The sequence below is a fragment of the Homo sapiens genome, chromosome 7 (genome assembly GCF_000001405.40).
Source record: "Homo sapiens chromosome 7, GRCh38.p14 Primary Assembly".
Taxonomy (NCBI): Eukaryota; Metazoa; Chordata; class Mammalia; order Primates; family Hominidae; genus Homo; species Homo sapiens.
In genome coordinates, this window is record NC_000007.14 from 22,643,482 (window position 1) to 22,705,427 (window position 61,946).

A 61,946-nucleotide genomic window follows, 5' to 3' on the forward strand; every position below is an offset into this window, starting at 1 on the left:
TTTCCTAAAATAGGTGTTTATTGTTACAAGCGTCTTCCTCAGAACTACTTTTGCAGCATCCAATAAGTTTAGGTATGTTGAGTTTCCATTTTAATTTGTCTCAATGTTTTTAATTTCCCTTTGGTTTCTCTTTTGACCCATTGATTGCTCAAAAGTATATTGTTTAATTTCCACATATTTGTGAGTTTTCCAGTTTTCCTATTATTTACTTCTAGTTTTATACCATCATGGTTGGAAAGGATACTTGATATGATTTCAATATTCTTGAATTTATTAAGACTTGTTTTATGACATAATATATGATCCACCCTGGAGAATGTTCCATGCACACTTGAGAAGAATGTATATTCTGCTACTGTTGGATGGAATGTGCTGTATATGTCTGTTGATTCCATTTGGTTTATAGGATTGTTTAAACCTAATGTTTCCGTATTGATTTTCCATCTGGACAATCTATCCATTGTTGACAGTTGGGTATTAAAGTCCTCTACTATTATTGTACTATTTCTCCTTACCAGTTCTGTTAATATTTGATTTATACCAATATTACCAGTTAATGTTGTACTAATGACAGTGTATTGGTATTATCAGTTTATGTTAATATTATCAGTTCTGTTAATGTTTGTTTTATATATTTAGTTGCTCCAATGTTGGGTGAATAAATCTTTACTATTGCTATATCTTCTTGATGAAGTGATTCTTTTATCATTAAACAATTATCTTCTTTCTTTTATTGTAACAGTTTTTTACTTAAAGTCTATTTTTTCTGTTATAAGTATAACCACTCCTGCTCTCTTCTGGTTACCATTTTCACGAAATATCTCTTTCCACCCTCTGCTTTCAGCCTATGTGTATCCTCGAAGCTAAAGTGAATCTCTCATAGGAAGCATATAATTGTCTTCTTTTTAATTCATTCAACCATTCTATTTTTTAATGGGAGAATTTAATCCATTTAAAGTCACTTTTGATAGTAAAGACTTATTGTTTTATTTTATTTTATTTTTTAAAGACAGAGTCTTGCTCTGTCACTGAGGCTGAAGTGCAGTGGCACAATCACACTATCATAGCTCACTGTAACCTTGAACTCCTGAAACTCCTGGGCTCAAGTGATCCTCCCACCTCAGCCTCCAGAGTAGCAAGGGCTACAGGTGTGTACTCCCATGCCTAGCTAATTCTTTAAAATTTTTTGTAGAGACAGAGTCTTGCTATGTTGCTCAGGGTAGTCTCGAACTCCTGGCCTCAAGTGATCCTCCTGCCTCAGCCATCCAAAGTGCTGGGATTATAGACATGAGCCACTGTGCCAGCCTGCCATTTTGTTAATTGTTTCTGACTATGCAGTAGTTTTCTTGTACGTTTTGTCCTCTCTTGCAGTCTTCCTTTGTGGGGTTTTTTTTTTTTTTTTTTTTTTTTTTTTTTTTTTTTTTTTTTTTGCTGTGGTATGTTTGATTCTGTTCTCTTCATCATTTTGTATACACTATAGATTTTTGCTTCATGGTTACCATGAGGCATACATAAAACATCTTATAGCAGTCTGTTTTAAGCTGATAACAGCTTCACTTCAGTTGCATACAAATACTATACTTTTGCCTCTCTCTGACCCCGCATTTTATGGGTTTTTTTTAGTCACAATTTACATCTTTTATATTATGTATCCACTAATGAAATAGTGTAGTTATACTTTTAGTACTTTTATCTTTTAACCTTTATAGAGTTAAAAGTGACTTACATACCATTACATATGAGAATATCATGAATTTGCTATATTTATCAAACATAAAATATCAAATATTATACTATAATACTATAAATACTGTAAATATTATAGTATAATATTATACTATAATATTTACCTTTACATGCAAATTTTATGCTTTCATATATTTTCATCTTAGTAACTGTGTCCTTTTATTGCAGCTTGAAGAACTCCATTTAGCATTTCTTGTAAGACAGGTCTAGTGGTGATAAACTCCCTCAGCTTTTGTTTATCTGGGAAAGTCTTTATCTCTCCTTCATTTCTGAAGGTCAGCTTTTCTGGAGAAAGTATTGTTGATTGACAGTTTTTTCTTTCAGCCTTTTGAATATATTATCCCATTCTTTCTTAGTCTGTAAAGTTTCTGCTGAGAAATCTGCTGACAGCCTTATGAAGATTCTCTTGTGTCTGATATGTCACTTTTGTCTTGCTGCTTTTGAATTTCTTTTTTTTTTTTTGACTTCTGACAATTTGATTATATATATATATGTCTCTGTCATGACTTACTTGGGTTGAGAATGGGAACTTTTGAGCTTCATTAATCTGAATGTCTGTATCTCCCAAGGTTTAATAAGTTTTCAGCCTTATTTCTTAAATAAGCTTTCTTCCCTTTTCTCTCTCTTCTATTTCTGAGGCCCCTGTAATGCAAATATTGTGGCACTTAATGGTGTCTTATAAGTCCCATAGCTTTTTTTTTTTTTTTTACTTTTTCTTTCTTTTTTCTCCACCAACTAGATAATTTCAAAAGGCTTGTCTTTAAGTTCACAGATTCTTTCTTCAGCTTGATTGACTTTGCTGTTGAAGTCCTCTACTGCATTTTTCATTTCATTCATTGTATTCTTTAGCTCCAAGATTTCTTTTTGGTTCTTTTCATGATTTCTATCTCTTTGTTGAATTTCTAGTTTTGTTCACACATTATGTTCCTGATTTTGTGGAGTTATCTACCTGTGTTCTCTTGTATCCCACTGACCTTTTTTAAAATAATTATTTTGAATTCATTTTCAAGCAATTCATAGACCTCCATTTATTTGGGGTCAGTTATAAGAAAATTATTGTGCTCCTTTGGTAGTGTCATGTTTCCTTGACTTTTTGTATTTCCTGTGGCTTTGCATTGATATCTGCACACTTGAGGGAGCAGTCACCTATTCCAGACATTACAGATTAGCCTCAGTGGGGGAAATACTTTCACCTCCAGGAAGGTGTGGGAACGCCAGTTGGGTGGGGTACAGCAGCTCTGGTTTCAGAGAGTGTGCTGTGGTGTACTCTTCATGCAGCTCTATCATTGAGGTCAGCACTGGGGACAACTCTAGGAGTCCTAGACAGCCAAGGCTACAGATATCTGAAGTTATGGCAGCAGCAGCAAAGGCTGTTGGGATCCTTGGCGGCAAAGACTTCTGGGATCTCCCTGTTAGCTCTTTTTCCTCTAGGGAAAGAAGTCCTAACCGAGGGGATCCTTCTTGGTGCCAGGTCTGGTATGGCCTGCAGGCAGTTGCAGCAGCACTGGGTTCTGGGGTATGAGTATTCAGAGCAGCAGCAGAGATGGGCCCCAGAAAACTCTGGGGTGTTCCCCAGTGGCATGGGCTCTGGTGAGAGGATGAAGTGCAGTGGTGGCTTGGGCCACAGAAGGCAGGGCACAGCAGCAGCATGGCCCCAGGCCAACATTTCCAAAAGTTTTAACCCATTCCAGCATCAACTTTAAGTTCCAAATCTAATCTAAACATCACCAACTCAAAAAGTTACAAATTGCATCATCTAAATCAGGTGTTGCTGAAATCTGTATGGTCTATCCTGGGCAAAATTCCTCTCCATCTCTGGACCTATGAAACTAGGAAACAAGTTATCTAAATACAAGTATCTAAAATACAAAGGTGGGCTAGGCATAGGATAGACATTTCCATTCCAAAAAATATTAAATGGAAGGAATAAAGAGGTCACCAATCCCAAAGGAGTCAAAACTGAGCAGGGCAAATTTCATTAGGTCTCAAGCCTTGAGAATAATCCTCTGTCACTCAACACACCCTTGGGGCCCATGGCCGTTCTGCCTTTTGGGTTTGTGGTAGCCCTATCCTCTGAGTCCACAGTGGTCTATCCTTTGGACCTACAGTGGCCTCAGGATCATTCTTTCATTTTCTTAAATGGTAGCAAATATTTACAGCTGACTAGCTCTACTGGCCCACTTTCTGTCTGTAGAAGTTTGGAAGTCTGATAGTGTTCTCACATTTCATCCTGCTTCTATCCTTTTAAAAGTTCAAGCTGGCAGTCTGCAGATACAACATTCTCAAAACCCTTGTGGTTCTCCTGTGGGGGTCCAGGGATTCATGCCATTAGACAAAAGGGTTCTCCACAGATTTCCCATGAGTAACTCATTTCTATTTTTGGCTTCTGGTGAGGTGGTTGAGTGTATCCATGAGTCATGCTTTATCTCTTCAGCAAAAGGTTGTCCAGCCACATCCTTGATCTTCTCTCTAGAACACGCTTCCTAACAGAATTTCCTAACTTTAGCATCCTTTGCAATCTGGGTAGACTGATAACTTCCAAAATAAAAGTGCTTGTTCATTTTTATCTAACAGTTCCTTTCTTATCTTATCTTTTTGCTTGTATTTATTTGACTATAGGCAGCAAGGAAAAACCAGCCTGCATCTTTAATACTTTTCTCGGAAGTCTGCTTTTATTTCTACTCAGAAATATTCAAGCTATTGCTTACAAATTAGGCTTTCCATACAACAAAGAAAACATGATTCAGCCAACTTTTCTGCCCGTATATAAAAGATGACCTTTCCTTCAGCTTTCAGTAACACATTCTTCATTTCCTTCTAGCAACATTCTGTTTACAGCAATATTTGTATTCTCTTAGACAATAGAAGCTTTGTCTACCATGTACCCTACTTCCTTCTGAGCCCTTACCAGAATCCAGAAGTTTTCTATCCTCTGCCTCAAAATTCTTCCAGCTTTGGGTAATTGCACATTACCTAATTCCACAGTCACTTCCACAGTTTTAGGTATTTGTTACAGTAGCACCTCATTTCTAGTCACCAAACTATGTATTCATTTCCTAGGGCTACCTTAATAAAGTGCCACAAAATTGGTGTCTTAAAAAATAGAAATTCATTCTCTCACAGTTCTGGAGGCCAGAAATCTGAAATAAAATTTGCATTCCCTCTGAAGGCCCTATGGGAGAATTATTCCTTATCTCTTCTGGCTTCTGGCAGCTCAAGGTGCTCCTTGACTATGACTGCACCACTCCACTTTCTGCCTCTGCCTTCTTTTTTCGTTTTCTCTTCTGTCTCTTAGAAGGACATTTGTCATTAGATTTGGGACCTACCTGGATAACCCAGGGTGATCTCTTTTCAAGATCCTTAATTACATTTTCAAAGATGCTTTCTCCCAGTAAGGTCACATTCACAGGTTCTAGGGGTTGGGATGTGAACCTATCTTTCTGAGAACCATTTAACCTACTACAACTTTCCAAAAAGATTCTCACTTAGGTTCATGAGATTCTAGGCCAAAGATACTCACTGCAGCATTGTTTGTGTCAGCTGGGGGTTGTATGTCCACCACTTGGACAGTATGTAGATAAAATATGGTGGATACTCACTGTATCAGAGACATTTATGGCTCACTGGCTGCCAACACACTTCTCACATTTCCTAGCCCCTCCCACAGTTGGTCGGGGCCATTCAACAGTTTTGGTCGATGTGCTGTGAATAGCAGTGATATGTGTACTTCAAGTCTGAAGAATGTAAGAATGGATATGGATTCCCTATATTTTTTTCTTCTCTCCTTTAGCAACCCTGAAAGTCATAATTTCCCAGTGACATAGCTATGAAATGGAAGTAGAAGGGATCTCTGAGTTGTGGCTTAAAAAAGAGCTTCCCTGGCCAGGCATGGTGGCTCACACCTGTAATGCTAGCACTTTGGGAGGCCTAGGTGGGCAGATTGCTTGAGCCCTGGAGTTCAAAACCAGCCTGGGCAATGTGAAGAAACCCTATCTCTACCTAAAATACAAAAATTAGCTGGGGGTGATGGCTCATGCCTATAGTCCCAGCTGAGGTGGGTGGATCACTTGAACTTGAGAGGTGGAGGTTGCAGTGAGCTGAGATCACACCACTGCGCTCCAATCTGGGTGACAGAGCAAGACCCTGTCTCAAAAACAAAGAAACAAACAAAAAAATAGAGCTTCCATGACCTATGGAGGGAACAGCCAGACTTACAGAGGATTCTACATGAATAAACAATCAACAGGGCTGGGCACGGTGGCTCATGCCCGTAATCCCAGCACTTTGGGAGGCCAAGGAGGGCAGATCAGCTGAGGTCAGGAATTCAAAACCAGCCTGGCCAACATGATGAAACCCCATCTCAACTAAAATATAAAACTTAGCTGGGCACAGTGGTGCATACCTGTAGTCTCAGCTACTAAGGAGGCCGAGGCAGGAGAATTGCTTGAACCCAGGAGGTGGACGTTGCAGTGAGCAAAGATTGCACCACTGCCATCTATCCTGGGTGACAGAGCAAGACTCCGTCTAAAAAAAAAAAAAAAAAAAAAAAAAATTTGTCTATTAAGCCACTATGATTTGGGGGTTTTTACTTCGGCATAGCCTGGGCTACCTTGATTAATGTGTACACCATGAAATACTATCATTTGTTAGCAGCAACAGATTAGAAACATACATAGCCTCATGGATAGATCTTAAAACCACAGTGCTTAATGAAAAAGTAGGAAAGAGGCTAGAAGGGATACTATAATATCATTTACAGAATTTAAAATAAGTGCATACAAATAAAATGGACATTCCACAAGAACACATCCAAATGAAAAGATACACATTCAAATGGGGGTAGGGGAGAGGAATTAGGGTTAAAAAGGAAATCAGTTCTTCTATCAAATAAGGGATTTGCGAGTTCTAATAATGTGCTAAGACCTAATGTGTGTGTGATAATGTGCTAAAACCCAAGGAAGATGACAAACCAGATGTTTGGCCCTTCTAGGCCGAAACAGAATCTGAGGCAGGCTGGTCTAGGGTAGCACTCTTGGGAGAGACAGGAGAGAAGTCTGAGGCCTGCTGAGAGATAGCGGGTAAAGAGAGAAAGAGAAGAGCCAGCAAAGGTGCCTGAGGAAGAGGAGTTGGAAAAGTTGAGAAGGTAAATAGTCAAGTGAAATGTAACAGGTTCTTGATAAACAATGCGGCTGGGAGCGTGGAAAGGAAGGTGTTGATAAAAGAGATATATTAAGATAAAGTGCAGTTAAATCCATCATTTTTACCACATTGTACAAGTCCAGCGTGGTTTGGCCAAGTTCATCTCTGCTCAGCCCAAACTCCAGACACTGGTCTCTCAGATGTTTTTTTTAACTGTCTCAGGGCTCAGGTACTTGCAGTTTCCTTTATCATCCCCCTTCTTTTCACGGCCCTTCTCATCATTCAAGTGGTCTCTCTGAGAGGCCCTCTCTGGCTACATTTTCTAAAGTAGCTTCCACTATCACTCTCTCTCCCACTGCTTTATTTTCAGCACTACTCACTACCTGAAAGTAAAGTATGTCTTTACTTTCTATTATCTTTTTCTCCACAAGACTGCAAGCTCCATGAGAGCAAGCCCTTGTCTTGGTTATTCACCATCATATGGACAGTGGTTGGCACAGTGGGTGGCACATGGTAGATACTCAATAAATATTTCCTCCATTAAAGGCTTGTGAAGAAAGCTAAGTGGACTCTGATATGTTCCACCCAAGTGATGGAGTATATGGAGATGCTGTTAACTGAGAGGAATGGTGAGAAAGGGAAGATGTTTTGAGGATGTTCAGTTTTGTAAATGTTGGGTTTTGAGGAAACCCATGACATATCCAGGCGGAGGTTGTCAACAGGTCATGAGTCAAAAATTGGGTGAAACCTGTAGATTTGGGAGCTGTTGGCAGGTCACCGTTGAAACCTTGAGGAGAAATGAGGTAGCAGAGAGTGAGTAAACACTGCCAATTGAATGAGGTCATTATACGCAATGCTTAAGCTCCACTGTGGAGCCTAATCTTAGATCTATGAAATCTGGCTCTGAATTCCACTTCCATGTAAAAAATACAGAAGCAAGATTCCTCCACATTTGCCCATTGTCTGACAGATTGAGACAGAAACAATCCCTGTCATCCAGGGAGCTTATGCTTAGCTAAAACATTCCATGTACGCTGAAGTTAGGAACACCAATTTCCTAGCCCCTGCTACCTAAGAAGCATTGTTCTGGCTTGGAGTTGCCCACCAGAGCCATCTCAGGCTACAAAGGCTGAAAGATTACAAGAGCCAAAACACATCAGTTTTGAAGAGAAAGTTATCCTAACAGTTCTGTTCAGATCAAGATGAACTTTAAATAATCCATATCCACCACAGGCTTCTTACTAAGCAGTTCAGGACTCTGGTCAAATTGCCCACAGTCAGACTGAAAAGAGAAGGGAAATCATGATCCTAAGCACTAAAATAACTCGTTTCTGGTTGCACATTAGAATCACCTGGGAAACTTGAAAAACAAACACTGCCTGATTCCCACCCCATGCCAATGAAGTCAGAACCTCTGGGGGTGGGCCTTGGACGTCAGTATTTTCTTAAAGTACTACAGGTGATTTTCATGTACAGCTGGTTTCAAACTAAAAATGTGTCACTGGAAAAATGTTCCTTTCTTCTTCCCCCTCTTTCTTTCCTGGAAATAATGAAAGGACATAAAAGTCATCTCAGCATGTATACCTCCCCATTGGTCAGACTTTAGCCATTAGCTCCTCTTGAGCTCTGCCCAAGAGTGGCAGCTGGATGAGTCAGTTATCTCCCTGTTCTCAAGGAGCCACTGGAACCTTGGGAACCCACTGGGGAAATAAGCGGGAAAAAGGGTGAGTAGATCAGACCCCACGAACAGTGGGATAGTTTTGCTATAACTGCTGACTCATTTAGCTGGCATTTCCCTTTTCCTCTTCCTTTGCCATAACAATAGTCAAATCCTAGAACATCAGACCTGTGAGAGGTCTAAGTCCTCGCCTCATCCAAGAATCCTGTTAGTAGTGATGGTGGTTATGGGGACATTGCAGAGTAATGAAGTGACCCATCCAGATCACATGTGTATTCCATGCCTCATCCTATCCCCCCACCATTTACCTGCCTCCTGGAGACATTCAGAGAATATGCACACTAATACACCTAAGGGATGGACCTCAAGTATTCTAGCTACCACTTAGTGAGGGGTCGGGTCTAGAATTAATTTTCAAACTTCTTCAGAAGAACAAGTGTGTCACATTCCAGGAGTGGGAAACATAATGGCCTTAAATACTGTGTTGAATGACAACTGAATGAAAGTATTTGACACAACCCACCATTGCCTCATTCTTTTTTTTTTTTTTTTTTTTGAGATGGAGTTTCGCTCTTGTTGCCCAGGCTGGAGTGCAATGGCGTGATCTCGGCTCACCACAACCTCCTTCTCCCGGGTTCAAGTGATTCTCCTGTCTCAGCCTCCTGAGTAGCTGGGATTACAGGCTCATGCCACCATGCCCAGCTAATTTTTGTATTTTTAGTAGAAACAGTGCTTCATCATATTGGTCAGGCTGGTCTTGAACTCCTGACCTCAGGTGATCTACCCATCTCGACCTCCCAAAGTGCTGGGATTACAGGCATGAGCCACAGTGCCCAGCCCATTGCATCATTCTTCAAGCCATCTTCTTAGTGACAGGACATGTTCCTGGTTGTCCTCTTACCTTTCTAAAGAATAGTTCCTTCTCCATTGGCTTCTCTGCTCCTCTTCCTCCTCACACTAGCCTCACACTTTTCTTGGGGTGAGGGGGTGGGGTCCTGAGGCTTCTCTGCAGAGTTAGAGGTCTCTTCAGGACAGCTTGAAACATGATCCAGCCTTAGTCCCTTATTTGGCAGGACTGGAAACTGAGGTCCAAAAAGGATATGTAATCTACATAAAGTCATGGGAATAATTTAGTGACACAATTGGGACTAGAACCTAGGTCTCCAGATCTCCAACTGCATTCACTGCTCAGTTCATCTTACCACTGACTTGAACACAGGAGGAAGAACACCAAAGAGTGTTGCTGATCTATATGAAGCTCTTTGTTCTTCATCTTCTAAGTCCTTGTTATTCAAAGTGTAGTCCATAAACAGCAGGCACTATCTAGATGCTTATTGAAAATGCAGACTCTCAGGCCTCACCCAGACCTACTGAAAGAATCAGAATCTGCATTTTAACAAGATGATCAGGTGATTCTAACACACATTAAAATTTGAGAAGCACTTTTCTAAATCACCATTTAGGTATTCATTCATGCAAGTATTTACTCAACATACACTGTGTAAAACAAAATGATAGGCACTGAGAAGTTTATACTACCAGAAAAATAATACAAATAGAACTTGTTTTAACACTTTAAAAATTTTAGAAATAATGGCAAATTAAGGTATTTAGTTGGATACCACTGATACATGTGGATATGATAGTCAATTTCTACATCAAAATAATTTTAGGTTTAAATATCGTAATAACATGATAAAAATAAAAATCCGAACACCCATCATCCTGGTATCAAGTGCATGTGTCAATTTCCAAAGCTCTCAAATCATTCTCCATTGCTATCCAAAGCCTTTGCTTAAATCAAAACCATGATGCACAACTGACTCTGGTTTTGTGTCAAAGCAAAGGATGGAGTACCAATTCTGTTCTCTTTATTGCAAAATTCCTGGCACAGAATAACTTTACTACCCTAGCAATTGTTGCACCTTTCCCAATTTCCTTGATCTTCCTGTTGTCAAAAAATGATTTCTGGCATGGAATTAAGCAAACCCAAAGCACACCTGATGTCTGCCAACTTTCCTTCTGCCTTCTCTTATTAACACTGAATTTCAAATCAAGAGCCTTGGCCTTTCCTTGTTTCTTGGCAACAGAGCTTCCAGAGGAAGTGCAAGAGTGAGGACACACACAAAGACTGCAACAGAACAAAGGCAGAGAAGACAAACACATGCACAGGGAAACATAAAACCTGTGAATGTGGGAACAATCAGGCCCCCATTGATATAATGACATTATTTATCAAACCCCAGGTGTCACAGCTCCTCTGTCCTCTGCTCTAGTGCTGTCTTTGTGTGTTCATGCAACAAACAGTATTTGTAACATTCTGGATGATGTTTCTAATAAGCTGCTAACTGTAAATAAGATCAAGTCTGAACTCACAGAAACAAAAGCCCTTGGAGTAAATATAATTGAGAAGAAAAGCAATACATGTACAAGACAGTTATATCAATACAAGCTCTGATGTGACAAAGTAACCACATGAGGAACAAACATGATAAGCACACAGATTCTCAAAGAAGATGCCCAGACTAGAAGCAAGGGGAGAACTGTCCTTCTTCTCTCTCTGAAGACTGGCCTTTTTTACTTATCCATTTTCATGGCAGGCAGAAGATGGCCACCCTACAGCTCCCAAGCTTACACCTTACAGCCAAGACTATGGAGAAGAACCGTCTCTCACAGTCACAACTCCAAGTTCCCAATACAGGAAATGATTTGTCAGGTGTCTGTCCCTGCACCAAGCAGCAGTAACCAAGATCTGTCAGCAATGCCTGACTGCTAGGAGTCCATGCCTGTGGACCATATAGAGGAGAGGTCTTCAAATAGAACATTTGTTGACTTGTGACCTGGGCAGATAAACCAATAGTTGTCCACCTGGGAACAAAGAGATGCAGCCACAAACATGAGCATCAGCCAGCAGCAGCACCAAATCCAGGACTATCTGCCTGAGCCAGGGGCCCGGCTGGAACCTCACTGTCAGAGTTATGTGTAGGCAGAACAGCAGCATTTCATAGAAGTTTAGAGGGAATAGTCACTCAAGGCTAAAATGCTGGAATCTTCTCAAACTCACATTCCTTCACCTTTTAAGTCTGTTAGATATTCCATATCTGATTGTTCATTTGTTTGTTTTATCATTTTAGTGCCTTCTTCTCCTGAAACTCACTTTGTCCCACCTTCTCCACTGGGGCTACTATTCTTATAGTGCAAATACTCATCTTCTAGTACAAATACATCCAGACCAGAGTCAGGAACGAGAAGCCTCTAGTCAGTCTTCAATTTTCCCATTATGGTTCCTTCTTCGGGTTTATTTTCTAAAGAATGAACAAACATGGGATTATTCAACTAAGGGCTGAATGTTAAAATACAAGTTTCATTGTGGCTCTAGAAAGTTGAGGCCTGAAGTGAATGTGGATCATGTTCTGGACCAATTCTGATGTGTTGAAAAAGCTATCATACAATATACCTGCTAATTTATGCAAATTATATGTTGACTGTAGGTAATAAATGATATTGGCAAGTCATCACCTCACACACTATGCTTTAACAGCCCTATCAATCAGCATATTGTGTCAGTTACAATAGGGTGCTTTTGGCTGCAGATAACAGAAAACAACCTAAACTAGCTTAAGTAATAAGTCATTTTATCAAATAACAAAAGGTGAAGGTATGGTGGTCTAGGATTTAGAAGCTGAAAAATATCATTGAGGACCAGAATCTTTTCTTCTTTCCCTTCTGCCATCCTCACTGTATTAGTTAAACCTGTTATCTGGCTCCCCTCATGACCCCAGGATGGCTGCCATAGTCCTAAATGCCAAGAGTAGAAAGGATGATTCCTCCGAAAAATTTGTTTTTAATCAATGAGGAAAATATTTCCCAGAAGTCTCCAACAGACTTCCCCTTCTCTCATTGGCCAGAATTCTGTCACATGCCCATGCTTAAACCAATCATTGGCAAGAGGAACAGGACCACTATGTTTGGCTTAGGCCAATTAGAATTCACCAGGGACGAGGAGGGGCCAGTCTCGCCTAAAGCATCTATCTGATACCCAAAATTTTGGGAGTTCTATTAGTAAGGGCTATAAGTAGGCAACCAATGGCGTCTTCCACAGCTCCCACTTCTAGGAAGACATTTCTGGCACTAAAATGAAGATGCCTTTTTTTTTTTTTTTTTTTTTTTTTTTTTTGGAGACAGAGTCTCGCACTGTCGCCCAGGCTGGAGTGCAATAGCGCAATCTCAGCTCACTGCAACCTCCACCTCCCCAGTTTACCCGATTCTCCTGTCTTAGCCTCCCTAGTAGCTGGGATTACAGGCACACACGACTACACCCGAATAATTTTTTGTGTTTTTAGTAGAGATGGGGTTTCACTATGGTCTTGAACTCCTGACCTCGTGATCCACCCGCCTTGGCCTCCCAAAGTGCTGGGATTACAGGCGTGAGCCACCGCACCCAGCCCGAAGATAACTATCTTATCAAAGATATAACCAGGATTAAAAAGCTGCTTTCACACTGCCAGCTGTCCTGTTCCAGCTATGTGGGAAACTCAACTGTGCCTAACTGTATAGCAATAATAAAAGCAATAATGAAACAATAACAACAATTACTGAGCACTCACCATATGCCAGGCCCTGGGTTAAGTGCCTTACACACTAGAAGGGATACTGTGCAGGGTGAGGCAAGTGAGGTGCAAAATTTAAAAAGGTACTTGCTCTCAGGGTTGTTCATGTGCATGTTGGCACCTGAGAGTGGATGCCTCCTTAAATGTCACACCCTAGGATCCCCTCTTGCTTCCCCCTAGTGTCAGCCCCAATGCTGCAATGTGCCACCCAGATCTACCACAACATTCAGAATCAAAGTACTCATTTCCCAGTGTTGGGAGTGTGAGGCTGAGCACTGTCAGCTGAGTCCCTCACAGGGAATTTCTTTCAGCAGAAGATAATTGCCTTGCCCAGGTTCATCCCCTTCCTGGGGGCAGCCCTTATCCAATAACTGTTGAGGGTAGAAGTATGAAGTTCCAGCACTTTTGCATCAACCTGGGTAAACTCTGAGATGTCATCCCATACTCAGAGTAGCCCATAGTACTGGCTCAGAGCTTTCATGTAACTGCACTGCAGTTCATCTCCTTCTGACCCATCTTATTTTCCTCACTCACAAAAGCAGTCCCCAGTTACCTCTCAGCATGCTTATCTCCATCTCAGAGCCCATTTCTTAGTGAGTATGTCTAGCAAAAGTTGTTGCAGGAATGGTCTAAAGAAGCAACATTAAAATGGGCTACAATGAGGAACTCAGTCCTAGTGATAAGATGAAGCACTGAGATACACTGATTTGTAACCACAGTGAATTTTTTTAAATTTGCACTAGGATGAACTAGGGTGGGAAACAGTAGAAGGGAATGCACTGTCAGATGCAATGTATTAAGTCGTTGAGCTATGGGTTGGATAATAATTATAAGGGCTATGGAATTTGATGGCTGTTGTCAGGGAGAGAGATGTATTGAGTAAAAACAGTGAAAGACTGAGTGTGATCAATCACTATTTAAAATTAAATGTGACTACCAGAGGCCTTATTGGAAACACATAGAGAAACTCTCATATCCTGCAGCCAGAGGGCAGAAAACGCTGAGTATCAGACCCAGGACTTCATTATAAAAATAGCAGAATCACAGAGGAAATTGAATTCTCAACCCAGAAGGTATTCCACATCAGAGTCTGGTCTCTAATTATGAAGGGGTGAGACACTGAGACTTGGAATGGGGAAATTTATGTTGATACACTCATAAATCTCAAATCCCCAGATTCTCCACCCCACCCCCAAACTTCCTGAGCCTAAAGAATTGGCTCACTCCTTTCTAATAAATTCTATCACTACCTCTTACCTGAAGACAGGTAAGCCCTCTTCTAAAAAAACACTTGCCTGTGCTGGGCAGTCTTTAAAATAGCCCCAATGGTCCCTGCCTTCTGACAGTCCCACCCTTATGTAGTCCTCTTCTACTTTGAATAGAGATGACTTTTGTAACCAATAGGATATTTCAGAAACAACAGAGTGTGACTTCTGAAGCTAGGCCACAAAAGGAATTGTGGCTTCCTTCTTGCCATTTTCGGATTATCCACTCTAGGGGAAGCTACCTCCTATGTTATGAGTATACTCAAACAGCATGACGGAACGATCCATGTGTCAACAAACTGAGGGTTGCTGCCAATAGCCAGTGAGTAACTGAGACTTCATGCCAAAAGCCATGTTATGAACCATCTTGGAAGTAGGACCTCCATCCCCAGTCAAGCCTTCAAATGGCCACAGCCCTAGCCAACATTTTGACTGAAATCCCATGGGAGACATTGAGCCAGAAATCCTGAGATAATAAATTTTGTTATTTTAAGTTGCTAGATTTTGGGGGTAATTTGTTATACAGCAATAGATAAAATAATACATCCTCTCAGAATCTACTCCTACCTCCCATCTTGGCCATCAGACCACTAACTAGAATTAAATCACAACATAACCAATTAAGGAAGTTCTGGGTCTTCCAAGGAAAGAAAAAAATCATATTCCCAAATAAACTGCAGTACTTAGCTAGCATATGCCAGCAGGAACTAGAATAATATGTTTGGACAGGATTTAATGCCCCAGAAGACAGCACTAAGACACATGTAGGATGGATCAGGTAAGTTTGGAGAAAACAGTAAAGAAGAAATGCCATAACTGCCACAGCAAACAGTGGAAGAAAAGATCAAAAGGCTCAGAAAAGTAGGCATGCTAGAGCAGACAGACTAAACAAGATGAGAAAATACACCAGATGGCTTTGTTCCATGATAGGGGCGAAAAGATATTCTGATTATCAAAGTGACAAGGAATACCCTGGTGAGAGGGCCACCAATGTCACTGAGAATTTCAGTAGAAAACATCCTCTACTGAAATTCTCAGTAGAATTCTCAGTGGCCATAGAACCAGGCTGATGGTAGTAGTTGTTATTACAGAGCTGAACTCATGGATAGCAATAGTGGATCCTAAAAAGGATCCTAAAATCCTTTTCAGGAAGAATCCTAAAAAGAGCCCAGGCAGCCACCTTTAACCACTAGAAGCAAGGTGGTCACAACTGTCATAATCCATGGAGACAGTTAATAGAATACAGGATTTCTAGGGCAAGTCATTAAGAGTAATGTTCAATATATAGACCCCCACTTCCCCCCACCCCCCCAAAAAAATCAAGGATTCGTGATTAAGAGACTAAGGGCAGCCCAATGAAAAGTCATTATCCCTGGCCCAGTTTCTGGATCTGAGCCAGTGTTCTGACCCAGAATCTACTGACTAAAGGAGGGGCAAGTTCTCTAGGAGGGAGGATCCTGTAACACCATGGTAAGTATATATAGTAATGATTATCTCAATCTTTCCCTAAAAGAATCTATGATCCTTTACTCAAGTAACTGTACACTTGGAAAGGGGGAAATCCCAAGCATTTTGAGAATGGCTGGACACAGAACACAAGTTTGCACTGAAACCCAGGGATCCAAAGTAACATCATGCTCCACAACCACCCCCACCATTAGAGTGGAGGCTTAAGGGGGCCAACTAATAAACGGAGTTCTGGCTCAACTCTGGCTCACAGTGGATACACTGGTTCCCTGGACTCACTTAGAAATTTTTCCTGTTCCTGTATTCATAACTAGAATCAACATACTTGGTTGTTGGCAGAGCCTCCACATATCACAGTGGGAAAGCTAAGTAGAAGCCACTGAAATTGCCTTTCCCACCCAGCCATGATAGTATAATAAATCAAAAACAGTATCATATCCCGAGGGGAACAACAGATCTAAGGATGCAGGGTGGTGATCCCCTTCACATTCCTACTTAATTCACGAGTCTGACCTTTACCAAAGCCATGTGGATCCTGGAAGATGACCGTGGACCAGCAAACTCAACTAAGCACTATCCACAACCGCAAATGCTTTGCCAGATATGATATCTTGACTACAGCAGATTAGTGTTGCCTCTAGTACCTAGTTTGCAGCCATGGATCTGACAAATGCATTCTTTTCCGTCTCTATCAGAAAGATAGATCGTAAACAGTTCTCCTTCACTTGGGACAGACAGTAGTATACATTGTCTTACAGTCTTGCCCCTGGGCTGTGTTAACTCCTCACCCTCCATCAAAATATAGTCAAAAGAAAGCTGGGTCACCTGCTATCCTGCAAAACATCCTATCAGTCCATACTACTTATGACATTATGTTACTGGGACCCAGGGAGAAAGAAGTAGCAAGTATGCTGGGGGCCTTAATAAGTCACATGCCCTTCAGATGATGGGAGATATACTCTACAAAGATTCAGTGGCTTGCACCATTGTTGGTTGCTTGCTTTCACCAGAGGACACAATAAGTTTCCCATTAAATGACAAAGTGTGGCTGCCACCCAGTTGCTTCACATTCCTCATACCAAGAGAAGAGTAGACAAGAAAAAGAGTCAGCCTCCTGGCATGAGTAATTGATTCTGATCCCCAGGAAGTGAGAGGGCTGCTTTGGGAGCAGGGAAAACTATGTTTGGCACCCAGGTAAACTGCTTGGGTGTCTCTTAATGGAAAATAGGTAAATACAGCTGTCACAGCCTAGTTTTATACCTGCCAGGTAAACCACTTGGACCAGATGGGACGGGGAAACTAGAATAGGTAGTAAAGGAGGAAGACAATGAGCATCACTTGTAGCCACCAGAGCAGCGGCTATGGTGAGAGCACTAGGTCATTCCATTCACCTTCCTCTTGTATGTTTCCCCAGGAAAAGAAGACCACCAGAATCTAGAAGAGCTGCTGTCAGAACTTATGATAGGAAGCAAGTGACTCTGAGGTGCAAAGAGTGGACTGCGGTGAACCTGCAGTGTATCACCCAGGTTTATCGCCCCCTTCAGGACTCAAGCACTCATTTCCCCACCTGCAGGGAATGTTGGTGGCTAACAGCTATCAGCTCTTGCTCTTCAGGCATTGCCCTTTGCTGAACAGTTTCTTTGCCCAAGATCACATCCCCATCCCAGGGACATCTGATATCCAATGATTAACTGATGTAGGGCTATAAGACCAACCTCAATTCAAAATAACCTTGAAGGGTTATTGCAGCTACACAGCCACTGATGGGATTAGTGAAGTTTTCTTACAACTGCATCAGAATTCTCCTTCTCCCTGTGCCCAGTAATGCTATCTACACTTTCCCAAAAGTACCGATCTCAAAAGGACTCCTCAGTAACGTTCCTGCATGCAAATCTCCATCTCATAATCTGTGTCCCAAGGAACCCAACCTGCAATGCATGCATTGTCTCATTTGATCCTCTCCACAAGATCAGAACTGCTATTATCCCTATTTTACAGTGGAAATTCAAGCCCCAAGAGCTTCAGTAAACTTGCAAACTCCCTGATTTTAGAGTCTATGCTCTTAACCAACCTGGATCAGCAAACTGTAATCCCTATGCTAGAATTAGGCAAATATTTCCCTGGATGAGACGCTCTAGGTGCAGCCAGCTGAGCACTAACTAGTCAGATGTTTCTTTTCATCATGTGTTCCCTGGGACCTACCTGGAAATTTCAAAGGAAGGTAAGAGAGAACTTCTGCAACCCAGCTCCTCTCTCCAGGCTCTTTAAGCCTCCTCACCTTATTGCTCTGGGTTCCAGGGGTCTTCTGTGAGCTCCCAATCAAGTTTAGCATTCTCTCCTGTGCTTGTGATGTTGTGCAGAGGAGTCCTCCTGACATGATCAGCTGCCACCCCAGCCACCTGGGTCCCAGATCTCAAGATAACTGGAGTGACCCAAATGCAGATCTTGGTCTTCTGAATCCAGTTGTTTAATAAGTGATTTGTGGCTGGACAGTTACATAACTGTAGAGATCACCCAGGTTTGTATGGGGTCTCACTTCCCTCTCCACCCTCAGATTGTCTGTCCCTCCCTAGAGTAAAGCTACGTCACATAGTCTCCCCCAAGTTCCAATGTGTTAGTGCCAGATATACGGAATGCTTGTTGGGAATGTGGCTTAAACTGTCTCTACTGTGACAGAAGGACAGACTGTCATCAACTGCTGCAGGTAACCTAGAAACCCTTTGTCTTTCACAACAACTTTTTGTTATTTTATTCTCTGAGCCATCTCTTAGACAATGTCTGGATTCCCATCAACTTCTGCACATAAACAATATTTATAAGTAACCAGGCAGAGCAATGGAGTGTGTTTAGTCATTTTGCATAAGAACTTCCCTTGCACAAGTTCTATATATAACTCAGTTGGCAACCCCCTTTTCTACCCATTGAGGCACCAGTGCAGAACATGTTCTTAGGAGCACTCACAGCCCCTCCACTGTGGGTTTCTTGAGGTAATAGAAAGAAAATTCCAGGTGTTACTGTTCCCCAACCCCTTAAATACACAGCCCCCAGTGTCTCCTACACTTAGCCCCCATTACTCCCAATCATGGTTCCTCTGTTTATGAAGGTCTGCCTCCTTCCTCTGCCCCACATGTCAACCTCATTTCTGTCCTTGTTCTCTTCCCATGGCACTTTCCAGCCTTCTCCCCACAGCAGGATCTCCTTTGACTCTCTTCAATAATCTGCATACACTGTGTGCTTCCCCAAGATACCATCCCTGAAGAGCCCCATTTCACTCTGACTATTCACAAAGCCTCATTAGCATGTTCTTGTACAGTACTCACTAGCTTTGAATGGAACCTCATGCCCTTTTAGAGTCAGAATACTAAGTTCAGACACTGCCACTTACAGGAATGTGATCTGGGGGAAGTTCCTTAACTTCTCCAAGCTTCACTGTTTTCACTTGTAAAATGGCAATAGTAAAGCCTACCCAATGTGCTTGCAGAGAGGACGAATGAGGTAACGCAGTAAAAAGTAACCTTTAAATTTTAAAGTTCTATATGAATGTGAGTTATCATTATTGTGTTGTTTCTCCCCTCTGAGCTCTCTGAGGTCACATCTTTTACTTCCTTTCTCTCCCTGGGTCACACACAGTGACAGTAACACTGTAAGCTAATATTAGATGCAGAATTAAGAATGAATAAAAGAAAACCACTCACCAATCAGAATTAGGCAAAATCCTAACCATATTAAATCTATTGTAGACTGTTCCACAGAGTCAATCTAGAAACTGCTCTATAGGGAAACATCCTGAAAAGACATGAAAATTCATTTACAGTACATGCTTGCAAATTTATGCTGAGAGGAAAAGGAATAGCATCAAAACACATCCACTCTTCCTTCTAACACAGGGCCAATGTTGCTAACAAGAGACAGGCTGGCCTCGGGAACACTTGTTAGCTTTTCCCAAAAAGGCTGCTACCTTTAAATGACCAGTTATCTCCCTTAAAGAATCATTTTTTATCCCATAATATCAGTTCCTCTTCAACATCTGATGCAACTCTTAGTGTTTTCCATTGCTTTCTAGCTGTGTCAGATTTCCCTAGAAGACAGAAATGAAAGTGATGACTAAGAAGATTGCACTGAAATTTCAAATATTTGGCCTACACATTGATTCCCCCACCCACCCCTCCTATTCCGGTCTTCTTGCCCTCCACGGGGGGAAATCACTATTTCTGTGCAGTGTAAAACCTTCAGCTTTCACCATTACATGTAGACTTACAATCTTTAAACACAAATTTAGTTCATTTAGTTGGAACCACACAAAGTAGAACCTACTTGGAGATTTCAGATTTTTTTTTCTATTTCCCTGACGATCTTCTAAAGATATAGAAAGTTACATGTCAGAAGTATACCAATCGTGATCAGTTTCCCCTGTCACTTAGAAGCGACAAAGCATTTACTTATCTCCTCCACAGTGGCCCATTTTCTATATCGCAATCTTGCCTCCAAGTCAAATTGTTCAAAGCACCATGTCTGGAATGAAGAAGGGCACTGGGAAAAAAGAAAAATAGCAAGATGGAGGAAATACCAATCATATGCAGTATTTCTTCAGGCCATCTCAACATACTTCACATTTCCTTCACAGGAACAAGATAAGATTTCTCAACTGGGTATTTCTTTTAAACGTCCAAACTTGGCAGTACTTTAATGGATATCTAAGATAATTAAATGATTAGGGTGACGTATTAATATAGGTCATCGGACGGGCACGGTGGATCACGTCTGTAATCCCAGCATTTTGGGAGGCCGAGGCGGGTGGATCACTTAAGGTCAGGGGTTCGAGACCAGCATGGCCAGCACGGTGAAACTCCATCTCTACTAAAAATACAAAAAAAAAATTAGCCGGGCGTGGTGGGGCACGCCTGCAGTGCCAGCTACCTGGGAGGCCGAGGCAGGAGAATGGCGTGAACCTGAGAGGCAGAGCTTGCAGTGTGCCGAGATCGTGCCATTGCACTCTAGCCTGGGTGACAGAGCAAGACTCCGTTTCAAAAAAAAAAAAAAAAAAAAAAAAAGGATATTTTCCAGTTTCCAGTACACCCTGTTCCAGATATGCTCACTCAAGTCAAAATTACCGAGTGTAGTGGACATTTTAGCCCTACTCTCAAGCAAAAGGCAGATTTTCATAGGTCCATTTCTACCATTATTTCACTAGGTCTCCCAAGCTTCCAAAAGGTAGATCATGTGCTCGCTTCAGCATCCCGTATACTAAAATTGCAACAAAACAGAGAACACTAGCAATTTTAAAAAATAAAAATAAAGCAGATCATTAGACGACCAAAACTGTCATGGAGGGATCTTTCACATGGACAAGTGGTACCCCCGGTGTAGTTCGGAGCATCCCACAGGAACTCTACACCACCTCAATGTAGTGATTGAAAGCCAGGCACTGGAAGGACAAAGTTGAGCAAAACCACCCCGAAACATAAGAAGTTCCTGGCCCTAGGCTGACTCCCTAGCAGGTCATTTTACACCAGTCACGGAAAGACAGAGGGGCAGGAGTTGAGGGGGAAGTGGGGGCCCAGGGAAGGAGTTATCTGATCAAGTCTTAAAGGATAAACAGGAAACTGGACAGCAAAAGGGGAAAAAAGTAGCCAATCCGGGCAAAGACAGCACCATCAACAAAGAATCAGGACGAACAAGAGAATGCCCTGTGCAAACATCAGCAAACGTCTGCCCCGTGTGTGTTTGTGTGCGGCCGCCAGGTGTGGCGTCATGGCTGCCATTTTGTTCTTCTCTGGTTGGCTCCTTGGGCGCCTACAGCCTGTGAAGCACTGCCTGACGCCTACCGCTCGCCCACCTCCCCGCCTCCTCCGGGCGCTGCAGCCTCCAGGGATCCCTCCGCCCCCCACCCCCGGGAAACCTGGAAGTGGCCACCAGGCCCGGTGGTCCGAGGTGAGCTAAGGAAGGAGCTTTACCCACCTCGTGGCCCGCAGTGATGAGGCGGCCCGAGCAGCGGGTCGTCTTCCAGAAGAGTCAGAGAAACAGTCCTGGCTTGCTTCACCTCAGCCCCCTGGGTTCCCTCCAAACCAGAGGACGCAGAAATGCCTGGGTCTGAGGGGGCTGGGTGTGCTCGGCCTGGGTAGTCTCGAAAGTCGCCAAGGCTACCTCAGAATCCCCCGCCCTCCGGCCAAGCTCCTCTCCCCCAGGCGCTGCCCCACGCTCCTCGCCGCCCTTCCCTCTGCCTGGGGGCCGGCGAGCTTGTGGCCGCCCAGATACGCCTGGATCCTCGCCGGGACCTCGGTGGAGCGCTTCCCGCCCTCGGCACCCCTACCCCCGGTGGCCCAGACGCGCCCAGGTCCTCGCCTGAGGAAACTCCGAGGACACCCGACCTCCCGCTCTCTCTCAAACCGCCCCCCTTCGCCCCCCTGCCCGCGTCGTTTCTTTCTCCTGCTCTCCAAATGGCTTTTCCACACCAGAAACTGAACAGCAAGTGTGGCCCGGCGCGTCTGGGGACAGGGTGGAGGGGGACTGACAGTTTTACACTCTTCAGTAGTTGTGAGTGTTGTACTGTTGTGTGTGGATTGCTTATTCCCGAAGTGTAACTTGTTTGGAAAATTAATTGCGAAAGAAAAGTCATTTTTTTGAGCCCCAGAGTTTTCAGAATATTTTGCGCAATGCCATACTGATGCTCGCCTTCCCTTTGTACTCAAAAGGCTTCATTGAAACGAATCACACTGGTTAAAAGTCAGTTTGGTTTGGTGTCGTGGTGGTGGTGGTGAATGAGTCACATAGGTTAAAAACTCAGTTTGTGGTGGTAGATCTCAGATACTAAACCCACTGTGAGATCTTAATCAAGTGTCTTTACCTCTCTGTGCCTCAGTTTCCACATGTGTAAAATGGGAATAATTATAGTACCCATGTCACAGATTTATGGTGAGATGAAATGAACTCACGTATATGAAGCACTTGGTGTCTGCCACAGAGTGGATGCTGGAGAATGGCTCACTGCCATTATCCTTATAGATTGCCGCTCACCTCTGTCACCTTTTGCTCCAGTCTGTGGTGAGAAGTTTCAGGGAAGTAAAGCATGCCTCTGAGAAGGATGATACGTGGATTGAGTAGAAAAATGGAATTCCATGTTGGTCAAAGGGTAAAAATTTTCAGTAATAAAATGAGTAAGTTCTGGGAGTCTAACATATAGCATAGTGACTATAAATAATAATATTGTATTGTTTACTTGAAATTTCCTGAGAGTAGATCTTAAGTGTTCACATACACACAATGGTAGTTATGTGATATGATGGATGTGTTAACTTGACTGTGGTAATCATTACTCTGTGTATGTGTATATATGTGTGTATATATGTGTGTGTGTGTATATATAAAGTCATCACTTTGATATACCAAATTTTTATTTGTCAATTTACCTCGATAAAACTGGAAAGAATGAAATTTGAGAGTTTTCAAAACCTTAATCTCCATCCTGCAGGAGAAACATTTCCTTTCCCCTGTGGCACACAGGACAAAGTATAGGAGCTGAGTCAGGGACAAGGGCCCAAGCTCATGCTCCTCCACTAGCCTGTGGGTTGATTCTTGGGCAAACTGCCAATGTCTCTAAGCCTCAATTTGTTCACATGGAGCCAAGTGAGCCCCATGTGTATGAAAGGGCTTTGTACCCACTAAAAGCCTGAAAATTTGAGGTGCAGTTATTTTGAAAATACACAATTGATGGCCTATAAATAGAACAGGTGAGTTAAGTGGAACATTGACAACCATATGGAAGTTTATACAGTGCCACGAGAAAAGCTTGATTTTTTTGTTAAAGCTCAGCAGCGGTTAAATCAACTGCTAAAGGAACAGCCCCTTCCCAGAATGTTTTCTCTTTTTTTGAGACAGAGTCTCGCTCTGTCATCCAGGCTGGAGTGCAGTGGCACGTTCTCAGCTCACGGCAACTTCCGCCTCCCAGGTTCAAGTGATTCTTCTGCTTCAGCCTCCCGAGTAGCCGGGATTACAGCCACATGCCACCACATCTGGCTAATTTTGGTATTTTTAGTAGAGACGGGTTTCACCATGTTGGCCATGCTGGTCTCGCCCTCCCAACGTGCTGGGATTAGAGGCGTGAGCCACCGCACCAACCCCTCAGAATGTTTTCTTGATGGGGTTGCTGGCACTTGCTCTTCTGCCACTGCGGTAGGGTAGAAAAGCCCTGTGACTCTGAGGGATTCCCTTTCTTTCTCTTCCAGATGTTTCCTCTGGGATCCACACTCTGGGTCCTTTCATATCTCTGGAAATAAATTGTCCCCTTCAAATTCAAAGCACCAAAACATACTGCAAGTTCCCACAGTTCAGGCTGCAACTACTTTTAATCAGTTCTAAGAAATCTCAGGGAACCAAGTTCATCAGTTCCGTGACTTCAGAATAAGTCACCTAATCTCTCTTGGCTGCAGCTTCCTTACAAGGAAAACGATATACCTCAAATTCTGAGTCACATGAGCTTGGCAGAAATGTAAACAGAGTTTCCACTGTTTCCTATCTCTCTATCCTTTTCTGGTTAGTTCCATGAACTTCCACCCCTAGACACAGGCTGAAATCCACCTCACCCTCAGCAACCTTGGATTTTGAAGAAGGTGGGGCCTGAGTTGTTTTGAGTTCTCAGTTGCAAAGTGCTGTTCTCAGGCCAGCCCTGGCCTACCTGCCTAGAGCTATTGTTAGTAAATTCTTGCTTAGTGAAGAGACAAAGGAAAAATGCATGTCTGAATGGATTAGCTTGATCACTCATTCAACAAATATTTACTGAGTGTGTCTATTATTTACCATGGCTTACAGTTCTCTAAGGAGGTGATCCACCTGTTAAGTGGAGGTGGAGGGGGTAGGGGAGGCTTCCCTGAGGAAGTGAGACCTGAAGGAAGAAGAGGAATAGTCAAGAAAGCCAGTCCACAGCCCTGCAGTGGGAAAGAAGGAAGTAATGAATGCATGGATGGATGGATGGATGGATGGATGGATGGATGGATGGATGGATGAAAAAATGAATGATTGAATAAACGAAAGGACAGACCAATGAATAAGCGGTCCGGCCTCCCCCTTGGTTACTGGCACGCTACCCTCATTGGATTTCTTTCTCAATTAGCACATCCTATTGCCAGGCACATGTGATGACATTCAATCCTATAAAGCAGTTATGAGTCCTGGACACCTACCACTGTGATGAGAAGAGACTCCTGCAGCACTTACACAAACATTTCCAGGGTTCCTACTGGTTGGAAAGCACTCATTATCCAAATGAAGGGCGGAGAAATCTCAGACTTTTTCTACTTCAGAGGAGCCATTCCTTTCAGCTTTTCACATTCACCCCCATTTTTTCTAGTTAATAGCTTCCATTTCAGCCCTCTCCATTGTCAACATCATTGAAACATCTCATATGGGCTACAGAATTTTCATTTTTTGGGTTTGGTTTTGCGTTCTGGGTGTGTGTATGTGTGGTGGTTTTCGGTTTTTTGTGTGTTTTTTTGCAATAAAATCCAGTAAATACCATATAGACTTCAACTGTGTCTTTCTTTCATGGTAAAAAAATACTCAAGGGAGATAAGTTCACTACGTAGAAAGAAGAAAAACTTTTGCTATTCCTGAGAAGGGGAGAAGGAGGGAAAAACAAAAACCCCTGTAAATGTCACTAGTGACTAACTCCATCTATTTTTGGAAGGCCCTAGGGGGTTTTAGGGCTTTCCATGCAATAGATTAAATAGTAACATTCCTCTGAAAAGGAATGTGCAGCCTTGCTCCCTGGAGTGCTCACCTGCAACAGCTGTCATTAAGGGCCCAAAAGGCGAGTGGAGTTGATGGGGCCCACAGCGCACAAAGCTTCCATCTTCACCTCCACCAGCTCTCAGGGACCATAGAACATTGGCGTCTTTTAAGCCCATGAGTCAAGTGTGTCCCTTGTCTGCTAGGTTTCCCCAGGCCACTGTGGACATGTGACTGTGCCTTTTTAGCACCTGCTTCTTCTGTCATGAACTCCATGCATACCTGACTTAAGACAGCAGACCTCTCAGGTCAGATGCCCAGGTTCATTCCCATGAGCTTGCCCTGAGCCCTATCAAATCAATGTGTCTCCAAAGAAATATACCGCTGTCAAAATTTAGAAAGCTCGTTATTGTTAAAAAAAAAAAAAAATCACATTTGTATTATGCTGGTATTTGTTGGAGGAGGAGTGGACAAAACAGCAAAGAAATATGACCTGGCTGTGGTGTTTAAGTACTACCATGTTTAAAAGGACTTATACTTGGAACTTTGTTTTTTCCCATACCAGGTTGAAGGTGTTAGGTTAAAAATAAGTTTTTACAACGGTGGTTCATTATATGAATCTCTCTACTTTTGTGTAACTTCATGCTGGAAATTTTCCACGATAAATGGTTACAAAAAGAAAGATAAGTAACACAGCATTTCACATGCCACAGGATCCTTGCTGCTTTACTTCCCTTCTTCGGCTCCACTAAGACTCCTCAACTAGCAACCTCTGAAAGATGAGCTTCCAGCTGTGTTATGCCTTAACACCTGGAATCCCGGATGTTGCCACCGGAATCCCAACTCATTTCATTTCAGTTGCTTAGAAGCAGGGCTCAATTTTTTACATCTTAACATTTTACCAATACTTCCATAAAGGAACTCTGTCCTCACCATGATAGAAATTAAAGGTTCTATTAAAGTTTTTGTCTAAGAAGAAAATTACATATTAACAGGCATTCTGGTGTTATTTTTACCCTTTATTTAAAAGGTTAAGGTTCTAAGGACATTAAAAAATTGCAATAGTATTATTGGGAGTAAATTTCATTCCCATGTTTAGGAAACATGAATTAGCAAATGATGATGTCATAGTTGAATTTTGCAATACAATTAAGGATTTTATAACTACCTTAAGTCTAAACCACAATACATATAAGGCATGGAAAATAAATTCTATAAATGTCATTGTCACAAATAAAAAATCCATTGAACATTTACAAAGTTAATAATAATTCATAATGTGCTTATGAATAATCATGAAGGTGAAGTATATTAGCTTAAGAACTTCTTAAGAATTGTTATAAAAATTCCACATTCCATCTACACCACTTCTGGTTAGCAGGGGTATTCTACTCCTAATTAAAAACGCTTCTCTTAGCAGATGTTTTCTAATACACCCAAGGCCAGAACAAGTTGGCTTCCCCTTCCCTCCTGCCCTGTAGATGGAGACTGGCAAACACATGGATAGGACAGACAGCTGAGGACTGAATGCCAACCTTAACCAGAGCACTATCCCACCCCATTCCACAGCTTGGCCCTGACATCAAACCAGCTTCCTGGGCTCCAGATTAGAACAGCAAGCAAATTCCTCATGTTCCATTAAAGTGTCCTTAGATAATTCAAAAGAAAACCTTACAATCTGCTTGAAAATATGGGTCATTTTGAACTAATAGGATGACAGCCAGTCTGAATTCATGAAAACCCACTTTATACTTTTTTTTTTTTCCATAAGAAGTGCTGCTACACCCCTGGGCCCATCTGCAGACGAGCTGCCCTGCCCAAGCCTTTGGGGAAGCAGCCCCCTTTATACTTTAAGTAATTTATAGAAGTTTTTAAAAATATTTTTATTACTTTCAAAATCATGATGTAATTTAGGATAAGCTGGCAAAGTACTGTTTTATGGGTATTTCTTGCTTAGTGGCTAGGTACGAAAGACTTCCAAGGCAACCATTCATTAAGTTCTAAATTTTCTAAATACAACTTGGAAATCATTCATTCTTTGAGTTTTGTTTGTTTTTAAGCTTTTAATAAAATTATATTCCCACTCAAACGTAATAACAATGGTTCTCACCAGTTAGAATTGAGATTTACCACTGGCCACACTATCTTAATTAGGCTATGACCTCTTGTTGGAGCAGGAGTTGCAGGCAAGCCTTCAAAAAGGCCATGCTGCACCACCTGGGCTTTCTCAAGAAACTCTGCTCGGGAGGAGAGGACCTGGCAATCTGGATATGCAAATGCAGAGCAAAGCGTGACTCAAGGGCATCAGTGCAGCTTCCCAGAGGTGCCCAAGCAGAGCAGGGGTGCCATGTTGAGGATGAGTGCATGCTGTTATTTCAGCATACAAGTCAGTTCGGGTCGCATCACATCCATGTCCCTCTCTCACCCTCACACACACAGCAAGTGCACTTGCTCCATGTATCAGCCTTCTTTCTCTTGCCCACAGCTGTCCTGCAGAAGTTGATATATTGACCCACATTCCAGAATCCTGAGGAAGCCTAGCCCAACTTCTTGAAAGCCAGCACCAAAATACTCTTATTTGTATATTAAATGAGAGAATCAAAATTCCAGTATGCTTTGTCTGATGAAAAAGATGCAGGGAAGTGAAGCTCCATGTAAACAATTACCCAAGTTCAGAAAGGCATGATTTGGCCAAGCAGATATGAATCATTATAAAAGCAAGACTTCTAGTTTTACTTGAAGAGTTAAAGATGTGTGTTTATTTCCTCCAAACCTACTTAAAGGACATTACAAAAACAAATTTTAAGAAAAAATAACACTAAGCAGCCAAGGCAGTCTGCCTGTAGGACTCCAGCCACCAGAGTGGGCAGAGTGCAATACCAGCAAAAAACAGGATTAGGGGATAGGGTCAAACTGGAATGAGGAAACATGTCCACACACATCCACACCAATATTGCCCATGTTGTCAACCTTTTGGAGGCTCAGCTTCAGAATGCTTGGAAGGCAAGTTTCTGTCCTTTAGGCAAGAGATTAGACAACTCCCCTCAGGGGAAACTAAATATCAAAGGGAAACCTGCCTTTGCACATTTAAAGTTCTTCCAATGGAAAAAAATGGGAGACCTGCCAGATCACCCTTCAGAGAAGCCCAGCAGCTAATGAAATCCCCCTAAATAAGGCTTCCAATCAACATTTTAGTGCCTCTCCCTTAAAAATAAGTGACCAGTGCTGGGTGGGGTGGCACAAGCTGGTAATCCCAGCTACTAGGGAGGCTGAGGTGGGAACATTCCTTGAGCCCAGGAGTTTGAGTCCAGCCTGGGCAACAAAGTGAGACTCCCATCTGTAAAAAATAACTAAAAAACAAAAATAAATAAGTGGCCAAGATATTTGTGAAAAGCAACTCTCTTGAAGGAAACTAACAGAAATAAGAAATTCAGAAGAAATAAACAAGGAGATAAAAAAATGTTTTCAGGTAATATTAATGTCCTCAGAGAGATAGAAGATATATTCATGAAACAAGACATCATTTTTAAAAAGAGAGCTCTTGGGAATTCTAAATGTGATAGCAGAGATTAAAAGCTCAATGAAAGGGTTAAATAATAAACTTGAGGAAATCTCACAGGAAGTATAAGATAGAGACAAAGAGATTGAAAAGGGAAAGAAGATTTTTTTAAAAACAGGATCCATCCAGGAAGGCCAATACCCAGAAGGAGAGAATAAAGAAAACAGAATGAGAGAAAGAGAGAGAAATATAATCCTGATACACAATGCAGCTCAAATGTAGTTAGGGCTGACATAATTTAGCACATCATAGAATGTCGAGGTCTCAGCCAACAGTGGCAAAACCAGAAAACCAACAAAATTTACAATGCAGAGTCCTCAACAGGCTCAGGAACTGGCAGTTTCAGATAGTGCTTCTGAAACTGAAGGTTACGGTGAAAGAAACCAATCTAGGATGGGCTGGGTAAAAGCTGTGTGAGAAGCAATCAGAGCCTTCATTCCCCTCTCTGCTCCACATCACTGAGTATGTCCTCTTCCCCTCCCCCATACAAGATGGCAGGTTTATTCTTTGAAGGAATCCTTCCTGACCGGAGGTCAATTGGCACAGCGGTTGATTTGAGAACAGTAACACAAACCATAAAATGGTGAGACCCGCAGCCCTTCTTCCCCAGCTCTGTTTCCCCAATTGGCCATCAGAACAGTGACAGCATACTTGTAACCTTGGCAGGAGATTAGAAAGGTTTCTTTCTGAGGAATCTGACCAGTCCATGAAAAAAGGTCAGAAAATACTGAAGCAAAAAAGTTTCCTAAAACAAACAGTGCTTCCAGCTCACCCTACAGTGAAGCTCAAAGTCAACAAGCCTTGCCTGCAAGTTGAGAGCATCCAATCCACTTTTTAGTCCTCTAATCCTGAACAAACATCCAAGGGTGCCAGATGTCTAAGGAAAGCCCAGGGCAAGAAAACTGGAGAACAAAACAAATAGATAAAAGCAATTCGGAGGAAATAAAATACACAGTGACTAAAACTTTAAAAGTATCATGAATACCCTCAGGGAAATAAGAGACAATGACATACCTTTGAAACAAGAGTAGGAAACTATAAAAAGGAACCTAGGACCAGAAAATAGAATTGAGGCATTCTAGAAAGGTGAGTAAAATGACAGAGGGGAAAACAAAAACAAGAAAATGAAGATATTAGAGAACCAATCCAGGGGTCTGAATATCTGATTAACAAGAGTTTCCAAACAAGGGAGAAGAAAGCCAACGAGAGGAAATCGTCAGTAAAATTATTCAAGCAAATTTCTCAGAAGTGAAAGACTTAAGTTTCCAGATTTCCTGAAGGGGCCACTGAGGGCCCAGAATAATCCAGGCAGATTATTGTGAAATTTCACAACACTGGGGACTAAGGGAAGATCCTTTTTAACCTGATTACTGGAGGATGTTCTCCCCCAAAATAAGAGAGTAAACCAAAAAAGAAGAGATGAGGAATCCAACTTGGGAGAAAAATCTAGAGAATTCCAAGGTCCACAGTGAAGGAAAGACTCAAGATAGATGACAGCTCTGCAACAGCCTGGAGAGCATTCAACTCAGAAGAGGAAAGGGATCGGGGGTGGGGTGGGGAGTGGGCTATCCTAAGAGAAAAAAAGAAAGTGATAAACCATCCAATGTTGGTGTCTATTAGAAGGTGCGTCTGCTAGAAGAGGTACAAAGAAAATTAGGCAAATAGGAAAAAAGGCAACAATTTCAGGAAAAACTAGAAAAGGCAACCATAGTTCACAGTGCTCAACTGGAAATTGTATTTGCATAAAAAGTTAGGTAAATACAGAAGTTTAATCAAAAATTGTATTATCTTGGGAGGGTGGGGCATGGGAACAATAAGGAAGGATAGTATAAGAGTTGGATGTTCATCTATCATAACAGATGATTATGTCTAAAAGTCACCATTGCAAACAGTATATCTAGGCATATCATTTAGAAGTACTGAGATGTATATGCAAGAAGAAATGGCTAAAAGAATCAAAAGTAGTTGCCTCTAGGAAGAAGCAACGAAAGAGTGTGAAGAGTGATACAGGGAACCATTGTAATTTCTTTAATACTATTTAACAATACTTTTATTTTTATTTATTTATTTATTATTTTTATAGAAACAGGGTCTTGCCATCTTGCCCAGGCTGGTCTCAAACTCCTGGGCTCAAACAAGTCTCCTGCCTCAGCCTCCCGAAGTGTTGGGGTTACAGGCATGAGCCACTATGCCTGGCTTAACTTTTTCAAAAACTAAAATTAAAAAAAAAAAATTCTTTTAGAGACAAAGTCTCACTGTGTTGCCCAGGCTGAAGTACAGTGGAGTGATCACAGCTCACTGCAGCCTTGAACTCCTCGGCTCAAGCAATCCTTTTGCCTCAGCCTCCCAAGTAGCTAGGACTGCAGGCATGAGCCACCAAGCCCAGCTAATATATTTTTTATTTTTAGGGATGAGATCTCACTATGTTGCCCAGGTTGGTCACAAACTCCTGGCCTCAAGCAATCCTCCCACCTTAGCCTCCAGAGTCACTGGAATAACAGACATGAAGCACCATGCCTTTTTAAATGATGTGCATGTATACCTTTGATTAAAATGTTTTTTTTTTTTCAAAAAGAGACAATAAAACAAATATAAAGGATGTTAGTTCTTAACTAACTCAACTTATCAACTCCTCCAGATAAGGGGTCTTATTCCCCTTCTTCTCAGCATCTGGCACAGAGAGGCACTCAACAAATGTTTGCTGTTTAATTGATTGCTTTATTGATTAATTGAAACAAGCAGTCAAAAATATTCATAGGTTTCTTGAGCTACACTGATAGAAAATTCTAGGAAAAAAATTAATAGCTAACACTCTTTAAACATCTACTATTTGACATCCTCTGTTCTAAGTGCTGGGCATTTATCATATTGCTAAATCCTCAAAACAATCTCACGAGGAAGATACTGACATTGTTCCTGTTTTATCAACAAAGAAACTGAAGGACAATGAGGTTGTATAACTCATTCCAAGTCACACAGCCAGGAAGTATCAAAGCTGGGTCTAGGCCAGGTGCGGTGGCTCATGCTTGTAATCCCAGCACTTTGGGAGGCCGAGGTGGGTGGATTGCCTGAGCTCAGGAGTTTGAGACCAGCCTGGGCAATATGGTGATGCCTCATCTCTACTAAATTAGCCGGGCGTGGTGGTAGGTGCCTGTAATCCCAGCTACTCAGGAGGCTGAGGCAGGAGAATTGCTTGAACCCAGGAGGTGGAGGTTGCAGTGAGCCGAGAACACGCCACTAACACTCCAGCCTGGGCAACAGAGCGAGACTCTGTCTCACCAAAAAAACCAAAAACAAACAAAAAACAGCTAGGCCTAAACCCAGGCTGGCTGACTCTGAAGTCTCTACTCTTGACTGATGAGCTTTATAATCAAGAAGGAGGTGTCCTGTGGTCACGCCACAACTGGAATATTATGTTCTGTTTTGAACACACACACACACACACACACACACACACACTTCAGAAGTGGAATGTAATCACAGGAAGTTGAACAGGATGTGAGGAGATCAAAAACCATAACAGTGGGTGTGAGGAATGGTTTTTAGATGAAAACAGTCTAATCATGCTTGAAGAGGGCTGATAAAGAACAGGGATTGGATTTGTTTTTTATGACCCAAGTAGTAAAACCAGAATCAACAGTAGAGATTAGTTGGGGCTATATTTCAGTTTAAGGAAGAAATTTTCCACAGTTCCATAGGACATCAAGTGCTTTGGAAATAGTTTCATTACTGAAAATCATAAGCCCATCAACCTCCAGGCTCGGAAGAAACTAAGGAATTTCATCCAGTCACCCTCAGGATGCTTGGATCACCTTTATAGCACACTCCTAAAAGGTCTTCTCAAACATCCCAGGGACAAAGAATACACCAGAGATGGCACACTCTTTTCTTTTTTAATCAGAGTTACCTGTGCACATAGTTGAGTCAAATCTGTAAGATTCATTAAGAAAAGCAGAAGTCCTTCCCTAGAGGCACCCACTTTCAATTTTCTTTGGTAATTCTTTTAGAAAGATTTACCTCTGTATTTCTAAATAACATGCTTGTATTGCTATTTCTTTATTTTTCCGTGTTAGGTATTCTCCACTAACCACCCACAATGTTGGATGAAGATTTCATTATTTCATTCCGCATACACAATACACACACCCTCTCCATGTTCTTATTATTCCAACATAGTTTATGTACTGATTTGGGTTAGATCAGTATTTAGTGTTCACATTATTATAACTACATAAACACTATTCAGAGCTGAGTCATGGGGTAAATCATAATTATTTCTCCTCTTCTATACAACTCTTGTGTTTCCCTGAAATTAATTGAAGAACCTTACTTTTTGTTTTCACTTAGTTTTTCATGTATTTATCAGTAATTCAAACCCTCAATTTTCTGCCAAATGTCTGAATTTCCTCTCAAGACATTCAGACACATCGGATATTCAAGCCATTTCACCTCTTTGAAGAAGCCTCTCTCAGAGCCTCTGGGCCTATCCTAATGTGAACTGATTACCTCCAAGCCTGGTGCAGAGTTACCATCTGGGAATTTTCCTTTACCATTTCTGGAGATTCCCTTTACCCTTCTCCCACTTTGTGTATCTCCAGTCTTTTTCTCCTTTGGTTTTCTCCATTGTTTTAGTGGTGCCAGAGTGGCTTCCTGAGAAAGGCTGTGTGGGAGGTAAACTTTTTGAATCTTTTCAAGGCTAGATATGTCTTTATTCTACCATAACTTGATTCAAAATTGTATTCCAGCTTCTCTTGTTGCTACTGAGAAGTCTAGAGTCATTCTGGTAGCTGGTTCTTTGTATATGACCTGTCTTGTCTTCCTTGAAGCTTTTTTTTTTTTTTTTTTTTTTGAGACCAGGTTTCACTCTTGTTGCCCAGGCTGGAGTGTAATGGTGCGATCTCAGCTCACTGCAACATCTGCCTCCCAGGTTCAAGTGATTCTCCTGTCTCAGTCTCCCTAGTAGCTGGGATTACAGGCGCCCACGACCACGCCCGGCTAATTTTTGTATTTTTAGTAGGGACGGGGTTTCATCATATTGGTCAGGCTGGTCTCAAACTCCTGACCTTGGGTGATCCGCCCACCTCAGCCTCCCAAAGTGGTGGGACTACAAGCATGAGCCACCGCGCCTGGCCTCCTTGAAGATTTTAATATCTTCCTGAGTGTCCTGAAATTTCACAATGCTATGTTGGGTGTGGGTCTATTTTCTTGCATTGTGGTCGGCATTCAGCACCACATTCAGTTTCCAATTTCAGTCAGGAAACTCATGTCTTCTAGTTCTGGGAAATGTGCTTGAATTACTTTGTTGATGATTTCCTCCTTTCAGTTTTCTCTGTTTCCTCTTTTGAATACTCGTATTCAAATACTGTACTTCCTGTACTGATCCTCTAATTATTTTATCTTACTTATTTTCCCCTGTTTTCTGTCTCTTTTCTTTCTCTTCTAATTTCTGAGATGTTTCCTCAACATTACCTTCCAGCCATTCTATGGAAATATTCATTTTTGATGTCATTATTAATTTCCAAGAGCTTATTTTTGTTTTGTTAATTATGTTTTCTAGCATCCAATTTTCATTTTGCAGTTAAAATATTTTATTTTCTATCTATAAAAATATTAATAATTTTTTTCCTTGAAGGTTTCTTCTGCTTGCATAATCCTTTTTCCCCGCTCTGAGTTAGCTTTCTCCCATTGTTTATTTGAATGTTTTGGTCTTTATCTTTCATTTGAGGCTATTCTCAGTGGTCTGCTATTCCTTGATTGTCTACTCTTTAATAGAGGGATTAAAAAGCTGATTGGAAGCTCTGATCTTTGAATATGGCTGTCCAATTTTGGCTCCACGGAAGGTTAATCTAGCTGAGCTGTTTGCTGGGGGAACCTCCAACCTCAGAAACATCAAGTATTTCTTCTTGGGCTGGTCAGATATGGAAGGGTATGCTCTTCTGTTCTTCTGTTTGGAAACTGGAGTCCTGCATGACAGAGTCTAAGAGCTCAGGGTGTTTTGGAACAATACCTCGGCCACTGCCTTCACCTATGCTTGAATCCACAGTTCAAAGACTATGTTTTATCATTTCTAGAGAAAAAAACCTCCAGGCTTCTGCTAAGGTTAAAGTGAGGATGGAGCAATGTTCTAGCATCGCTGAATTGTTGGAAGGAGAGGCCCAGCACTCCAACTACTTCTCAACTTCTCTTTACTCTGTATCCATAGATACGTAGCTGGTGCCACCAATTCCAAAGTTTTTGAAAGATTCAAAGTTAAAATCAAGGATTTCACAACGTTTCCCACTACCAGCTTAACATTCACCTTGCCCAGATGTGTTAAGTTGGTTACCATTTGTCCATCACTTGCTACCTTCGAAATATTTTTGCTTGAGCTCCTGTCTCATTCTCCTATCCTTGTGGGTCTGTGCCACTTAAAAACAGTCTTTATTTTAGTTTGAGTGGTTTGGGGAGAGAGAAAGAACTAGAAAGGTATGTTCAATCTGCCACCTTTACTCCAAATCTCCCCCATTCCACTTGTGGGCAGCTATAAAAGAAAATTTCTTCATATTGGTGTAACGTCTTTGTGGGAAAACTGATCATGCTATCAAAATTTTAAATGCAAATAACTTTTAGTCCAGTAATTTTACTGCTAAAAATTATTCTGAAGATATATTCATAAAAGTGGATGAAGAAATATTCACTAAACATAAATACATAATATATAAATACATAATAAATGAAGTACATCAATACTTGAAGAAACAAACAGGAAATAGTCTGTGTCTATCAGTAGGAACGTGAATAAATAAATCACAGTACAGTTGTCCCTTGGTATCTGTGGGAGCTTGATTCCTGGACCCTGTCGGATGCCAAAATCCATGGATGCTCAAGCTCCTTATATAAAATTGTATAGAATTTGCATACAGCCTATACATATCCTCCCATATACTTTAAATCATCTCTATATTACTTATAATAGCTAATACTATGTAAATGCTATGTAAATAGTCATTATACTATATTTTTAGGGAATAATAACAAGATTAAAAGGTCTGTATATGTTCAGTACAGGTGAAACCATTGCTTTTTTTCCAAATTATTTTCAATCTGCAGTTGATTGAAGGCTCATAAAGTCTAAGTAAGTTGTCCAAAATTATTCTGTGATCAAAGGCAAGTCATTTGACCCGTCTAGTCCTCAGTTACTATTTTTTTTTTTTAGATGGAGTTTCACTCTGTTGCCCAGGCTGGAGTGCAATGGCACAATCTCAGCTCACTGCAACCTCTGCCTCCTGAGTTGAAGTGATTCTCATGCCTCAGCCTCCCAAGTAACTGGGATTACATCGTGGCGCACACCACGATGTCTGGCTAATTTTTTGTATTTTTAGTACAGACGGCGTTTTCCCATGTTGGCCAGACTAGTCTCAAACTACTGACCTCAAGTGATCTGCCTGCCTCGGCCTCCCAAAGTGCTGAGATTACAGGCGTGAGCCACTGCGCCTGGCCCTCAATTACTTCTTTTATAAGGACCTAATAATGCCATCAGGAAATTTGCAAACTTTGTGTTTTATATAGCTGAGCACATGTATGTTTGAAGATGTGTGTGCACTTACACATTAATCTGCCTCTACCCCAGAAGAGAATAATGAAAACCTTACAGATGATATCAAATGACCTCTCCCAATATGGTCTCAAAAACTGTGACCTACATTTCTTCTCAGTTGAAATACCATGAGCTTGTGAATGATCGTGTGTGTGTGACTGTGTGTGTGTGTGTGTGTGTGTGTGTGTGTGTGTGTACACATATTCAGCTTCCCCTAACTTAATTTCTGTCTCAGTGGTGCTGGGAGAAGAAATCAGTTATTTGACAATTACGATAGGTCAGCCCTTAAGATAAGATAGATGAATGAGATGTGATCCTCAAGGGTGGAATATCTGAGCACACTTGAAGGGAACTCAGCCCAAGCAACGTGGATTATGCCTGTCAGTGAGCCCTGAATTATCTCACCATCGCACTGCTTATCTCACTCCTCTCCTGACAACTTGTCACTGCGTGGGCAAATCTGCCATAAGCACCTTCCTAGCAACATTCTACTCATGCACAGGAGTCTTCCAAAAACACACCCAAATTCCTGGAAAAACCATCCCCACCCTATTAACAGTCTTCCTCACTAACACCCTGGCCCCAGTACCTGAAGCCCCAGCCCCGCCAGTTGTCATAGCTCCACCAATTAATCAGAAAGAGAAGGTAGTTTCCTGGAATCATACCCTACCACACATTCAATGGAGCCAAGTATTCCCAAAGAGTAGCTGTTTACTGCTGGTCTCTTACCTTGCTGGCTTTCATCATTCTTTCCACAGATAAGTCTAAAGAGGGTAAAAACGGTGTCCTACTTTTGGGAAGTACCCAGCCCAATGCTACATTCTTTCTATTTATTCATTCTTCCATTGAACAAATGGATACTGAGCATCTCTCTGTTCAAAGCTAAATGAGAGACTCTGACCTCTGGGAACTTATAGCTGAGAAAGAGACAGTGAACGCAGGCAATTACAGTACAGGAAGACACTTGCTCCGTGGAGCTGCTTTTAAACTCACTCATGTTGTTTGCAGAATTCATTACCTTGTGTCTGTAGGACTGAGGAGCCTATGCTTAAGGGAGAGGGAGGCAGGGAAGACTCACAAAGGAGGTAGCATTGAGGCTGTACCACTCTTCCCAGGTAGATAGGAAGAGGGCACTTCAGGAAAAGTAAACAGTAGCACAAGGGCATAGCATACAACGTATTAGTATCAGACATACGAATGTCTGATAGTTCAGCATTACTAACACTCAAAGTTTCAAGACACAGTGGCCAGGTGGTAAGTCTGATCAAGTAGGCAGAGGCCAGATTATGAAAGGATTGCATGCCAGATTAACAGCTTGAAATGGGGAACCACTGAAGCAATTTGAGGTTTTTGTTTTGTTTTGTTCAATTAATTTCTTCTTAATTGACAAAAATTGTATATATTTATTATGTATAACATGATGCTTTGAAATATGTATACAATGTGGAATGGCTAAATTGAGCTAATTAACATATGCATTAACTCACATATTTTTGTGGGGAGAACATTTAAAATCGACTCTCTTAGAGATTTTTAAGAACCTATGTTAATGACTATAGCCACCATGTTGTACAAGAGATTTCTTGAACTTATTCCTCGTAACTGAAATTTTGTAGCCTTTGACCAACGTCTTCCCTACCCCTCAACCCCACTGAAGTATTATGACTCAGAGACTGATATGAACAGATCTTGTGTCAGAAAGATCTCCCTTCTTACCCCCACCCCCACTGCCAGCAATGGGAGCAGAATAGATGGAGGGGAATAAACAGAAAGGATTTAAGGCAAGATCTGGCAGGTTATGAGGGTGTAAACTAGGGCAGTGACCATGCAAGTGGCGGGAAAGGAACAGATCAAGGAGAATTAGGCAGAACTCACTGGCAAGGCTGAGGAGAGACATTGCCTCATCCATACATAGACTACAGAGGGTGAGCAGAGTCTGAGTCCAGTTTGGGACCTGTTGACTTGGAGATGCCTAGAGGACATGCAAGTGGGGAGATCAAGGAAGGGTGGACTAGGGTCAAGGTCTCAGTCCAAGGTTGGGTTGAGATAAACATATTCGGAAGTCACACCCATGGAGAATACAAAGTAATGGCTGAAACCACAGGAGATGATGATGCAATTCCCCAGGGAGAGTGAGGGGAGGGAGAAGAGAGGACCCAGGATGGATTTCTGGGAACACAAAAGCAAGTCATCTGGAAACTACAAACAGTTTGAAACAAACAACAAATGTGGTTGGCTCCACCTTTGGATCCTGACATTGTTTCTTCTCTTTCATACAACGTAGGTATGAACAAACTAGACCAATAATACCTTGTACATTATTGTACTGGAAGGCTTAAAGGAGTATGCAAAGTAAAAACTTACAGCAAACTATGCTTCCTTCTGTGCTCAAATCAAGGTAGAGCATGCTTGCCCTACAGCCATGTGGTGGTGTTTTCACAGTGGCTGTTTGCATAGTTGTCTTTGCTTGGGCCCAGCTACATTACTCTGTGAGTAAGGGAAGAGTCAGAGAAAGACACAGAAGGACTATTTCCCTTTTCTGGAGCTGCATGGCAGGGAGGTGGGGGTGGGGGTGGGTGCAAGGGGAGGCAAGAAGGATATAAGCATCAAGACATTGAGCTAAATGGCACAAGATATCAAGAGGGATAGAGGTGAGGCTCTAGGGACTCACAACTCGGAGAAAAGGACAAATATCTCAGTGACATGGGGAAAGGGATTTCCTCCCCTTTATTATAATAGCCATGTATGTCTATGCAAGTGTAGCTAATGAACACATTTCAAAGCCCAGTTCCCACCATGTGAAGAGCAGTAACATGTAATTTCTTCACATCTTGATTTCTATGGAGCAGAGGTTTCTCACTTCTTAGGAAACTCAAGAATAGGCAAAATCTAATAGCTGCTATTAGAAATTATGACAGTGGTTACATGTGGAGGGCAGTTATTGACTGGAAATGAGCTAGACAGAGTTGCATGGAGTAATGGAAATGTTCTAGATCTTGATTTGGGTAGTGGTTACACAGGTGATAAATATGTAAAACTTCTTTAGGCTGTACATCTAAGACTTGTGCATTTTAAGGTGTATACATTCCTTATCAATAAAAATAAGTAATATAAAACAAATTAAATGTAGCACACATTCCTACACACACACACACATACACACACACACATGCCCCAGATGGCTACAAAATAAGGTCTATGTATGCCCAGGAAAGAAAATGAAATCAAAAGAGGATTAATCCATTTGAAATCCAGGGAAGTGGAAGGAACTGGAGAACCCAGGGAGATCCAAGAGTGATGTAATGAAAAAGGGAGTAACGAAGCTGTGATCAGGGTGGAGTCAGCAGGGTGAAGCACCCCTGCTAGATGGCAAAGTCCAAGATGGGGCTGTTGGTGTGAGAGGCAGCAATGAAAAAGAGGATCATTAGAACTGAAGAGGTCTCCAGGGGAATGGAATAATAGAAGCCTCTGCTGCGTGGTCACTAAGGCTCCTTAAGAAGAGAGCAGAAGAAGCAGGAGAAGACCCCAAAGCATCTGGGGAAGTGGCCAAGGAAATGAAATGGCAGATTGAGATAGTAACAAACCACTCAAGCGATTCATGAAGATTTTTTGATGAGAGTGAAGGGGGGAATGAAGCACCTGGTATAGGGTATGATAGTGTTTGAGAAATGGGACTTTTAGGTGAAAATAACAAATTAAAGGTTAGTGTTACACTTGTGAGAGGGAAGAGAGAATTGTTGGTGTTGGGTCACCTCTGCTTTGCTTCAACAGCCCTCTACGCTATTCAATCAATCATAATAAACCAGTTAGACTCACTCCCAACATCCCCACCCCAACTAGGAGTTTCTTAAGGAAAGTGCCTGTGGTGCAGTGAGTGCTAGGGAATGAGAGGAAGAAAGGAATGAAGAAAGGAAGGAAAATGCCAGGGAAGGGTTTAAATTCTAAGGAAAACATCAGATTACAATTTTTTTGTACAGAGTCTGGCTCTGTCCCCCAGGCTGGAGTGCAGTGGTGCAATCTCGGCTCACTGCAACCTCTGCCTCCTGGGCTCAAGCCATCCTCCCACCTCAGCCTGCCAAGTAGCTGGGACTCCAGGTGCGCACCACCACACCTAGCTAAGTTTTGTATTTTTTTGCAGAGACGGAGTTTCGCCATGTGGCCCAGGTTGGTCTTAAACTCCTGGGCTCAAGCAATTGCCCACCTTGGCCTCCCAAGGTGCTGGGATTACAGGCATGAGCCACTGCACCTGGCATCCTGTTGGTTTTAAACTTGTAAATAACTTTCAGATTTATCTACTTCTCTCTGACTCCACCACCAAGTCTCCACCACCTCCCATGTGGACAATAACTTTCTATCTGGTCTCAGGGCAAACTTACAACTAAACTATACTGTAGTAGGGTAAATGGAGTCCAAATATTTTAATGCTGTAAAGTGCAGAAGTATAATACTGTAAGGCTATTGAAAAATAATATTTTAAATTTTAAAACTTTTGTACTTACTAGATGTTTAGGCAACAAACTTACAAATGAACTGACCAAGTGTCAAATGATCAGAAAGAAGTCATTTCCCAGCCCCTACCAAAGAAGTAGAGTTGAAATGAGGGTGGAGGCCAATTGACCATGGTATTACATTCAATGTCATGTCATCGTGGGTGGAGTGTCCCCAAGTTTTTCTGTATCAAACAGGGTGTGATTCAAAAAGCATCATCATCACCATCATCACCATCATCATCATCACACCTGCTTTCCTGCACAGAATGTTCCTCAAAGTTTCCAAGTGACCCAGATGAAAACGAGAACCTGCACATGCCCAGAGAGGAAGCAGAAGCTTAACCAATCTGTGAAAAATTCGTCTAGGAATTCAGAAAACCTTTCGTAAATGACCATCTGGTTCAGGGGACACAGAATAGCAGAGTCAAGTGACACAAGAGGAGGAGACAGAAACTCCTAAAAGTCTGGCTGGGAGAAACTTGTCAAGCCCCGCATGGTCTTCTCATACTTTCAGGGGGCTCTTTCTTCTCTTCAGCTCTTCATCTTTCACTACCTTTCTCCTTGTTGGTCTTATCTGGGCAGAAATCCTTCTGATAAACCAAAGAATTAGAGACTAATTAAACCATCTCTTGGAATTGTGAAACAGGTCCATGTAATGAGGAAAAGTCTTCTCTAAGGGTAAATTTTAGGCTCTAAGACACTTGACCTGAGAATTATTTGGGAACCTGGAATTGCACCATCTAGGCATCTACTTGGTATAGTATCTGAATCAATTCATCAGTAACAGTCTCAGTTGTTCCAGTCCTTCTACACCTGGGCACTATGCTAGTGATTGATTTCACAGCTTCTTCTACATCCTGCTTTCCAGCTTGTATGCATTAAGGTACATTGTATTTGGAGATTTTTTAAAGATGTCTTTTGAAGTAAATGAAAATTCTCTTTCATGAGGCCCCACCAGGGCAAAAAACTTCTGCTGCCAGCATGTACTTGGGGCTGCTTTCCAAAAACTACAATAAAATCCATAATCTTAGAAATGGTGATAACTTTTATTTGATGTTTGAAACTATGGGACGGGTATAGGGAAGATAAACCCAACCTACCATATATGAGAAGATCAGTTCTCTAACAGGAAAACTGTAGTCTAATATAGCACATAAGTAAGACCACATAAATAATTAAAACCAAGTACTCAATCATTTTCACAGGTACTCAGTTCATGTCTACTTAATGCCACTAGAATAAATATGTCCTAGATATAAATGCAAAGCCTGTCTTCTCAACCAAACTGAAGATGTAGTGATTTATATACTTTATAATATAACCTGATAATAAGAAATACTTAATTTCTTTTAAAACTACCCAAATTTGTAGGCTTAAACCATGTGGAAAAGAGAGAATTTCAGATAAGAACTTACTTGAAGCAGCAATAAACAAAGAACAAAACATCAGAGAAACTCTTAATTACTTTTGAATAAAATGTGGGTCCTCGCAAAAGACTAAAAAAATTTATTCCTTCAACATCATAGATACTGACAGCAACATCTTATTCAATAAAAGATTTGCTTTTCCAACTCAGCCAGAACACCAGTTTCTTCTTCCTCAATTTAAACAAACTAAATAGGCTTGGTGATTAACCTAGGAGAACTGTTCCGTATAAGAATAGTGCCTTAGAACAACTAACAGGAGTGCCTTGTTGTATTAGCTCTGAGCAGAATTTCTATATTCCAAATAGTTATGAGATATGGTTGACTGATACAAAAACCACTATTTATCTGTGGTTCTCTTCTTTCTAAACTATACATCTCTGGACCCCATTTCACCCTCTTTGAATAGGAATTTCTGAAAGTAGATCCCAAGAATCTGTATTTTTAAAAGCACTCTAGGTGATTCTTGGATTCTTGTGTACATTAAAATTTGAGAGCTACTGAGTTAAGACTGTATATGTATACAGTCTTCATATTCCTCTTGGATTTCATAAAGTAATGAAATTTGTAACTTCTGTAGATATTGTAATCCTTATTTTCAAAAGAGGAAGCCAAATTCAGAATAATAGACAATTTGCCTAATCCCCAGTAACACAGCTGCCACATGACAGCAGTAACATTTGACCTAATTTTACTGATTTTTTTCTTGTGTTTTATGCACTGATAGAGGCTAAGTAACTTACCCAGGGTCACAGCTCTTAAGGGTATAGTAGGATTTGGGCCCAGGCAGTGTGGCTCCAGGCTGATAATCACTTCTGCCATGTTGCCCCAGAGTTAGTGGAGTTTATCTACCAACACAACAAAATAAGAAAAAGACAAACAAAATAGATAAAGCACAACAACTTAAAGAAGCAAATCACCAAAAAGTATATCTGACCATGAAACGCATGTAAATATATTCAGACTCATAAGCAAAGAAATGCTATATTAAACACTGAGCTACTACTTAATACCTATCAAGTTGACAAAAATTTTTGAAAGTTAAGTGCCCAGTCTTGGCCGTAATACTGAGAAATGGACCCTTGATTGCTGATGGGAAAGCAATCTGGTACCACCTTCTAGAAGGGCACTGTGGCAATGTCATCCAAAGTCTTAAAATGTGCCTACCCTTTGACCCTACGACTTCACTTCTAGGAATTTATACTGAAGAAAATGTCAAATGAGTGCAACGGTGTCTGTACAATCATACTCACTGCAATATTATATGATAGAAAAATAAAAATAATCTACATTTATAAAATTGAGCTAATAAAATCTATTAAGCTTAATAAAATAGTGTTGCAGAAAATGTTCTCGACATCAAAATATGGAGAGATGAATTTAACATATTGCCAAATTTAAAAATGTATAGAACATGCTGGGCGCGGTGGCTCACGCCTGTAATTCCAGCACTTTGGGAGGCCAAGGTTGGCGCATCACCTGAGGTCAGGAGTTCAAGACCAGCCTGGCCAACATGGTGAAACCTCGTCTCTACTAAAAAATACAAAAATTAGCAGGGCGTGGTGGCACACACCTGTAATCCCAGCTACTTGGGAGGCTGAGGCCAGAGAATCGTTTGAACCCCCGAGGCGGAGGTTGCAGTGAGCTGAGATGGCACCACTGCAATCCAGCCTGGGCAACAGAGTGAGACTCCGTCTCAAAAAAAAAAAAAAAAAAATGTGTAGAATAGGAAGCATGGTATGATAGCTCTTTCATAAAATAAATTTTAAAATGCCTAGAAAGATTAGATAGATAAATGAATGGATAAATATAGACATGCTAAAATAATAATAGTGGTGACTTCCAGGTACTAAGATTATGAATAGTTTTTCCCTTGTGCTTTTTGGTGTTTTCCAAATTTTTTCTGTTGAGCATGTTCTATAAATAGGGGGCCAACATTCGTTCTTAAGAAAAAGGGGGGAAGAAACCAGGAAGCATCTTTCCAGCCAAGGAATAGACAAAACACAGCATCAGATTGCTGGAGGGAAAGAGAACAGAACAGAACAAGCATGTAAATAAAGAGAGAAGGAGGAGTCCTTTCTCAGTAACAAGGGACAAACATTTGGCTTACTGCACACTCCTTTGATGAGAGGCTGTCTCTTTAGTAATGCAGCTGGCAAAAACTCTAAAAAAAACTTCGAAAGGGTGAGAATGAGATTTTTCATTCAAGAACTTGGCTGCCCCAACCCTGACTAGCACAGCACAAGAACAGGGCAGCATAAACACAGAAATGCAAGAAGAGATTTGAGCCAGGAGGAAAAGGAGGCAATTCTCATAACTATCTTTGAGCAAGAATTTGGTTCACCAGTGCCATAGTCAAGGAAGAATAGGAACTTGGTATCAGTACCCTACTGCAAATCATTAATAATGTATTATAGATAATTATGTGGAAGTTAACTGCAGAGTAAATTATATCAAGTTCTAATTCCACGGCATATGCTTCTTCAATCCCCCATGATCTTTCATGTTGCCTTCGGAGGTTAGGAATAGTGGCTCCTCTGCAAGTCTGGATGAGTTCTACCTGACATCACATCAACATTCTGGTGGCTGGATTCACAGACCTTCACAGAATGCTGCTTTAACAATGGAATGTTCTGGCCGGGTGCAGTGGCTCATGCCTGTAATCCCAGCACTTTGGGAGGCCGAGGCGGGTGGATCACGAGGTCAAGAGATCAAGACCATCCTGGCTAACACGGTGAAACCCCATCTCTACTAAAAATATGAAAAATTAGCTGGGCGTGGTGGCAGGCGCCTGTAGTCTCAGCTGCTCGGGAGGCTGAGGCAGGAGAATGACGTGAACCCAGGCGGCAGAGCTTGCAGTGAGCCGAGATTGAGCCACTGCACTCCAGCCTGGGGGACAGAGCAAGACTCTGCCTCAAAAAAAAAAAAAATGGAATTTTCTATCTCTGAGGGTTCTATAAGAAAAAAGATTCTGGCACAATGCCAGCACTCACTCATAAATTTTGTGTTTTGTTTGTTTGTTTTTGAGATGGAGTCTCACTGTGTCACCAAGGCTGGAGTGCAATGGTGCGATTCCAGCTCACCACAACCTCTGCTTTCCAGGTTCAAGCAATTCTCCTGTCTCAGCCTCCCGAGTAGCTGGGATTACAGGCACCCGCCACCACACCAGGCTAATTTTTGTATTTTCAGTAGAGACAGGGTTTCACCATGTTGGCCAGGCTGGTCTTGAACTCCTGACCTCAAGTGATCTGCCCGCCTTGGCTTCCCAAAGTGCTGGGATTACAAGTGTGAGATACCACACCTGACCTCCACTCATAAATTCTGTTGAATTTATATTGTAAGGCCTTTAAACAGGTGGTACTTTTGTCCTAATGGCTGGAGCTGAAGATTGGAGGTTGGAAGCAGGAGAGACAAAAAATAAAGTTTTGTAGTTATGACAGAACAACATCATCACCGTCCATTTCTACCACCAATTATGTTAAAATAATTAATGTTCCATTGCTAATTTCAACACCAAAGGAGGATAATTTGGGTGTCATATGGAGAGATAAGTCAGAACAGCGCTTTGACATCATTCACGAATGTAGAGGGGAAAAAATGCGTCACTGAAGAGGATTATTTTAGTTTGAAGAAACAGCATAGAAGTGATAAAAGAAGCCAGTGGAAGACTATTAGGTTATGAATAGCGGTCAGGTCTCTTTCCATGTTCACAATAGGATACAAGAGCAAATAATCTCAACTAAATGAAACAAGAACCTTCTGACTTGCAGGAGAGTTTGGCACCCAAGTGGTTTTCTGAAAATGGTGATGGAGCTCTTCCTCCCCTAGAGACATTTAAGAGCAGGAGGATGCCCAACCCACTGTCTGGGGTAGTGTGGAGGGGAAACCTCCCTAGTGACAAAGATATGTACTCTGTGACATTATATGCGGCTTTCTGGTCCTGTGTTTCTACAAACAATGGAGAGAGGTTTATTTTTGGATTCTTAGTTATTACCTATCTGTGTTGATAGGTGTAAGTTACAAACATCCATCACATATCTCTCCACCCTATGGCACATTTCTCTTCTTTACTTTTACGAAGTTATCTTACTACTAATGTACGGGAAAGAGAAGTTATCTAAGTAAGTTATCCCTAGCTACTGCTATATCAGAAACCACTCTTTCCCTTGACAGAATGCTAAGGACTGCTAACACCTGCATGCATCCTCAGCCGACCAGGAATATCTTCAACTGCCCAAACCCTGTCTTGGAAGCAGCTGCTGCTCCTGAAGACTGCTAGGGAGTAAAGGGAAAGAATAACATGGAGTGGGAAAACCATTTCTTAGTTTTTATAAAAATGAGGATGCATGTGTGTAAATATTCAAACTGGAAGAGACAGCACTTTTATAAGGTTGGGGTTGAAGACAAATTATGGAAACTAAGAATGAAATTAAACAGTGGGTCAGGAAAGAGGTAACAGATCTAAAAAACTAAAAATCAATTTGCTTCTTGCCACAAAATTACTTTCTCCCTCAAAACAATTTTTATCACCCTAATAATTTGCTGGGGTTTTAGCAGGATTGGTTGGTTGTTTTTATTTCTGGGACACATGTAGTCCTATGTATTTAAATGACTTTTTTTTTTTTGCCAAATGTGAAATGTGGCCAACATTAGCATTCTCACCTATGTCCTCAACAGACGCTCCTGGATTTGTCTTTCTTTAGGAGAACAAACATTTTTTGACATTTACAACAGCCCTCAGGATTCACTAAGAAATTATCTATCCACTCTTACAAATCATTTAGAAAGACAGCAGGCCAAAGAAAAACAAAGGACATCAACATAAAGGGGACACTATACACGTGATGCTCAATATCCACGAATAACAGTAAAAGAGTGAGGACTAAAAAATGAATAATATTCAATGTTGATCAAAGCGTGGAGAAGCATCTATTGTTTGTGGGAGTATAAACCAGTGCAATTTCTCATAAGAGAAATTTGATAGACCTATCAAAACTGTAAATGCACATACCCTTTGTCCCAGAAATCTCACTTCTGGATATTTATCTTGCAGATTTAATATGGCATAGATCCATATTCAGAGATATTCATTAAAGCAATATTTGAAATAGCAAAAAAATCTGGAAACAATTTAAGTATCCATCAAAAAGAGAGACTGATTATAGCAATCATGGTAACTTCACATCGTAAAGTATTATGTAGTTCCTTAAAAAGATCAGGAAACCAGTCATAAATATATTTTAATTACATTGTATTTCATAGTCATATACGGGAACTTATTTTAAAAGTCAAATGACATTAAGATTCTTAAAATGAAATATCATAATTCCCTGTTCTCCTCCCCAGTTCCCTGGTTCCTTCCCCAGAAACACTCTTGTCTCACTATCTTAGCTGTGATATCTTCTGGCATTTACTCATCACCTTATTTCTAAACCAGTACTGTTGTTTCTGGGACACATGTGATTTTATTTATTTAAATGAATTTTTTGGCAAATACAAAATATAGAAGTATAATACAAGCCACATATGTAATTTTAAATTTTCTGGTAGCCACATTTAAAATAATTAAAAGAAATAGGTCCAGGAATGGTGGCTCACGTCTGTAATCCCAGAACTTTGGGAGGCAGAGCCTAGCAGATCAGTCGAGGCCAGGAATTTGAGACCAGCCTGGCCATCATGGCGAAACCCCATCTCTACAGAAAATACAAAAATTAGCCAAGCGTGGTGGTGCACGCCTATAATCCCAGCTACTCAGGTGGCTGAGGCACAAGAATAGTTTGAACCCAGGAGGCAGAGATTACAGTGAGCCAAGATTGTGGCACTGTACTCCAGCCTGGGTGACAGAGTGAGTCTCTGTCTGAAAAAAAAAAAAGAAAAAAGAAATAGGTAAAATGAACTTTAATAAAATCTTTTATTCAATCTAATACATTCAAAATATATCATTGCAACATGTAATCAATATAAATATTCTTTTTTTTTTTTTTTTTTTTTTTTGAGACAAGGTTTCATTTTGCTGCCCAGGCTGGAGTGCAGTGGCATGAACATGTCTCACTGCAATCCTGGGCTCAAGCAATCCTCCAGCCTCAGCCTCCCATGCAGCTGAGACTATAGGCACATGCCACCAGGTCCTGCTATTTTTTTTTTATTTTTTGTAGGTACAGGATCTCACTTTGTTGCCCAGGATGGTCTCGAAATCTTGGGCTTAAGCAATCCTTCTGCCTCAGCCTGCCAAAGTGCTGGGATTACAGGCATGAGCCACTGTGCCCAGGTAAAAATTCTTAATGAGATATTTTATGTTCTTTTTTTTTCTTCTTTACTAAATCTTCAAAATTCAGTGAGTAGTACACACGAACAACATATCTCAATTTGGACCAGCCACATTTCTAGTGCTCAGTAGTCACATATGGCTATTGAAGCTAGTGACAATCATATTGGATAACACAGCTCTAAACAGAATTCTGCTGTTTTTTGATTCATTATTGACTTCCTACAATGGGTAAATGATGGTCTAGCTCTCCTAGGACTGTACTTTCTCTTTATGACTTTATAATACATTATATTTTTTGATTAACTATTCAGTATTTGCATTATATTCCCATGCAAATATTAATCACAGCAAGCATTGCAGTGTGCTATGAAAGTGTTTATTCTTGTTTCTTTTCCCTGAATTTAATAATTGCCATTTTTTAAGCTTATCTTGAGAATCTTTATACCTATTATATTAACTCTTCCACACCAGCAAATGGCCTTTCAGTGCAGTGTTCCGCTAGTCAGTCCCATCAATTTATCAATTTCCAATGGTCTCCCCTCTTCTACTTGCTTGCTTTATACTCTTTTTTTTGAGACAGGGTCTCACTCTGTTGCCCACGCTGGAGTGCAGTGGCGTGATCTCAGCTCACTGCAACTTCTGCCTCCCAGATTCAGACGAGTCTCCTGCCTCAGCCTCCTGAGCAGCTGGGATTACAGATGTGTGCCACCACAGCTGGCTAATTCTTATATTTTTAGTAGACGGGGCTTCACCATGTTTGCCAGGCTGATCTCAAACTCCTGACTTCAAGTGATCCGATCCACTGGCCTCAGCCTCCAAAGTGCTGGGATTACAGCCATGAGCCACTGCACCTGGTCTGTAACCTCATTCCAATCAAACTAATCTTCTAGTAGTATATGTCTGTACTACCCAAAGTGATGCACAGAGTCAATGCATCCTATCAAAATTCCTACTGAATTTGTGGCCGAATTAGAAAAACACATCCTAAAAATCATATAAAACCTCAAGAGACCCCCAAATAGCAAAAACAATTTTGAAAAAAAAAAAAGACAAATTTGCAGGACTCACAACTCCTGATTTTAAAACATATTACAAATCAACAATAATCAAAATGTCATGGTGCTGACATAAAGACAGATATACAGAGCAATGGAATAGAATAGAGACCCCAGAAATAAACTTTCACATATATGGTCAAATGATCTTTGACAAGGGAACCAAGACCAATCAACGGAAAAGGATAGTCTCTTCAACAAATGGTGCTGTGGAAACAAGATACCTGCCTGCAAAAGAATGAAGTTGGATCAGTATCTTACACTATCTACAAAAATTAACTCAAAATGGATTAAAGATTAAAAATAAGACCCAAAACAATAAAACTCCTAGAAGAAAGGATATGAAAAACAAATTTAAAAAAAACACCACATAATTAAAAGAAAGAAAAGAAACAATAAGAAGAGAAAATTTGGAAAAAAGCTTCATAACACTGGATTTGGCCGTGATTTATTGAATGTAACACCAAAAGCACAGGCAACAAAAGGAAAAATAGGCAAATGGGACTACAACAAACTTTACAACTTTGTGCATCAATGGACACGATCAACATCATGGACAGGTAGACTACAAAATGAAAGAAAATATTTGCAAATCATATATCTGATAAGGGATTAATATCTGGAATGTATAAAGAACTCTTGTAACTCAGCATCAAAAAAATCAAATAACTCAATTTTTTAAGTGACCAAAGAACTCAAACAGACATTTACCAAAGATGACATACAAATGGCCAACAGTCATGGTGCTCAACATCACTAATCAGCAGAGGAATGGAGATCAAAACCACAACGTGATATCACTTCACACCGATTAGAATGGCTACTATAAAAAAATAAATAAGTGTTGCCAAAAATGTGGAGAAATTAGAACCCTTGTATACTGTTGCTGGGATTATAAATGGTGCGACTGCTAAGGAAAACAGTGTGGTGGTTTCTCACAAAATTAAAAATAGTAGTAACATATGATCCAGCAATCCCAGTTCAGAGTATAGATTCAAAATAATTGAAAGCAGAATCTCAAATTGATATTTGCATATCCATATTCACAGCAAGAGTATTCACAATAGCCAAGAGGTGGAAGCAACCTAAATGTCCATCAGTGAATAAAGAGATAATCAAAATATGGTATGTACATACAATGGAATATTATTCAATCTTCACATGGAAGAAAATCTGTCACATGCTGCAAAATGGATTAACCTTGAGGACTTTATGCTAAGTGAAATAAGTCAGTCACCAAAAGCAAATACTCTCTGGATCCACTAACATGAGGTATCTAAAATAGTCAAATTCATGGAAACAGAAAGTAGAATTGTGGTTACCAGGCTAAAGGGAGGGGGCCTAGGAGGTTATCGTTCAATGGGTATAGACTTTCAGTTTTGCAAGATAAAAAAGTTCTAAAGATCTGTTCCACAACAATGTGAATATATTTACCGCTATTGAACAGTACAATTTAAAATTTGGGGGATATTAAATTTTATGTTATGTGCTTCCTACCAGTTTTTAAAAAGACAAGTATAATGGCAGAAGATTTGGCAATGACAGTACTCAAGCCACCTCCTGAGTCACGATGTTCCAATCTGTACTGACTGCCCTCTTCAATTAATGTGTAATCGTCATCCTGGGATCTCCCTTCACCACTCTCCAGGAGATTCCCTTTCCCTTCTCCACAGCGATGGATCTTCTGCTTTCTGTATTCCATGCCTTCCTCTTTCTTGGCTTATTTACTCATCCATATGAAATGTATCCTCCAGGAGCTTCCTGAGAAAGAAGACTTAAAAATGTTTTTTTGAGTTGCCTGCCTGAAATTATCTTTTTGTTATGTGTTGTTTTGTTTTCTCTTCTCACTTGATCCACAGTTTGGCTTGCAATAGAAATCTAGGTTGGAAATAAATGTCCTTCACATGTTTGAAAGCATTGTCCGTTGTCTTCTGGCTTTCAGTGCTGCTGGTAAGAAGTTGCTGATCTCTTGTGCGTGATCTGTTTTTTTTTTTTTTTATTGTTGTTTTATTTTCTCTCTGGGAGCTTATAGAATCTTCCTTATCCCTAATGTGATAAAATTTCACATTATGCTGGAGGTATTTTTTCATCCATTACACTGAACATCACTGGGACCCTTTAACCTCAAAATCCACGCCCATCAGTTCTGAAAAATGTTATCTCCTCCATGTTCTCTGTTCTCTCTTTCTTTCCGGGAATTGTTGAAGCTTTATGTGTTTCTGCTAGCACAGGTCACATTCTCTAGGGTGTAGTCTTGTGCATGAAGAAATATTTTCCCTGAGGATATTAATGTCATGTTTCTTCTACCTGCACAAATTACTTTTCTGTTTATTTTGGACTTTCCTGTGTTAGATGATGTCCTTACATAGCTGGTTGTCTATGTTGATTGGAAGCCTTGAGGATGGGGCTCACTGATTTTGACCTTCTCTGTAGACTGATCTGGGTGGCGCAGGGTCCATATCTTTATGTGTTTCTGCTTAAGCAATCCTCCCGCCTCAGTCTTCTGAGTAGCTGAGACTACAGACATGCACCACCATGCCTGGCTAAATTTTGTATTTTATGCCTGGCTAAATTTTGTATTTTTTGTGGAAACAGGATTTTGACATGTTGCCCAGGCTGGTCTTGAACTCCTGGGCTCAAGTGATCCGCCCACCTCAGCCTCCCAAAGTGGTGGAATTGCAGGCATGAGCCACTGTGCCCAGCCTCCATTCTGCAGTTTTAGTGGAGTTTTTGGAATACAACAAAATTATGTGTTCAAGCTACCATAACCCAGCAGTCCCCTCAAATTTTTAAAAAAGAAAAAAATTCAGAACAGATAACATAGTATGTTCCCATTTACGTGAAAACAATGTGAGACTATACAGTGGTTGATATGTACTGATAAGTACAAAAAAGACATCTGGAAAAATAAATGAGAATGAGTTTTTTTTTTTTTCTTTCACTTTGTATCCTTCTGTACTGGTTGGTTTCTTTTTCAAAAGCTATAAGCATGAATAATTGTGAAGACCTAGTTTTTTAAAAAAAATCTTAAAGACCTAGTTAAAAAAATAAAATCATATTTAAGAAAGAGGGCATGTCACAAGTCAGGGTGAATCTCCCTGAACCTACTCTAGATTGTCAATGGTATCAGAGAGGGTTAGAACCACTTACACAATTGGAAAGCACACAAGCTCTTAAGTCTGGTTTCAGGAACCTTGAAAATACATTCAAGGTTTCTCCCACTTAGGCCGTTCTGCTTCCAGGAATAAAAACAGCCTGAACTTTAACTCTTGATCCAGAAAAAAAGGAGTAGTATGAAATAGACTAGGCCAGACCTCCTTGGCTTCTGAAGTACCTCTGACAAGACTTTCCTGCTCCACTTACCACACCCTCCCCAGTCCCTCACCTAACACCCGCTAGCTCAGGCACACCGTAATCAGGACTTCCCAGCTCACTGAAAAATGTCTGCCTGAGTGATTCATACATAGCATAGCCAGGGCTACTCCAAATCTGCCCCTGTGGAGCCTTCATTCTTTTAACAAATGTTTATTTGTGGCAGAAGAGTGTAATTATCTATCCAAACTATTAGGTTCAAATCCTGGCTCCTCAAGTGACTAGCAAATTACTTAACCTTTCTGTGCTCAGCTTCCTCATTTATAAAATGGAGATGATCATGATGACTGCCTTCAGGCTGCAGCAGAGACTCAGCGGTTGACACCTGTGAATGCTTACTGGGCATCTCCCTATACAAAGATGGTTCTAGGTCAAACAGATACAGAAGTCATCAAAATAGAGTTTCCTGCTCCCGTGGAATTTAAGGTCTAGTAGAAAAGGCACAATTCAGTTCTCTTAATACAAACTAACAAACAAAAAAACACAAATAACAAATGATTACACATTGTAATGAGGTCCATAAAGGAAGAGTAAAAGTACAATGAAGGTTACAATAGGGAATGTGCTTATATTTAAATTCTGGATCATGATTTCCCAGCTCTAGTACTGAAGTTACTTAAACAGAAGCAGCAGCCAACAGAGTTGGTGGGTTCAATCGATTTTGTGTCTTTTCTCATGTCACAAACTTGTTAGAGTTCAACAGGCAGGAATTCAATGGTTTTGCAACAAAAGGTACTCAGAAAAAGCTCCCTTTCTTTGCCAACAGTGAGTGTATGTTATAGAATCTTCTACTCAGGATTGCATTTTTAAAGAAATGTCCCTTGGCCAGGTGGAGTGGCTCATGCCTGTAATCCCAGAACTTTGGGAGCCCGAGGCTGGTGGATCACTTGAGCTTAGAAGCTCAAGACCAGCCTGGGCAACATAGTGAGACCCTTGTCTAAAAAAAAAAAAAAAAAAAAAAGGAAATAAAATAAAATAAATGGCCCCTTTTCTAAAGGTTTGATAGACCTTTGGAATATGTTAATAAACAAGTAGGCAGATTCCAATTTGCCTGTGCTTTGGAGAAAAGGAGAGCTATGCAGGTTATTTCTTTCCCAACTAAAACATAAGTGCCTATTTGCTCTCTAGAATTGTCAGCACATTCTAAGCATGAAGTGCAAAGGCACCACATACCTTATCTCGGATAGTCCCTAATATCACAATGCCAACTTTCTGGTTCTCTGGGACACTCCCAGCTGCCCCAGGGAAGATCTCAGAGCCTCCCCACCCCATCTCTCCCTCAGGCCAATAGTTTGGCCTGATTTAACCATCTACTAATTTTAGAGTCTGTCTAGGCATAGATTATAGCCTAAAGCAATTTGCAATTATGATTTACAATAGTATGAAATTTGTGACATGATCAATCCAAAGGTCTCAGAGAGCACCCTAGTGCTATGATTCTCACAGGCAAAGGAATTCAGTGGATTATGAAGAGCTACAGATTTCCATTTTCTTTTCCTCATTATCTAGGGCTCAAGCTTTGATGCAAATCATGACAGTCTGTGGCCTCCAGCCTGACTCTGTTTCTGGTTTTAATGATCAAAGGGATTTCCCCAGCAGTTCAGTAAAAGAGAGAGAGGAAGGGTAATTTACTAAGTACTTCCCTTCCTCACAGTCACGAGGTCCCTGCTATTTCCTATCTGAGACACTCAGATTAGAAAGTATCAATAAAGATGGCCAAGAAGGAATATATTAAATAGAAGTTACCTTACAATAAAGAGAACATAAAAGATACACATGTATTAACATGGCTGAACTAAGTGTAAATGTATGAAAGATGAGCCTTGGGTGACGGGGGCCAGATAGGATACATCAAGGGAGATTTAGGGAAGAGTTGGACATAAACATCATTCATTCATTAAACAATTTTTTTTTATTGAGGATCTACTGCGTGCCAGGCACTGTTCTAGATGCTAGGGGAACAACAGTGACTCGTACCTCAGGGACTGAGCAAAATCAGTCCCATTATTTGCTTTTGTAGAATATATAATATGATGGGAAAGACCGAAATTAATCAAGTAGTTACACAAATGAGTGTATTAATTACAGACTGTGATGAGCACGCATATAGAAAAAGTGGGGGAGGGTGCCTAGGAGTGCCTGTAACAGGAACCCAACAAACCGGAAGCAGTTAAAAAGGTTTTCTTAAGAAAGGGAGCCTTGAGGTAAGAACTGAAGGATGAGTAGGAGCTGACTGGGCAAAGGAGGAGGAAGAGAGAAAGAAGTATTCCAGCAAGTGGGTGTCATGCACAGCGGCCCTGTGGCAGGGAGGAGCTGACACATTCAGAGAGCTGGAAGAAGACGCACAGAAGGGAGAATGATGGAGAATGGGATGAGGTTAAGACTGAAGAGCAGGACCTTGCAGGACATGGGAGGCTATGTCATGTTGTATTTCCAAACTAACAGCTATAGGGAACCATTGAAGGTTTTTATTTATGTATTTATTTATTTATTTATTATTTTTTTGAGACAGAGTTTTGCTCTTATCGCACAGGCTGGAGTGCAATGGCAAGATCTCGGCTCATCGCAACCTCCGCCTCCTGGGTTCAAATGGTTTTCCTGCCTCAGCCTTCCAAGTAGCTGGAATTACAGGCACCCACCTCCATGCCCAGCTAATTTTTGTATTTTTAGTAGAGACAGGGTTTCATCATATTGGCCAGGCTGGTCTCAAACTCCTGACCTCAGGTGATCCACCCACCTTGGCCTCCCAAAGTGCTGGGATTACAGGCGTGAGCCACCACACCCAGTCTGACGGTTCTAAAACAGGTGATGGAGAGAGAGGAGATTCACATTGTGAAAAGTTTGCCCTGAGACCAGATAGAAAGTTATCGTCCACATGGGAGGTGATGGAGACTTGGTGGTGGAGTCAGAGAGAAGTAGATAAATCTGAAAGTTATTTACAAGTTTAAAACCAACAGGACACCAGGTGCAGTGGCTCACGCCTGTAATCCCAGCACTTTGGGAGGCCAAGGCGGGCGGATCACAATGTCAGGAGTTCGAGACCAGCCTGACCAACATGGTGAAACCCTGTCTCTACTAAAAATACACACACACAAAAAATTAGCTGGGCATCTGGCCAACACAGTGAAACACCGTCTCTACTTAAAATACAAAAATTAGCTGGGCTTGGTGGTGGGCGCCTGTAATCCCAGCAGCTACTCAGGAGGCTGAGGCAGGAGAATCATTTGAATCTGGGAGGTAGAGGTTGCAGTGAACCAAGATCGAGCCTTTCCACTCCTGTGCGACAGAGCCTGTGTCTGTCGCATTAGCCTGTGCAACAGAGCGAGACTCTATTTCAAAAACAACAACAACAACAACAACAACAGGACTTCCAGAAGATTACATATGGGGTACAGGAGAAGGAATCCATGGAATCCATGACTGCCAGGTTTTTACTGGGGCTTAAGGAGGAAGACAGTAGCGCTGGCAAAAGCTGGGAAGGAGGACAGGCAGGTGAGCTGGTGCACCTTTGAGCTGAATGATGGGTCTGTCTAGGGTGTCTCTTGCTGAAGAACTTTTGAACTCTTATAGTAGGAGACAACACTAGAGGATCAATAGAGAAAGTTGGAAAACTCTGGATCGACTTGCACCTGGAAACTGATGAGCTCTGTGGTGTTAGGCAAGTCAGTTCACCTCTGTGGATTTCAGTTCCCTGAAAGGTCCTTCACACCTTCCTCCCATATCAGAATCTCCTGAAGTGCTTGTGAACATGCACATACATGGACAATTGTCTGCATTGGATAATGAAAAAGCACAGATTTAAAAGACTTGCCTAAGATGGTACAGGCAGAGCCAAAATGAGGGCTCCAGTCCAGGTCTGACTCACTCTAAAACTGTAAGATATGAGTAAAAGGAGTGAATGGAGATGGTCCCAAACAGAATTTCCATAGCATCGCCAGTGATACTTCAGCATGTAAGTGGGCCAGGCTTGGGAAAAAGCTGTAGCTGTCCCCTTATCTCCTAGTTGGAGAGTGCTACAGTTAAGTTTCATTATTTCATCATTTCCTCTGCTGACCCAGGGCAGGCACCACCACATCCTCAACCAGGGACACACACAGGACTCTCACATTTTACCAAACAAAAAATCCTACAAACAAGCCTAAAATTTCCCTTTGAAGCCAAATGGGAGAACCAAATCTACCTCAACTTTACTCTAAAGCTGTTTTTTAACACATATACTAATAACATTTTTAAAAGAATTTCAGGATGTTGACTCTCTAGAAACCGTGACAAACATATAATTGAGTTTTTAAAAAATAAGGTTGACATATCAACCTGTCATATGACCTATGAAATGCTTTCAAGAAACCCGTGCAAAATTAAAGAGAGCTCTTCAAGACATCAAACACACAAAAAGAAGTTATTTGGGGCCGGGTGCGGTGGCTCACACCTGTAATCCCAGCACTTTGGGAGGCCGCAAAGGGCAAATCACTTGAGGTCAGGCATTATAGACCAGCTTGGCCAAAATGGTGAAACCCTGTCTACACTAAAAATACAAAAATTTAGTTGGACATGGTGGCGTGTGCCTGTAATCCCAGCTACTTGGGTGACTGAGGCAGGAGAATCACTGAAACCCGGGAGGCGGAAGTTGCAGCAAGCCAAGATCACACCACTGCACTCCAGCCTGGGTGACACAGCGAGACTGCCTCAAAAAAACAAAAAATAAGAAGTTATTTTGTTGGAACTGATTTTTTAAAAAATTATCTACCTAAATAATCCACATAAATTAGCCACACAAAAATAATCCAAAGTAGACCTGGATTTGTAGAGCACTTAGAGCTTTGGGTCTTTGTTGTTTCCTGATAGTTTCTAATGGGCTTGCTGTGTTTTCCCAACTAGCCTACAATAAAGTCTAGTACTCCCTTTTTCATTCCCATCAGTGCCAAGGACATGTTAAATTATTTAGCATAGTACTAGGTGCATAATAAAAGTACTAAGAGCAAGCAGTTAAGGAATTCTAAATACATTATATGCATTAAGTGATTTATCTTCTCAGCAGCCCATAGAAATGGGAAAACTGAGGTCACACAGCTAATAAATGGCAGAGTTAGAATTCCCACCCAGTCTATAGGATTCTCAACACCCATGAATCTTATCTGTCACAATGCATTGGTAATCATTCCTATTTCTCCTTCCTTCCTATTTCTTCCCCTCTTTTCTTCCAAATGTATTCTCATGTTCTATTAATCACTGACATAGTTATAAAAACCATTCCCCTTCTGGGCACAATGGCTCACGCCTGTCATCTCAACAGTTTGGGAGGCTGAGGCTGAGATGGAAGGACTGCTTGAGGCCAGGAGTTCTAGACCAGCTTGGGAAACATAGTGAGACCCTGTCTCTACAAAAAATTAAAAAAAATTTTAAAACAACAACAAAAACCCATTCTCTTAAGGGAAAAGCATAACTTCATATCAGTAGATAAGATAAAGTGCTAAAACCTTTTTAGCCAATCTTTTTGTTTTTGTTTTTTCGAGACAGAGTCTCACTCTGTCGCCCAGGCTGGAGTGCAGTGGCATAATCTCTGCTCACTGCAACCTCTGCCTCCCGGGTCAAAATGATTTCCTGCCTTGGCCGACAGAGTAGCTGGGATTACAGGTTCATGCCACCAGATCCAACTAATTTTTGTATTTCTTTAGTAGAGACAGGGTTTCACCATATTGACCAGGCTGATCTGGAACTCCTGACCTCAGATGATCCTCCTGCCTCGGCCTCCCAAAGTGCTGGGATTATAGGTGTGAGCCACCGCGCCTGGCCCTTTTTAGTCAATCTTAAATGCACATACCAGTTAGTCGAGCAATCTCATTGCTAGAGATATAGCCAAAGGATATACTCACACAAATATGCAAAACACCACAAAGCTGTATTTAGTAATGTTCACTAGAGCATTGTTTGTACAGAAAACTGGATATGACCTAAATGTCCATCAGTAGGAGACTAAATAAATTACTTTGTATGGAATTCTATGCTGCTCTTAAAAAAAAAGAATGAGGTAGATATGTGTACATGAGTATAGAAAAATCTTCAAGAAATATTAAATGGAAGCAGAAGTAACAGAGCATTATATGTAATATGATCTCACTTTGGATTGTTAAACTAATAAAAAATAGATCACTGTAGGTAATTTTTGAAGTATTTCTCAATTTTTGTTTCTGTATCAGCAAGGTTATTTCTCTCCCTGAACTTGTACTTAGCATTTAGACTAAGATATTGCACTAGAGTTTAGACAAAAGATAAGCCCTGGAGAAGTCTCTAGCAGAGAGGAAGGAGAAATGAAATAAAAGCCTAACCTTCAGGCTGGATGGGCTCTGGAGAGAAGAGGAAACCCAGAGGGCTTGCAGAGGGTCAGATATGTGGGTTATGGAAATCCTGCCTCCCAAGTCAAAATTCCAGAGGGGAGGTGTGAGGTTGAGGGGAAAGTTGAAAGCAGCGGGGCTCTTGCTCCTTTCATTTCACTGGTCAGGAAGATACTGTCAGGCCTCTGAGCCCAAGCTAAGCCATCATATCCCCTGTGACCTGCACGTACACATCCATATGGCCGGTTCCTGCCTTAACTGATGACATTCCACCACAAAAGAAGTGAAAATGGCCTGTTCCTGCCTTAACTGATGACATTATCTTGTGAAATTCCTTCTCCTGGCTCATCCTGGCTCAAAAGCTCCCCTACTGAGCACCTCGTGACCCCCACTCCTGCCCGACAGAGAACAACCCCTTTGACTGTAATTTTCCTTTACCTACCCAGATCCTATAAAATGGCCCCACCCCCATCTCCCTTTGCTGACTCTCTTCGAACTCAGCCTGCCTGCACCCAGGTGAAATAAACAGCCTTGTTGCTCACACAAAGCCTGTTTGGTGGTCTCTTCACACGGACGCACATGAAATTTGGTGCCATGACTCGAATCGGGGGACCTCCTTGGGAGGTTGGGGGATCTCCCTTGGGAGATCAATCCCCTGTCCTCCTGCTCTTTGCTCCATGAAAAAGATCCACCTACGACCTTGGGTCCTCAGACCCACCAGCCCAAGGAACATCTCACTAATTTTAAATTGGGTAAGCGGCCTCTTCTTACTCTCTTCTCCAACCTCTCTCACTATCCCTCGACCACTTTCTCCTTTCAATCTTGGCACCACCCTTCAATCTCTCCCTTCTCTTAATTTCAGTTCCTTTCCTTTTCTGGTAGAGACAGGAGACGCATTTTATCTGTGGACCCAAAACTCTGGTGCCTGTCACGGACTCGGGAAGACAGTCTTCCCTTGATGTTTATCACGCGAGGACGCCTGCCTGATTATTCACCCACGTTTCAGAGGTGTCCAACCACGCAGGGACGACTGCCTTGGTCCTTCACCCTTAGCAGCAAGTACCGCTTTTCTGGGGGGCAAGAACCCCCCAACCCCTTCTCCTTCACCCTGAGTGGCAAGTGCCGCTTTTCTAGGGGGCAAGAACCCCCCGATCCCTTATTTCCACGCCCTGACCCCTTATCTCCACACCCTGACCCCTTATCTCTGTGCCCCAACCCTTTATTTCCACACCCCGACCCCTTTCCCACTTTTCTGGAGGGTAAGAACCCCCGAACCCCTTCCCTCCGTGTCTCTACTCTCTCTTTTCTCTAGGCTTGCCTCCTTCACTATGGGCAAACTTCCACCCTCCATTCCCCCTTCTTCTCCCTTAGCCTGTGTTCTTAAAAACCTAAAACCTCTTCAACTCACACCTGACCTAAAACCTAAAGGCCTTATTTTCTTCTACAATGCCGCTTGACCCCAATACAAACTCGATAGTGGTTCCAAACAGCCAGAAAACAGCACTTTCATTTTTTCCATCTTACAAGATCTAAATAATTCTTGTCATAAAATGGGCAAGTGGTCTGAGGTGCCTGACGTCCAGGCATTCTTTTACACATCAGTCCTCCCTAGTCTGTGTTCCCAATGCAACTCGTCCCAAATCTTCCCTCTTTCCTTCCCGCCTGTCCCCTCAGTCCCAACCCCAAGTGTCGCCGAGTCTTTCTAATCTTCCTTTTCTACAGACCCATCTGACCTCTCTCCTCCATGCCAGGCCCAGCTAGGTCCCAATTCTTCCTCAGCCTCTGCTCCTCCACCCTATAATCCTTTTATCACCTCCCCTCCTCACACCCAGTCTGGCTTACAGTTTCGTTCCATGACTAGCCCTCCCCCACCTGCCCAGCAATTTCCTCTTAAAAAGTAGCTGGAGCTAAAGGCATAGTCAAGGTTAATGCTCCTTTTCTTTATCCCAAATAAGAGAGCATTTAGGCTCTTTTTCATGAAATATGAAAAACCCAGCCCAGTTCATGGCTCATTTGGCAGCAACCCTGAGACACTTTACAGCCCTAGACCCTAAAAGGTCAAAAGGCCGTCTTATTCTCAACACACATTTTATTACCCAATCCACTCCCGACTTTAAATAAATCTCCAAAAATTAAATTCCGGCCCTCAAACCCCACAACAGGACTTAATTAACCTCACCTTCAAGGTGTACAAAAATAGAAAAAAGTTGCAATTCCTTGCCTCCACTGTGAGACAAACCCCAGC

General features: G+C 41.4%; 1 long non-coding RNA gene across 1 annotated transcript, besides 7 other annotated features; it reads right to left on the reverse strand.

The window, feature by feature from the left end:
- Positions 1-6,478: 6,478 nt before the first annotated feature.
- LOC401312 (uncharacterized) lies at positions 6,479-22,052 on the reverse strand. The gene is made up of 5 exons (NR_122075.1): positions 21,864-22,052; positions 19,601-20,435; positions 9,766-9,933; positions 9,465-9,670; positions 6,479-7,672 (listed from the first exon to the last, which is right to left on the reverse strand). It is a non-coding gene; the product is annotated as an uncharacterized LOC401312 (long non-coding RNA).
- Positions 20,892-21,499: an enhancer, noted in NCBI's record as "H3K27ac-H3K4me1 hESC enhancer chr7:22703992-22704599 (GRCh37/hg19 assembly coordinates)". NCBI's record gives its function as "activates a minimal SCP1, AML or CMV promoter by ChIP-STARR-seq in primed H9 embryonic stem cells {active_cell/tissue: H9 hESC(primed)}" and the evidence as "EXISTENCE:reporter gene assay evidence [ECO:0000049][PMID:30033119]".
- Positions 21,500-22,108: an enhancer, noted in NCBI's record as "H3K27ac-H3K4me1 hESC enhancer chr7:22704600-22705208 (GRCh37/hg19 assembly coordinates)". NCBI's record gives its function as "activates a minimal SCP1, AML or CMV promoter by ChIP-STARR-seq in primed H9 embryonic stem cells {active_cell/tissue: H9 hESC(primed)}" and the evidence as "EXISTENCE:reporter gene assay evidence [ECO:0000049][PMID:30033119]".
- Positions 22,109-22,715: an enhancer, noted in NCBI's record as "H3K27ac-H3K4me1 hESC enhancer chr7:22705209-22705815 (GRCh37/hg19 assembly coordinates)". NCBI's record gives its function as "activates a minimal SCP1, AML or CMV promoter by ChIP-STARR-seq in primed H9 embryonic stem cells {active_cell/tissue: H9 hESC(primed)}" and the evidence as "EXISTENCE:reporter gene assay evidence [ECO:0000049][PMID:30033119]".
- Positions 25,333-25,961: an enhancer, noted in NCBI's record as "NANOG-H3K27ac-H3K4me1 hESC enhancer chr7:22708433-22709061 (GRCh37/hg19 assembly coordinates)". NCBI's record gives its function as "activates a minimal SCP1, AML or CMV promoter by ChIP-STARR-seq in naive H9 embryonic stem cells {active_cell/tissue: H9 hESC(naive)}" and the evidence as "EXISTENCE:reporter gene assay evidence [ECO:0000049][PMID:30033119]".
- Positions 34,249-34,543: a silencer, noted in NCBI's record as "tiled region #4516; HepG2 Repressive non-DNase unmatched - State 22:ReprW". NCBI's record gives its function as "represses a minimal TATA promoter and a strong SV40 promoter by Sharpr-MPRA in HepG2 cells {active_cell/tissue: HepG2}" and the evidence as "EXISTENCE:reporter gene assay evidence [ECO:0000049][PMID:27701403]".
- Positions 37,083-37,480: a transcriptional cis regulatory region, noted in NCBI's record as "candidate enhancer chr7.1154 targeted for multiplex CRISPR interference". NCBI's record gives its function as "positively regulates IL6 and STEAP1B gene expression with high confidence in K562 cells {active_cell/tissue: K562}" and the evidence as "EXISTENCE:mutant phenotype evidence [ECO:0000015][PMID:30612741]".
- Positions 38,381-38,993: a transcriptional cis regulatory region, noted in NCBI's record as "candidate enhancer chr7.1155 targeted for multiplex CRISPR interference". NCBI's record gives its function as "positively regulates IL6 gene expression with high confidence in K562 cells {active_cell/tissue: K562}" and the evidence as "EXISTENCE:mutant phenotype evidence [ECO:0000015][PMID:30612741]".